This window comes from Melopsittacus undulatus, unplaced genomic scaffold, assembly GCF_012275295.1.
Source record: "Melopsittacus undulatus isolate bMelUnd1 unplaced genomic scaffold, bMelUnd1.mat.Z mat_scaffold_356_arrow_ctg1, whole genome shotgun sequence".
NCBI classification, from domain to species: domain Eukaryota; kingdom Metazoa; phylum Chordata; class Aves; order Psittaciformes; family Psittaculidae; genus Melopsittacus; species Melopsittacus undulatus.
This window is the reverse complement of record NW_022994266.1, coordinates 1-67,692: the sequence shown is the minus strand read 5'-3', so window position 1 is coordinate 67,692 and position 67,692 is coordinate 1. Positions and strand designations below refer to the sequence as shown.

Here is a 67,692-nt window from a genome sequence, read left to right as displayed (position 1 = left end):
TGGCCCTCCGGCCCCGGGCGCGAGGGCCCGACGTTCGGGCGGGTTGGCAGGGCGCCCGGGCCCGTGTGGCCGGGGCCGGGGGGGGCCTTGTTGCCCACGGCAACGGCCCTGGGGGCCGGGGGCAGAGAGTGAGGGGCGGGCGGGGGGCAGCGTTGCGAAGCCAGGCGTGCGCTGAACAGGCGCAGCACCAGTACCCCCTCCTGGCCCTCCGGCCCCGGGCGTGGGGGCCCGGCGTTCGGGCGGGTTGGCAGGGCGCCCTGGCCCGGGCGGCCGGGGCCGGGGGGGGCCTTGTTGCCCACGGCAACGGCCCTGGGGGCCGGGGGCAGAGAGTGAGGGGCGGGCGGGGGGCAGCGTTGCAAAGCCAGGCGTGCGCTGAACAGGCGCAGCACCAGTACCCCCTCCTGGCCCTCCGGCCCCGGGCGCGAGGGCCCGACGTTCGGGCGGGTTGGCAGGGCGCCCGGGCCCGGGCGGCCGGGGCCGGGGGGGGCCTTGTTGCCCACGGCAACGGCCCTGGGGGCCGGGGGCAGAGAGTGAGGGGTGGGCGGGGGGCAGCGTTGCGAAGCCAGGCGTGCGCTGAACAGGCGCAGCACCAGTAACCCCTCCTGGCCCTCCGGCCCCGGGCGCGGGGGCCCGGCGTTCCAGCGGATTGGCAGGGCGCCCGGGCCCGGGCGGTCGGGGCCGGGGGGGGCCTTGTTGCCAACGGCAACGGCCCTGGGGGCCGGGGGCAGAGAGTGAGGGGCAGGCGGGGGGCAGCGTTGCGAAGCCAGGTGTGCGCTGAACAGGCGCAGCACCAGTACCCCCTCCTGGCCCTCCGGTGCCGGGCGCGGGGGCCCGGCGTTCGGGCGGGTTGGCAGGGGGCCCGGGCCCGGGCGGCCGGGGCCGGGGGGGGCCTTGTTACCCACGGCAACGGCCCTGGTGGCCGGGGGCAGAGAGTGAGGGGCGGGCGGGGGGCAGCGTTGCGAAGCCAGGCGTGCGCTGAACAGGCGCAGCACCAGTACCCCCTCCTGGCCCTCCGGCCCCGGGCGCGGGGGGCCCGGCGTTCGGGCGGGTTGGCAGGGCGCCCGGGCCCGGGCGGCCGGGGCCGGGGGGGGCCTTGTTGCCCACGGCAACGGCCCTGGGGGCCGGGGGCAGAGATTGAGGGGCGGGCGGGGGGCAGCGTTGCGAAGCCAGGCGTGCGCTGAACAGGCGCAGCACCAGTGCCCCCTCCTGGCCCTCCGGCCTTGGGCGCGGGGGCCCGGCGTTCGGGCGGGTTGGCAGGGCGCCCGGGCCCGGGCGGTCGGTGCCGGGGGGGGGCCTTGTTGCCCACGGCAACGGCCCTGGGGGCCGGGGGCAGAGAGTGAGGGGCGGGCGGGGGGCAGCGTTGCGAAGCCAGGCGTGCGCTGAACAGGCGCAGCACCAGTGCCCCCTCCTGGCCCTCCGGCCCCGGGCGCGGGGGCCCGGCGTTCGGGCGGGTTGGCAGGGCGCCCGGGCCCGGGCGGTCGGGGCCGGGGGGGGGCCTTGTTGCCCACGGCAACGGCTCTGGTTGCCGGGGGCAGAGAGTGAGGGGCGGGCGGGGGGCAGCGTTGCGAAGCCAGGCGTGCGCTGAACAGGCGCAGCACCAGTACCCCCTCCTGGCCCTCCGGCCCAGGGCGCGGGGGCCCGGCGTTCAGGCGGGTTGGCAGGGCGCCCGGGCCCGGGCGGCCGGGGCCGGGGGGGGCCTTGTTGCCCACGGCAACAGCCCTGGGGGCCGGGGGCAGAGAGTGAGGGGCAGGCGGGGGGGCAGCGTTCCGAAGCCAGGCGTGCGCTGAACAGGCGCAGCACCAGTACCCCCTCCTGGCCCTCCGGCCCCGGGCGCGGGGGCCCGGCGTTCGGGCGGGTTGGCAGTGCGCCCGGGCCCAGGCGGCCGGGGCCGGGGGGGGCCTTGTTGCCCACGGCAACGGCCCTGGGGGCCAGGGGCAGAGAGTGAGGGGCGGGCGGGGGGCAGCGTTGCGAAGCCAGGCGTGCGCTGAACAGGCGCAGCACCAGTACAGCCTCCTGGCCCTCCGGCCCCGGGCGCGGGGGCCCAGCGTTCGGGCGGGTTGGAAGGGCGCCCGGGCCCGGGCGGCCGGGGCCGGGGGGGGCCTTGTTGCCCACGGCAACGGCCCTGGGGGCCGGGGGCAGAGAGTGAGGGGCGTGCGGGGGGCAGCGTTGCGAAGCCAGGCGTGCGCTGAACAGGCGCAGCACCAATACCCCCACCTGGCCCTCCGGCCCCGGGGGTCCGGCATTCAGGCGGGTTTGCAGGGCGCCCGGGCCCGGGCGGCCGGGGCCGGGGGGGGGGGCTTGTTGCCCACGGCAACGGCCCTGGGGGCCGGGGGCAGAGAGTGAGGGGCAGGCGGGGGGCAGCGTTGCGAAGCCAGGCGTGCGCTGAACAGGCGCAGCACCAGTACCCCCTCCTGGCCCTCCGGCCCCGGGCGCGGGGGCCCGGCGTTCGGGCGGGTTGGCAGGGCGCCCGGACCCGGGCGGCCGGGGCCGGGGGGGGCCTTGTTGCCCACGGCAATGGCCTTGGGGGCCGGGGGCAGAGAGTGAGGGGCGGGCGGTGGGCAGCGTTGCGAAGCCAGGCGTGCGCTGAACAGGCGCAGCACCAGTACCCCCTCCTGGCCCTCCGGCCCCGGGGGCGGGGGCCCGGCGTTCAGGCGGGTTGGCAGGGCGCCCGTGCCCGAGCGGCCAGGGCCGGGGGAGGCCTTGTTGCCAACGGCAACGGCCCTGGGGGCCAGGGTCAGAGAGTGAGGGGCGGGCGGGGGGCAGCGTTGCGATGCCAGGCGTGCGCTGAACAGGCGCAGCACCAGTACCCCCTCCTGGCCCTCCGGCCCCGGGGGCCCGGCGTTCAGGCGGGTTGGCAGGGCGCTCGGGCCCGGGCGGCCGGGGGCGCGGGGGGGCATTGTTGCCCACGGCAACGGCCCTGGGGGCCGGGGGCAGAGAGTGAGGGGCGGGCAGGGGGCAGCATTGCGAATCCAGGCGTGCGCTGAACAGGCGCAGCACCAGTACCCCCTCCTGGCCTTCCGGCCCCGAGCGCGGGGGTCCGGCGTTCGGGCGGGTTGGCAGGGCGCCCAGGCCCGGGCGGCCCGGACCGGGGGGGTTCTTCTTGCCCACGGCAACGGCCCTGGGGGCCGGGGCCAGAGAGTGAGGTGCGGGCGGGGGGCAACGTTGCGAAGCCAGGCGTGCGCTGAACAGGCGCAGCACCAGTACCCCCTCCTGGCCCTCCGGCCCCGGGCGCGAGGGCCCGGCGTTCGGGCGGGTTGGCAGGGCGCCCGGGCGCGGGCGGCCGGGGCCGGGGGGGGCCTTGTTGCCAACGGCAACGGCCCTGGGGGCCGGGGGCAGAGAGTGAGGGGCGTGCGGGGGGCAGCGTTGCGAAGCCAGGCGTGCGCTGAACAGGCGCAGCACCAGTACCCCCTCCTGGCCCTCCGGCCCCGGGGGCCCGGCGTTCAGGCGGGTTGGCAGGGCGCTCGGGCCCGGGCGGCCGGGGGCGCGGGGGGGCATTGTTGCCCACGGCAACGGCCCTGGGGGCCGGGGCCAGAGAGTGAGGTGCGGGCGGGGGGCAACGTTGCGAAGCCAGGCGTGCGCTGAACAGGCGCAGCACCAGTACCCCCTCCTGGCCCTCCGGCCCCGGGCGCGAGGGCCCGGCGTTCGGGCGGGTTGGCAGGGCGCCCGGGCGCGGGCGGCCGGGGCCGGGGGGGGGCCTTGTTGCCAACGGCAACGGCCCTGGGGGCCGGGGGCAGAGAGTGAGGGGCGTGCGGGGGGCAGCGTTGCGAAGCCAGGCGTGCGCTGAACAGGCGCAGCACCAGTACCCCCTCCTGGCCCTCCGGCCCCGGGCACGGGGGCCCGGCGTTCGGGCGGGTTGGCAGGGCGCCCGCGCCCGGGCGGCCGGGGCCGGGGGGGGCCTTGTTGCCCACGGCAACGGCCCTGGGGGCCGGGGGCAGAGAGTGAGGGGCGGGCGGGGGGCAGCGTTGCGAAGCCAGGCGTGCGCTGAACAGGCGCAGCACCAGTACCCCCTCCTGGCCCTCCGGCCCCGGGCGCAAGGGCCCGACGTTCGGGCGGGTTGGCAGGGCGCCCGGGCCCGTGTGGCCGGGGCCGGAGGGGCCTTGTTGCCCACGGCAACGGCCCTGGGGGCCGGGGGCAGAGAGTGAGGGGCGGGCGGGGGGCAGCGTTGCGAAGCCAGGCGTGCGCTGAACAGGCGCAGCACCAGTACCCCCTCCTGGCCCTCCGGTGCCGGGCGCGGGGGCCCGGCGTTCGGGCGGGTTGGCAGGGGGCCCGGGCCCGGGCGGCCGGGGCCGGGGGGGGCCTTGTTACCCACGGCAACGGCCCTGGGGGCCGGGGGCAGAGAGTGAGGGGCGGGCGGGGGGCAGCGTTGCGAAGCCAGGCGTGCGCTGAACAGGCGCAGCACCAGTACCCCTTCCTGGCCCTCCGGCCCCGGGCGCGGGGGCCCGGCGTTCGGGCGGGTTGGCAGGGCGCCCGGGCCCGGGCGGCCGGGGCCGGGGGGGGGCCTTGTTGCCCACGGCAACGGCCCTGGGGGCCGGGGGCAGAGATTGAGGGGCAGGCGGGGGGCAGCGTTGCGAAGCCAGGCGTGCGCTGAACAGGCGCAGCACCAGTGCCCCCTCCTGGCCCTCCGGCCTTGGGCGCGGGGGCCCGGCGTTCGGGCGGGTTGGCAGGGCGCCCGGGCCCGGGCGGCCGGGGCCGGGGGGGGCCTTGTTGCCCACGGCAACGGCCCTGGGGGCCGGGGGCAGAGAGTGAGGGGCGGGCGGGGGGCAGCGTTGCGAAGCCAGGCGTGCGCTGAACAGGCGCAGCACCAGTGCCCCCTCCTGGCCCTCCGGCCCCGGGCGCGGGGGCCCGGCGTTCGGGCGGGTTGGCAGGGCGCCCGGGCCCGGGCGGTCGGGGCCGGGGGGGGCCTTGTTGCCCACGGCAACGGCTCTGGTTGCCGGGGGCAGAGAGTGAGGGGCGGGTGGGGGGCAGCGTTGCGAAGCCAGGCGTGCGCTGAACAGGCGCAGCACCAGTGCCCCCTCCTGGCCCTCCGGCCCCGGGCGCGGGGGCCCGGCGTTCGGGCGGGTTGGCAGTGCTGTCATTATGACCATATGGATGTACAGCTGCATGCATCTCTGTATATTAACTGGATATGTATAGGTGTAAAATCACTACTGATAGGAACACTAGCTCTAATAACCCTCAAAGAGAAATATAGAAGTTTGGAGCTTAATCAGCAATAACGTGAGCAGAAAATGAATTGGATGAAAGATGTTAGGACAGAGTTACTCATACTAAACAGGAAAGTATATGCTGGAGAAATGCTTGCCTTCTAAGTCCTTGTTACACGGACTATGAGTGGTTCTTGCTTGTCTCTATCTTTCTTCTAAGTCCTCTTTAACTACTGAAAAGCTGCAATAAAGTCTTCCTGAGGCCTTCTCTTCTTCAGGCTGGACAACCGCACTCTCTCAGTCTTTCCTCAAAAGAGAGATGCTCTGGCCTTCTAATCATTCCTGTAGCCTCCAGATTAGCTCAAACATGTCCATGTCTTTCCTGTGCTGAGAGCTCCAGAGCTGAGCACAGCACTCCACGTGAGGGTCTCACGAGAGGCACTTCAGCTGGGCTGTTGGTCATGTCACCTTCTTAAAGAAACACCCCTTTATTCCACAAAGGTATTATTTCACTCGTGTTTCTCTCTTTAACACTCATGTTTCTCCTATTAACACAGGAGCTCCTGGCTTATCTCCATAAGACTTCCAGTATGCTGTACTGTAGCCAGCCATCTCTGAGCTACAGGCTGAGGGGTGTTGCTAGCACTTCATCCCTCTAACCCTGTCCCTCAGGGTGTGATCCCATAGCTTGTTACCGCCAAGCCTGATATCATCCCCCTCCTTCTTCAACACCAGCATAGATATAGATGAGTCTCCACAGATTTAGACCATGTAATGCTTCAGTTCACAGTACAAACCTGCAAACCATCTGAGCTGGGTTTGGAAGATTAATTTTCTTTTAATTAATTTTTCTCTCAAACTGCTGAAGTTAGCAGACTTTCCCCAGCACAGAAGGATATCTTTCAGAGAGAAATACCAATAAAAAATAAACCATCAAAACCATATTCATAGCTGAAGTCCACCTTTATCTGGCAGCTTGCAAACAAATACCTTTAGAGAGCAATAGAATTATTACATTCTGTGCTGATAAATTTCTTATCAAAGCTGCACAAATTAAATTCAAGTGTCTCTTCCAGTCATTTTATTCTTCATTACTTGGACCATATTTATTTCTAGTTCTCATCTAACTTCTGTGAAAGAACATTTTCAGTATTTTTATATTCTCAGGCCTGATTAGCAATGCATTTTCCATCTATGAGTTTTCATTAAAGTGTCTCCCATCTTTGTCTCTCTTCTTCCTTCTCAAGAAGATGCATTTTTTATTTTCTACCTCTATGCCTACCACATCATTATATCTCTTTACAAAGAGAATCTTCCTCATAATTGATAGGTTCAGCAATCACATAATTTAAATATTTTAGGCAGAGTGAGAATTTACTATGGCTTTGGTAAAAAATGAAGCATTGCTTTTGAGATGCTTTTGACCAGAACAGTTAGTTCTGGACTGGTACTTAAATGAGCTGGCCTAAATTTTTTGGGACTGCCACAAACCCTTTTCTGGGAGCATAAGCAAATAACTGAATTTTCTCTTTGCCTCAAGTCTCTATTTTGTTAATGGGGATATTAATCCTTTTTTTTCTGACAGTTTTAACAGATCAAATACTTAGGCCACATTTAGGTATCATAGTTATACAAATCATATATATACACACAGAATTATTTGCAGTAAAAAACCTCTGTTTCATGTGTTTCATAGGCATTAATTTGCTGTTCATTGCAAGGAAAGACTGAAACAGAATTTGAATTGTGTGAAAGATGGAATGTGGTTCTAAACTGGTCTTTGGTATTTTGTTCTCTCTAAACTTTGCATGAGTTAATATTCTGAATTTGAAGGGTTTTTTCCTAACTTGGATTATTTTATTGATTTATTCAATACGTTAAGTAGTGAATAGGTTAAATTTGTGGTATATGTAAAGGATTTAGTCCTCCAGCTTTTCTAGATTAAACCCAAATGTTTTAAATGCTAGGCAAATTTTATTTAATTATAATGACCACAAAGTGTTGGCAAAGTAAATCTATGGCCAAAACCATTACAATTCTGCTCAGCACTCAGTCATTGAAATCTTTACAAAAAGCATTATTAAAAGATCTCTTAGTCCTCCTGATTAATCTCCCATAAATTGCTTGCACATCAGGGGAAATACTTTGTAAGATGTCTATAATTTTGTTGGAGATGGATTCATTCAGTATGGAATGTGTTTATTAACAATAAACCAGTTCAACTGAGAGCTTTCTGAATTCCACCAATGAGTAAGAAGAGTCCTTCTAAGTGAGTGATTTGTATTCCAGTAGAAAAAATCAAACCTGGGTACTTTAACATGGATAATTATGTAAGTCTGCAATATCAATTCAGAGTCATTCCAACTGTAACTTTACAGTTGTACCCCTCATTTACTGGCTGAAGTAGTGTGTTACTTTAGCTCCCACGTAATTACCAAAGGTCATTCTTTGTCTGCAGGGAAACATATGTTCAAATATAAACCACCAGACATCTGCTGGATTTAGTAAACTCTGTGTATGGAAATGTTTCTGTGCAAATGTGTGGGTATAAATGAGCCTATGGTGTGTGTGTGTTCAGCCAGTGTGATTATCTGAAATAATTCCTGCTGGGTTTGTGTTTCTTAATAAATAAGTTTAACACAGATTCGCATGGAACCGCATAACTCACTGATGATTATTTCAGGCTTGCATTGCAAATACGGAAGGTGTCTCACTGAAAACTAACATTAATTGCTGATAACAAAGTAAGCCTGAATTTTCCGTGTGCAGTTTGTTCCCTCTAGGCAATTTTTTTGCTTTAAACTTCTTACTCTAAGCTTGCTGATAAGTTTCATTGTCAGGATTTCTGTACCACCTGTTTTGTATGTGCCGTTTCTCTTTATTTTGTGAGTTCAGCCCAGGTGTGCATCTGACACTGATAGTTCATAATGAGCCGTGATACTCTCCCCAGACTCCTACTAAAAAACCTGACACCATCAAAAGACTGCCTTTAAATCAGAGCTCTCCTCTGGTTGATGAGGAGAGAGCTTTCTGAGGCAGGGCGGTTGAGCTGCTCCTTTTTTCTTGCCAAAGAATAGAATTGGTCAGCTCATACTGTTAACAAAGAAAATCCACTTAGTGTTTTACTTCTGAAAAAGTACGTAGTATAACATGCCTGATCAGTTCAGCACTGCATTCACTGCAGTCATGCATTTTAAAAAGGAGTCCAATCAAAGTACTGTCATTATGACCATATGGATATACAGCTGCATGCAACTCTGTGTATTAACTGGATATGTATAGGTATAAAATCACAACTGATAGGAACACTAGCTCTACCTAGCTCAAAGAGAAATATGGAAGTTTGGATCAAATATTGTAACTTTTTGGACACAGCATTTCATGACTGTAAAAAGCAATCATTTCCTCAGGCTTATGGCTTATAGGGGGTGCCTATAGTAAAGGCTACAAGTCAGAATGAATGCCAAGAAGGAAGGCTTTTCCTGTAATATATGTCCAAGTCACTCCATTCTTGCAGATAACTTGATTAACAGGCAGAAGACTTGCACAGCTCTTTAAATAATAAATTAATCAGAACAACATGATTTCTGTACATTTAATACCTCTGCTTTCAAAGAAATACAGCATAGAATTACACGGTTTGATAGTGCGACAAGACAAAGCTTGTTGTGAAGGTAAGTTAAGGAGTGGTGGTTCTTTAATTGATGGCACAAATTTAAATGATTGTCTCAAAAGCATAGTCTTGGCTTGCAGGAATTGATACCAAAAAGCACACAAAATGTTTGGATGTGTTTTAAGAACTTGCCTTGCCTGAAGCTTGCTCCTATGAAAGAGGCAATCAGAAAAAAGTTGATTAATAATGGAAATTAAAAAAAAGAATTAATATACATTATCAAATACTGCAAGAACAGAACGCTCTTTATCAGTGTCTGTTACTCATAGTAGTAATATTTCTGTCTGCCTCAGTCCAGAGGCTTAATGAAATACTTGAAGAGAAGATGTATTTGTCTACTGTTAAAAGGTAAAATTTAAGTATCTGAGGCAACTAAATTGTCTATCTTCATCAGTTAGTTCCTTATTCCTGTGCTCCTACGGTGTGAATGTCTCATAAGTCTTGGAACTGCTACAGAGAGATCACTGACCCATGATTTTTATCTTGCTTTAAACCCTAAGAGAAACAAAGGACAAGACTTGTCTTGAAAAGCTAAATTGGCAGTTCTTCCTGACCTGAAGGCTGACCCTACCTCATTTGTCTCATCATGAAGCAGCAATGCTTAACTCCATTAGGATTTCACAGCAGAGTAGGTAACTTAATCACATAATGGAGAAGCGTGCCTTTTTATTTCTTTTTTTTCTTTTTTTTGCCTCCAGGTGGTAAAATCAGCTGCTTTTGCAGAGATAACTTGTGTGTGGGTAGTAACTTATTTGTGACACAACCAAAGTTCATTTAGCCAGTGATTACTGCAGCAGGGGCAGTGCCGAGGAGAGAGGCTTAGGTAAGAAAAAGAAAGTCCTGGTTTTGGTTTAAATTCAAGATTAAGCTATTTTAAGGACTATGTATGTCCAGAGGGTGGAGAAAAGTGTTAGCAAGTGGCTTCCTGTAGGCTGTTTTTAGTCCCTGTGTCAGTATATTGAAGTCTGCATCTGCTGGTAGATTTGTGTCAGGCTGAATAAAGTTCATAAGTTCTCATTATTTTCCCAGTTAAAGGGAATGGTCCATTTTTAAGGTTCTAATCTGCTGTACTGCCATTAGGAGTAAATTAAATCGCTAATTTGAATTGTGTTAGCAAATTGTTCAGTTCATGTAACAGTACAGAGAATTAGTGGGATGAAGCATTCATATTTGGTGGGATCTGTTGTAATGCCTCCTGAAATGTAAATTTGAACTTGAAATGACTCAAGAAGATAATACCCTGAGTGGAAATTCATCTTATTAGTTGCTGGTGACTTTATAAACAGCATTAGCAAAGACAGATGGGAAAGGATGGGGGGGGGGAGGAGAATGAAATACACAGTAGCACAAGATATGCTAGTGTCAGAATTTATGCTGAATCCCAAGGACTCTCTCCCATGGTACTGTCAAGTTCTTAAATAGCTGAGAGTATTGTGGTTACTTGCTATGTTTCTATATCCTCAAAGTACTGTGGCTCTCTTACAAGCCACCGAAGTTCTGGAAGTAATTTTATAGTTCACAGAAACCACAGAAGTTTTATAATGTCTTTCGGAAAAGAGGAATACTGGAAACCAACTGATAATTAGCTAGAAAGAATGAGTCCCCTTTAGCAGCTGAAGAATTTGGTAGAGTTTCGCTTGGAAACCACACTGGCAGCTGTATGCCAGTTCTGATACACATTATGCTTCTGAAAAGGGAATCTCTGGCAAGTGATTTGAAAAAAAGTACTGTATGAAGTTTGAGTGTGAAAGTGACTCTTCTAAACCATGGGCTCTGACAGAAGCATACACTTACTGTTATTGTTTTGTATTTGTTTAAAAGCTGCCAGTCCGCCAGTGAGGTTGGTACGATCCCTGGAGAAGAGAAGCTTTATGCCATTGACAAGTAGCATCTCTTTGATTAAACACATCAATTAATTCTGCTGTAATCTAACTGAATGGGGTCCTTTTGACTTTAACCTTTCTTAATGTGGCATGTCTTTTGCAGACAGGAATGTTTTTAATTGTGGAAATAATGCTGTGCACACAAAGGAATACTACTTTTTCTAGTAGAGAGAGCAAATTAATCCCCTAAAATATCTCTCAGTGTGTTCTGGAGTGGTTATAGGTAGCACTGTTAGTCAACTACTTTTATTTATCTCCGGTAGCCAGTTCTGTTGGAAGAGTTGTAAGACTCAAGTTGTGTGCTTTTGGGACATTTAAAGACCCACACTATATCTAGAACAGAGTGAGCTCCAGTCCCATTCAGGTTTTGTTCTATTAAGCTAAAATTTTCCTAGACCTTAGTCCTCGGTTTCAGTTCATGTGATCTGTCCTTGCACACAATTTACTCTGGATGCTGAACCTGTTGTACAGAATTTCCTTCTCTATGTTGTTTACACTTCATGTGCATATGATGAACTGAATTCCCAAATTACTGCACCAATCCAGGTGGACGATACCTCAAACAATGTGAATGAAATGACAGCATTTCTCAAAGTTCTGGGATCCTTTGCAGTGTGAGATGGTATCTGTGTGTTGAAGTAACCCTTGGAAATCTGTAAATAAGGAATAGGAAAATACTGTCCTTCTTTTTCATCTGTTTCTAATAGGATCCAATAATTACTTCAAAACAGAGGGAATGACTGAAACAAACCAGCATGGAAGAAGGAAACCTGTAATAAAGTTACTTGATGTGGTGAGACATTAATCAGAATTTACAAGGAGAGGCACTTTTCTTGTTTCTCTCTTGATACAGGGCCAAGTGGGGAGTTTTTTGTTTGTTTTAACTAGGCTTCCCTGCAGGCCAACACTGGCTCAAGAAAAGCTTAAATCGTGTTCTAAATATACAAGGTAACAAGTTAAATTAAAATAAATGAAGATAATTAGTACACCAGACTCAAATTCTTCATTATTTCTGTTCATAAACTGCTACAGTGATGAAGTGAAGTAACAGAAAAGTAATAGAGAAGAATGTACCTTCAAATTGCCTTTTTCACTGTAATCTAAAGAACGAATCAGTGAAGAAGAAAAAGTGTTAAGATATGGCAACACTTTAAGTTTTAATTAAATGAATATCAGCAATATTTAATCATTCCTTAAGTATTTCAGTATTCTGTAGTATTCTAATATGTGCTGAACATAAAAATGTTTGTGGAAGCCCAGGACTGTGACTTGTCTCTTAGATTATCACAGTGAAGTTCACTGCTTCCATCTGAATTTGTACAAATGTGCAGGTCTCTGATGAGCTGACTCAAAGATCTGCACATGGCTTCTGGGTTTGCTGAGGTGATGCTCAGGAAAAACATTTATCTGGCTTCATTTTAATGTTGTCTTGGTTTTTTTTTTCCTTGTAAAGCCACTCAAGATCTTACATTTACACACCAGTGAACAATATCATGTAATGAAAATCATGTAATCCCATCAAGTAAAAGTGACATGTTATAAATTTTGATGATTAGTTTATGAAGATGCCTACTGTTCTCCCATCTTCCTTCCAATCTGGGCTTGCTTGGTCATTCTAGCTCTGAGTTTTAACCAGGAATTCCTGCTGTTTATTTTCCATAACCCATTAAGATAGGTTAAGCTCCTCACATGTGAGTCTTATTAAGATTTCTGCCCTTCTAAATAAATACTACAGAGCCTCCAGTTTTATTACAAACCTTTTTTTATAATCATGGAACACTGTGTGAAGAGTGTTTCTGTTGAAGCTGAGATGTACTTGTTATGGTACATGCAAGGAAGCCGCGCCAGCAAGAGACACAGAATTGCCTCTTCCTTTTTTATGTTGTACCTGTAGTAAAAGGCCGTACCCACATTTGGCATGAAAAGTCTGCGTCTTTAAATTGTTACAGAATGGGATCTGGTTTAGACTGAACAAGAAAGGCTCTTTATTTTTCCTGGAACTGACGAAATAATGAGTTAAATGCTGATAGAGCACTAACTTGGCAGGCAGATGTTACAAATACAGTACTCTGAAGGGTAATTCGCTTACAGCCTTGGCTGTTGACTACAGACTAGCCTGTGAAGAAAAGACATGGTTGGCTGGTGGGATTCTTCTTTGTATCTTACCCCAGATGCCAAAATGTTAATTTTACTTGGGGTGTGTGTGTTGGGGAGTGAGTGTACTGCTCGGGCAGATTTGGGCCTGTGTACACAGATTGCACAGATTGGAAGCCAAGGACAAAATAGAAAAATGATTTCTGTTTTTTGTTTGTTCGTCTCCTCTCATTCCTTACCTTTGCATTTTCTATTTTCTTTCAAATTGACAGTGTCTGTAATGTTGAAGGTTCTCAGCTGCTCTGTAGTAATAGGACTATGGGGCTCAATCCAGCAACATGCTGAGCACTCCAAACCCAGTGCAATAAAGCACGCAAGTGCATGCTTAGAATTATGGATGTGGTTGTTTTCAATGGGGATTTCCATTTAACTGTACACTTGATTTCATTCTGGGTTTGAGTAAAAACCAGTGTAGCACCTTCTAGGGATAAGCTCCTATTGAAGAATCTAATTGTTACTGTTGATGTAGTTTTCAGGTTCTACCTGCAGAAGTCATTGCTGTTGGATGTTGAATGATCATGGCTTATCTAATGAATACTTGAAATGCTTTTATGCCAGGTTAACCCATTTGTTATTAGCTTTTTTTAGTTTTTGTTTAAATTTCTCTGAGTAGGTTCAGGTTTTTCAGTAGGCTAACAGGATGAATCGTAGAATCATAGAATAGTTAGAGTTGGAAAGGACCTTAAGATCATCTTGTTCCAACCCCCCTGCCAAGGGCAGGGACACCTCACACTAAACCATATCACCCAAGGCTTCCTCCAACCTGGCCTTGAACACTGCCAGGGATGGAGCATTCACTACCTCCCTGGACAACCCATTCCAGTACCTCACCACCCTCACAGTAAAGAACTTCCTTATATCCAGTCTAAACCTCTGCAATTTAAGTTTCAACCCGTTACCCCTTGTCCTGTCACTACAGTCCCTAATGAATAGTCGCTCACCAGCATCCCTGTAGGCCCCCTTCAGATACTGGAAGGCTGCTATGAGGTCTCCACGCAGCCTTCTCTTCTCCAGGCTGAACAGCCCCAACTTTCTCAGCCTGCCTTCATATGGGAGGTGCTCCCGTCCCCTGATCATCCTCGTGGCCTCCTGTGGACTTGTGCTGGCAGTTCCATGTTCTTTTTATGTTGAGGGCACCAGAACTGCACACAATACTCCAAGTGAGGTCTCACAAGAGCAAAGTACAGGGGCAGGATCACCTCCTTCGACCTGCTGGTCACACTTCTTTTGATGCAGCCCAGAATCCTTGCTTACATAAATTGAACAGATTTGATGAAATTAGTATAAGAATTGAAAAATTTGGTGTAGGTAGGTCAGGTTGCTGATTCTCATACTCTCTTGTTCATGTGATCATTGCATGAGCTGTATTCAAATATATGATGACTGGTTTTAAAAATTAATGACCAATTCTGGGAGATCAACTCTTCATCTTCTCTTGCATTTAGGTTCCCCAGTGTGTCCTTTCAGCAGAAGGAAAATTCCTCTGTTTCCCCTTTGAGGGAACTCAGCATGATTTTAACAAAGCACATAATCATCAACTATCACCAATAAAATGTTGTAACTCCAGTCCTGTAAACACTAAGAAAGCAGGTTTGTTTAGTGTGCTGTAAATTGGGTGTCTAGAATTGGTGACTGATACATCTGTAGTAAAGAGATACTTTGCCCAAGGAACAGCAAAAATATAAGAGGGAATAGCATTGAGATTAGCTGTAAAGATAACTCTATGAATTCTTCTTAAAAATTGTCTCAATGCTAATTCCAAAGTAGAAAAAATAGGTCCAAAATTTTATGTTTACCTGCTGTTGGAAATGGCAAGGGATTTCTGATGGTATCAAAACTCCTGTGCAGTACAGCTAACCCCAGTACCCAAAAAGTAACTTCTAAAGAAACATAAAGCAATTAAAGGTCCCCTCTTCCTGTGAGGTCAGAACAGCAAAATGCTAGGGAAGACAATCCAGTTCTAAGTTTGCCACAGGAAGAGCTTGTCAATAGCCTGGACTTTCCCATTATAACACCTTGATTTTCTGTTAGTTTGCTGAGCATCACATGCAGTTTTCACGAGCATGCAATTGAATCCTTCTAGACTGCTGAAAAATTGCTGAAATTTCTCTGAATTGCAACCTGATTTATGATTTAGGGTGAAGTACTGTCCTTTTATAACATTGAGGAAAAAAATCAGACATTTGACCTTGCATTTACTGAAGACAATAGCCAGCTAGCTGCTTCTACTTTTCAGGCCAACCTGACATCTCGGGGCTTTATTACACTTTTTCCTTGAGGCACTGGTGCTTTCATTTTGCTTGATTTAGAATAACAGAAATGTTTTTTTATTAAAAGGACCAGCTGAACCTAACTTCAGTGTTTACCCTGAAGCATGATCCCTGTGAGCTCATGAGGTTTATTCATCCAACCATTACAGAAAATGGTTTTAAAAAAATTATTCTTACTTGCACTGATTTCATTGTAAATGAAGGCCTAGAGCCTCCCCTCTGGGCCTGCCATTACAAAGAAAGGTACAGACTGAAGAAGAGGGGAAGACTTGTATGTCTAACTCAAACATGTCAAGCGTTCACTTCTTTGCTGAAGAAGAATAATGCATTTAATTCGACTATCATGTGACAAATTGGTTGTGATGAGGCCATCTATGTCAGGAGAGTGATGCTAATCTTTCTTGTAGTTTGAAGGCTCTCCTGTGTTGGCATGAGATAGATAACAAAGTGTTTTTGGGCTGTGGGAAACCAAGAAATTCTTCCTGTTTGAAACAATTGGATACTTCAATTGCCTTAGATATGTATTTTTTTTTTAAATGAGGAATGGCTTTGAGGATGTAACAGTTCTGAAGGACTAAATGCCATTAATGCAGAATGGCAGCGCTGCATTCAGCGCTGCAGAACTCAACTTGCAAGCGTCTAACCTCTGCCCCTATCGTGGAATCCTAAGCCTGCAGTTTAACTCTCCCATACAGTAAGGAAAGGGTTATGCACCTGAGAAAGGTGTTCCATAAAGTTCCTTGCTGAGTTAAGGATCATCTCTAAGGAGCTGACAGGAGTCACAGAGTAGTGTGGCACATCTCTGCAACTGAGACACTACTGCACCACTGGGTGCAGGTGTTGCTACTTTTGCTCTCCAAAACCAAGAGTCCTCCCCTGAGAATAGGCGCTGACATGTTTTTCTCAGTGTTCAGCATGCCTTTTTCATTTCAGTGTGGCTTGTTTTGCATCACCTGCAAAAATTGAGCAGTGCAGCAATTAGCAAAACCTTCACAAATCTCTATAATCATGTTTTCTACCACGAGTCTTGGCATAAAGACAAAGCAAAGGCTTTGCAAAGTTTTCCACTACAAGACTTGGCAAAAAGTATTATCCTGCAGTATTTGAAGCAGATTTTGAATGCTTGCTTTAACCTGACAGGAGTGATCCTCCGGGATCTTGTGAAGTTCAGTGAATATAAACACTACTGCCAAGACTATTGTGGATAATGCTGAACTGATGCAGTTCATCGTAGAAGGCAGAAGACCACTGGCTTTTGGTTAAACACATACACACTCCTGACACATCACTGATACCTAAAGACAGATATTTTACCATGTCAAATGCTTCCTCTTAGCCTTTTCTGAAGGGTAGCTGCCCTCTCAACTCCTCTCTTTTAGCCCCGTTGCACCTCCTAAACTTTAGACCATTTTGTTAGTCTCTGGTCTGTCTTAGGCTTCTCCTGAGTCCTCACTGGAGCTGAGTGAAGTCATGGTCTGTCTTTCACATACAGCTTTGTTAGTCTTTCCAAAAGAGAATTGGTAGTTTTGAGACTCTCTGTTGTAGATCATCATAATTTATTTTTTAGGCAGCTATATTGATATTTTTCATTTAATTTATGTATTTTTCGAGAAATTTAGTGTCAGTTCCTGAGTGTCCTCTGTTATGTGTGCCTGTAGGAAGGTTCTCTGGGCTGGCAGCTGTGTAACATCAGCTAGGAGATTGAAACAGTTGAAGGATGTGAAAGATGGCATGGACTAGTAATTGTTAACCTAAGTTAGGCTATTGACCCAAAATGGCCAAATACATGACAAAGAAACTGAGACTGGGGAAGTAGCTTATTGCTAACTCCTTAGGAAGCATAGGCATTTCTTTCTGAAAGCAATGCCTGAACTTAGGCTTCAAGGTGGTCCAGATGGCATCTAGTCGGTGGGTACCTTTCCATATTTATTCCCATATTTATTATGAACACAAGACGCAAGCATCTGCACAGTGCAGCTAGGGCATGTGAACGTGAGTGTATTTTGCTGGAATATTATTAGCTCTTACAAGTAGCTAAACTGTTAAACTGGTAAACCCACTGCAAAAAGCATTAAAGGTGGTGGGGGACTGTTGGATGTGTGGTAACTATTTCCTATCATTACAAATTGAAGCGTCAGCTGTATCTATAGAAATCAGTGAGATTAGGTTTCTAGAAAGAGCTGTGCACTCTCTTCCTGCAGGTTTACCGTCAATATCATTGTAACAAGGAATCTGCAAGGACTTCCATGTGTTTGCAAGTTGAATATATATTAATTTAAGTTTCTTATCCCAACCAGTTAAAAATCGGTCTTATAAAACTGCTCATATTGATGAACAATTTATCAGATGGGTAGTCCTGTTGCATAAAAGCTTAAAGCAATAGATTTATTGGAGAATTCGTTACTTATCTAGACAGCTGATATCAAGAAGAAATATATTTATTTATTTTTACTGTAAATGAAATAGGGCCCAGGACACAATGAAGATAAGAATGCTTATGTGAGCTGATCTTTATATAGCCACTTAAATATCATGTGATTTGTTCCTTTATTAAGTTGCAAATGTGGAGGCTCAAGTGCATGTGTTCCACACTGTTGGCCTTTCCAGTGAGCTGCTGGGACAGATAAGCAATTGGAGCTGCCTGCATTTTGTTGGAGATGGTAGCTGATCTTTATATAGCCACTTAAATATCATGTGATTTGTTCCTTTATTAAGTTGCAAATGTGGAGGCTCAAGTGCATGTGTTCCACACTGTTGGCCTTTCCAGTGAGCTGCTGGGACAGATAAGCAATTGGAGCTGCCTGCATGCTGCTGAGATCACTGTTTAACCTTGTCTGGATTGTACCTAACAGAAGAATGGTGTCATCTTGTGTCAACCTATGTTTGTTAAATACATCATCTGGTAAAATAAAAAGAGTGAGTATGTATGTGAAAATAATCAGCTTGGAACACCTTGGTATTCAGGCTGGCAGATATCTGCTTTCTCCCAAATATCAGATTCAGGGGCTTGAATAGCCCTGCTGGCTGCCTCACACAATGCTCTTGTTACCTCTAGCAGTAGATGAAGCATATGTGCCTCTGAGATAACTTTAAGCTAAGAAAATGCCATTTTCCAATGGTAGCCTTCAAAATCATGATGTGTTATATGTAATATGTTAAAAGAAATTTTGCTGTATCCATTCTTAGGATGTATTGCTTCCCTTAGTACATGTTGGGATTTGGTATGCTCGTAAAGTGATCTCATTTGCTGGAGTTTAGCAGATATTCCAGAATATGTAAACATCTGCTTAATGCAGTCTGATTACTATGATCCTATTTAAATGAGTGAACTTTGGCAACAGTTTTTATGCTGTGATGTATCTTGATATTAATCTAGTTTTGTCTGAAGGCACATGTCAGTTGTTCTACGAGGCAGAATCACTATTTATGAAGAATGTCTCTTTTCCCTCTGCCCTTCCCCTTTCCCAGACCTTCCTGCTGTATCAGAGCAAAAGAAGCAAATGCAAATGTTAACAGAAAGCTATGAAGCGTGTTCTAAAGGAAACACTGGGAAAACAAATGTTTACTCAGAGACTGATCTGTAAATTAAAATGTATTTTATTTTAAAAATTACAATTGAGAGGACACCTGTCAAAAAATTTCTTTGCAGAAGGAATATTACCATCCATGAGTAAAGAAAGGAGACCCATACTAGCAACCATGTGATGTGCATAGCAACTGGAGAGACATGGTGGAGTTTTGCAAATGCTAAATAAACACGAACAAAAAATTCACTCTAAAAACCTAAACAAAACATGCATTTGGGACTTATTTCGGGACGTGAACTGAAATAGGCTTTGGCAGTTGCAAACAAGAGCCCTTAGTTTCTTCTACATACTTCAAACGTGAATTGTATTCACATAACTGCCCTTGTTATATTTTCTGATGAAGTGTCTGTGCTGTTTCTGGTTATGCTGGTTTATATCTGAGCTCATGGCATCACCCACTTGACACTGTTCTGGTGAGACAGCCACTTAGCCATCCTACCACAAAACACAGCAGATGACATGTTCTAGTTTCCACTGCATATGAAGTGAACTTCATACGGAATTACCCATATTTGTAGCTAGGCTGTGGGATACTCCATAAACTCTTGGCTATAATGTCCTGCTGCAGATGTGAATGACAGAGGTCCGCTTCCTCTTCAGTTGTTGCATGGTTCTTTCTGTAACACAATCTGAGATTTCTTTTAAAGGTTTTCTTTTTCCGGTAAACTGCAATACTTGCCTGAAGAGATGACAATAAAGATGTGCAGAACTGTGATCCTAAATATTTAACGGAGTTTCATGATATTTCATCTAGGTTTTTTCAGTTGAAGCTGAATAATTGAAATGATGCATGAAACTTGTCTTCTTGAGAGGAATTTTTGAAGACTTTTTTAAGCATGGCACTGGAAATAAACACACTGGGTGTCACAACAGCAGATTAGGTATAGATTGCTATGTTAAAGCATAAGCAGTTAAGCTTTTTTCTTCATTATTATTCAGTTTTAGAAACCCAGCCTTTCAGGCTGTTTGCTGGGTGCACTGTAAATTACAGACATTTATTTCTGGTAGGGCTGATTGTTACTGCAGAAAATCCTCTTTGTATGGAAAGGGGTTCTCATTGGGTTTTATACGAAGGGAGAAGTATCATCCCCTACTAATAAAAGAATAGATGAGAAACATATATTCCTATGTTCAAAGAAGAAATTATTTCAATACATGAATGGAATTTGATATACGTGAACTAAAAGCAAAGTCTCTTTTTTTTTTTTTGCCAGAGTTAGACCTGCTCCCAGAGGTATTTCCGGAATCTTCCCCATATGGCCTATGGTTTAGAATTCGGATTTAATGCAAAATGACCCTATAGATGAATTCAGTAAGAATGTTTGGGATTGCAACAATACTTGGGGCTTTTGGGGTCACTGTAAAAGAAATCAAAATGTGTTTTAAAATTGTGAGCACTACTCAAAGGAATTTCTCTTGCCATAGCCTACAGCTCATCACTGCAGGTCCTTTGGTTTTCTGTCTTTTTCCTACCCCTGGTAGGTAATGCGATGCTTTGTTGCCATGTGGCAAGAGTAGGGAAACTGAACGTATTTTCTCTGCAGTCCTGAATGATTTATGTCAGGAATAGCACAACAGCTCTAATGAAGAATACACTGTGTTGCAGACTTGAGTGTTTTGTATTAACTTCCATGGGTTTTTGTAAGTGCTACTGGCCTTACCTTTAGCATGCAATTCAAGTGACAGCATTTAAGTGGTAGTGTTACATGGACGTTTACTGCTGCAGACAGGTAGTTTCTCATGCATGGATGAAGTCCATACCGTAGATACTCTTCTACCAGGAAGAGCCTTTACAAATCAAATTATTGATGACCCAGAATCTTACTGGTGAGCTCAGCTGTGCTTGGCTCAAGTAAAAATTTCAATCATTCATTCTCGGTTTGCTGTTTTTAAACTCAGTCTTGGGACCGCATAGAAATTCAGCAGTAAGCCACTTGTCTGCAGCCAGGAGAGACACTTCACAAGATCTTTTCTGATGGTTTATAAGTACTGCCATGATACAACACCTGCAGAGTTGCTTTTTAAGAGCTCTGTATAAACCTAATGTACAAACAAGTATTGTATATGGCATTAGTTTGTTGGAATTGCTGCTTTTGCAGTGGTTAAGAGCTGTTGCAAGATTGAGGTTTAAAGTACTTTGTTTAGTGTGTTTGTGGTTGATGGATTCTGCAGAAAAATGAGGCTATTGTTACAGGAGCATTAGCTGTGTTCAACTGTTTGAGTTACAACTTGACAAAGCAGTACTGGCAAAATTATACGTTGGGATTTTTGAAGCAGAAAGTCAAAGGCTGGCCTCTAAGTAGTACCGGTAGGAATTACCAGTAAAGTGAGAGTTTTGTTTGGTTTTGTTTTTAATCTGTTGACTAGGCATCTATTATGTTAGAGCCAAATTTGTGCTGTAGGAATACAACAGATGGATTTCCTCACACCTCCCCCTCCTTTTTTTTTCCTGATCTCTGCTGGATTTTTGCTATTGATCATGGGAAAGATGTTTTAGTAATATTTCAGAACCTCTTTTTGTCAACATTTTATTTGATGGAGATTTCCTAACGAATCTGGTATCACATGAAATTTCTCAACACTGAAATGTTAAAGCAGGTGCTAGGTACCTAGTTTAAACACTTCTTAAATGGAGACAAATCTTGTCAGATCTGAGTTCTTTCTTCAGCTTTCTTCTTCTGCTTCCTAATTAATGGTCTATAGGCAGGTATGTGCATCTTTTCTATGTGAGGGTGTGATCTGCATTATCCAGGAAGAAAACCACAATGCTGGTTTCATCCTGAATATGTACTGGGAGTAAAATGAGATACAGAGAAAATGTCAGAACAAAGCTTTCTTACACATTGCTGCATTCAAGGAAAACTGTTGGTCTTACTCAGCTTCATTTTGATCTTGTGCTTTAAGTGTCTTTCTCACTCCTGTAAGGATGGATGAAACAGCCAACTGGTGAGAGACCTTATATTGGTCTTTCAGAGTGAGTTCTGCTTTTTAGTTTTAACTCAACAGTCTTTTCTTTTACTTTTTTTCTTCTTTTCCTCCTCTGATTATTACTGGGCAGTCCTTTTCCTGAGTCTTTCTTGCTGACCTTTCTGACTGGCAAAGTGGACTTCTTGCCGTCCCTAACAAGTCTAGGAGGTTTGTCTGAGGAGGAGATACAGTGAACTGAGTTATTTGTTCTAAAGGCTCCAGCCAATTAAAGATTAATTGGTAAGAAATGGACCAAAGCTGCAGTGAGAAGATGAATGCACACAGTATTACTGGGCCTACAAGAGGTGATAAAGGGTCTTAGAAAGAGTAGTGGTACTACTGATTTATATCAAAACAGTTTAAGATTAGGCTGGGGCATTTCAGAATCCAGGGCATGATAATTCTTGGCAAACGGTGGATTTTGATAAAGACAGCTGCTCGTTTAGCTTTCCATTATCTGAAGGGGCCTACGAGGATGCTGGGGAGGGACTCTGCATCAGGGACTGTAGCAGTAGGACAAGGGGTAATGGGTTCAAACTTAAACAGAGGAAGTTCAGGTTAGAGATAAGGAAGAAGCTCTTTAGCGTGAGGCACTGGAACAGGCTGCCCAACGAAGTGGTAAATGCTCCATCACTGGCAGTGTTCAAGGCCAGGTTGGACAGAGCCTTGGTTGGCATGGTCCAGGGTGAGGTGTCCCTGCCCATGGGAGGGAGTTGGAACTGGATGATATTTAATGTCCTTTCCGACCCAAACATGTGATTCTATGATAAAGAAGTAGATCATGTAGAGAAAAGGAATACTGGAATTTTTAAGTCAAGATTTGACTTCTCCTGAAGTCAAAAGTTTAGTTTGTTAGAAGGTTCATTAGAGTTTGTTACAAGATCTATTTGTTGCAGAGAGAAATGCAAAGGAAACATTTCAATAGAGCTGTTTAAAACTGCCAGTGTGCTTCTGTGCTAGTGGATAGCACAACTTTTAATTTTTTTCCTTTGTTTGCCTTATTTGCTCTTTTCTTTTTAGTGAATGCTGATCACTTGACTCACAAATAGGTGATCTTATCAAACAATGTGCTTTTCATCAGCTGCTTTCATCTGGTCTGGAGCACTTAATTTAGGTGGATAGAAGTTATGTAATTTTTAGAATTATTTCCTTTTTCCCGTTTAACCTCAGTGTGATGTCATTGTCTTGACAGTGTTTGATATAATCGCAATAGACACATAAACCTCCCTTGTTTCTTTCTTTTTTTGTGCATTGTTTTGCCAAGTGTATTAGCACAGATGAAGTTAGACATAATTTTCGAAGTTAGACTTAATTTTCAAAGCTTGATTTAGTTTCCAAAAGTTATCCACTGAGAAGAACTTGTCTTGGATGAAACATACTCAACAGCTCATCATTCCATAGGACAAAGAGTCATTGAATCAGTCAAAAGAATAAGTCATTCTTTTTCTACTGACAGGTCATCAGTGTGAGCTGAAGAAGCTAGAGATGGCTAGTCTGTTTTTCAGATTAACTACTAGAATAATCATGTGTCTGTTCATCATCAGTAAGATGATTGGAGAATATGTTATTAAATAATTAGCACAAGGAAGCAGAAAAAAACGAACTTTCTTTTACTAGAAAATTCTCATAATTACTTAAGAAAGCTACTGGAATACAGTATTTGTGCAGGCTCTTTTCCCTTGTCTTTCACAACAGATTGTATGGATTGTCCAGTCAGGATACAGCACCAAGAAAGGTTTTTGGTTTCACTCAAGAATATCTGCCAGCTATAACTGTATAGCTGAAATCTAAACTAACTTAGAGCGTTTTGGTATGTCTGTGTAGTGCAGAACTCAATTCCTGTTAATGTCTGTTCTACTGGTGAACTTACCAGAAGGTCAGTGATCAAAACGCTAAGGTTGATTTTACAGTGGTAATTAATTCTTTTCATTAACTTGTACATTGACAAGATTTAATTATATATATTTTTATTTACATGTTTTCTTATTATTGGTGATGGTCATCTTATTACTGTATTGGTGGAATTAGTTGACTGAATGACTGTTTCAGTGAGGTGCTTTTTCATTTTTCAGCTTTATCTACGTGCACTTTAAGCCTAAATGAACGAAGAAACCCTGCACAAAATGAAAAGCCACCATTACATTCAAATGAACAAAACACCACTATTAATTTGAAGGGAGCGGTTTGCTGAATGGAGGCTGTTGGCTTAAGGCCAAATGGGTGGTTATACAAGCTTGAAACAACCAGGCAGATTGAATTCGCTGTCAGTCCTTATTGACTGGTAGAAAATGCAGTGGTTCTTGCTTGCACATCTGGTCATGCAGTTGCTGGGGAATATATGGATGGGAGCCCTGGCATGTTCTCTGGTGTTTTTCATGCCACTGTTGTATGCAACAGCAGTGTTTCCAAATAGTTTTTCTTTTTTATGTAAAATGTATTGCATTTAAAAGCAGTGAGACTGGGAAAAAAAAAGAGAACGCCTTTTTTGTATGAGCTCTGGCTTGACAGAATGTAGGATTGTCCTGTGCCCACAAAATTAGACAAGGTACTCTAGCTTTTCCGCACCCTTCTTATAAGGTAAGATACTATCAAGACCTCATTTGAGCTGGAGGATGGTATTTTAATTGAGTAAAATGAGCCTGTCAGCCATATTCAAAGACAAATCTTTACTCTGAACTAATTAAATTGTCTAGATTTATTATTAGTTTTGCACTATGACTTCAGCAGTGAAGTTGGCATTTACAGTCACATGCTCTAGAACAGTTTACACAGCTGCTGTGTCCAGCTGTCAGCAGGCTTGATAACAGCATTTCCAGATTATTTATCTGCTTTGCTTAAATATTGCAAATTGGGAAATGCTGATGTTTCAATGAAATCTTGTATCTTTATCCTCTAGATATTGATTTTTATCTGCTTCATCCTTTTACATCTCATAAATTATAGTTTCTGGGTGTAAAAGTAGTATCTTTTTGCTTCTAATGTGTGCAGACAAGTGCTTGCAGCCTTTCTTACGTGTGACCAGATCCAGCAAGCCACCATTTAATGGAAATTCTCTGAGTAGTAGCACATCTATGGGAAGTCCAGATCTTGCAGTCAGGTTTACCCAGTGACTGGGGACAGATTACATACATACAGAATGAAGTGTTTGCAGGCACTTGGCCTTCAAGGTCTCAGTACAGAAATGAGAACTAAATAACATGGAACAAACATTCAGCACTAGATCTGCACTGGTTATATAAATTTAGTGGCTTACCCTCTCTTTATTTTTTCTGTTCTCCTTTGTAGGAAAGTGTTTAAATTTCTTCAAAGTTAATATTCTCTTTCTGTTGATAAAATACTTTCCTACATAACAAAGTGCTGTTAAGGTGTATTTTTTAACCTTAAAGAACACATCCCAGCATAACCATGTCTGTAGCTTTTCCCATCAGCTCCATATAGGGCTCACCACAGATATATATACAGCACAAAAGAAGCTTCAGCAAAGATGCATGCTAACCGAATCAACCCTTAGTTATGGATTTACTTACACTGATATCTTGAGAAATCTGAAGGGGACATATTTTTGTCATGCTGGAAATAACAACTATTTTTAATGCCTCATGTTGGTTTATTTCCTTATCATAGTAAAATTTTGTTTATACTTGAATAGAGATATATGGGAGAGTAAATTACTTGCTAATTAAATAAATTATGGATAATCTGTTGATTTTACTTGTTTTTTTCAAAAGTCTAATTTTTTTTGTTGCTTCCTGTTTTCCTTTCTCCTCCCCCAGTCTTTGTGGCTTGGCAAGTCAGTATGATTCAAACCTCTGAATAAATCTTTCTTCATTTCCTCCTATATTCTTCTCTCTGTACTTTGTTCATATTGCAGTAGTTGACATGTATATAAATCCCACTCAAATCAAATAGAAATTAAACTTTAATGAGGATATGCCGTAGCTTAATAAATATAAGTCCTGATATTTTAGGTAAATGGTGAGTAGAGCAAAAGACAGGGCGGCCGGGGCCGGGGGGGGCCTTGTTGCCCACGGCAACGGCCGTGGGGGCCGGGGGCAGAGAGTGAGGGGCGGGCGGCGGGCAGCGTTGCGAAGCCAGGCTTGCGCTGAACAGGCGCAGCACCAGTACCCCCTCCTGGCCCTCCGGCCCCGGGCGCGGGGGCCCGGCGTTCGGGCGGGTTGGCAGGGCGCCCGGGCGGCCGGGGCCGGGGGGGGCCTTGTTGCCCACGGCAACGGCCCTGGGGGCCGGGGGCAGAGAGTGAGGGGCGGGCGGGGGGCAGCGTTGCGAAGCCAGGCGTGCGCTGAACAGGCGCAGCACCAGTACCCCCTCCTGGCCCTCCGGCCCCGGGTGAGGGGGCCCGGAGTTCGGGCGGGTTGTCAGGGCGCCCGGGCGCCCGGGGCCGGGGGGGCCCTTTGTGCCCACGGCAACGGCCCTGGGGGCCGGGGGCAGAGAGTGAGGGGCGGGCGGCGGGCAGCGTTGCGAAGCCAGGCGTGCGCTGAACAGGCGCAGCACCAGTACCCCCTCCTGGCCCTCCGGCCCCGGGGCCCAACGTTCGGGCGGGTTGGCAGGGCGCGCGGGCCCGGGCGGCCGGGGCCGGGGGAGGCCTTGTTGCCCACGGCAACGGCCCTGGGGGCCGGGGGCAGAGAGCGAGGGGCGGGCGGGGGGCAGCGTTGCGAAGCCAGGTGTGCGCTGAACAGGCGCAGCACCAGTACCCCCTCCTGGCCCTCCGGCCCCGGGCGCGGGGGCCCGGCGTTCGGGCGGGTTGGCAGGGCGCCCGGGTTCGGGCGGCCGGGGCCGGGGGGGGCCTTGTTGCCCACGGCAACGGCCCTGGGGGCCGGGGGCAGAGAGTGAGGGGCGGGCGGGGGGCAGCGTTGCGAAGCCAGGCGTGCGCTGAACAGGCGCAGCACAAGTACACCCTCCAGGCCCTCCGGCCCCGGGCGCGGGGGCCCGTCATTCGGGCGGGTTGGCAGGGCGCCCGGGCGGCCGGGGCCGGGGGTGGCCTTGTTGCCCACGGCAACGGCCCTGGGGTCTGGGGGCAGAGAGTGAGGGGCGGGCGGGGGGCAGCGTTGCGAAGCCAGGCGTGCGCTGAACAGGCGCAGCACCAGTACCCCCCCCCGGCCCCGGCCGCCCGGGCCCGGGCGCCATGCCAACCCGCCCGAACGCCGGGCCCCCGCGCCCGGGGCCGGAGGGCCAGGAGGGGGCACTGGTGCTGCGCCTGTTCAGCGCACGCCTGGCTTCGCAACGCTGCCCCCCGCCCTCCTTTCACTCTCTGCCTCCGGGCCCCAGGGCCGTTGCCGTGGGCAACAAGGCCCCCCCCGGCCCCGGCCGCCCGAGCCCGGGCGCCCTGCCAACCCGCCCGAACGCCGGGCCCCCGCGCCCGGGGCCGGAGGGCCAGGAGGGGGCACTGGTGCTGCGTCTGTTCAGCGCACGACTGGCTTCGCAACGCTGCCCCCCGCCTGACCCTCACTCTCTGCCCCCGGCCCCCAGGGCAGTTGACGTGGGCAACAAGGCCCCCCCCGGCCCCGGCCGCCCGGGCCCGGGCGCCCTGCCAACCCCCCGAACGCCGGGACCCCGCGCCCAGGGCCGGAGGGCCAGAAGTGGGCACTGGTGCTACACCTGTACACCGCACGCCTGGCTTCGCAACGCTGCCCCCCGCCCGCCCCTCACTCTCTGCCCTCGGACCCCAGGGCCGTTGCCGTGGGCAACAAGGGCCCCCCTGGCCCCGGCCGCCAGGGCCCGGGCGCCCTGTCAACCTGCCCGAACGCCGGGCCCCCGCGCCCGGGGCCGGAGGGTCAGGTGGGGGCACTGGTGCTGCGCCTGTTCAGCGCACACCTGGATTCGCAACACTGCGCCCCGCCTGCCCCTCACTCTCTGCCCCCGGCCCCCAGGGCCGTTGCCGTGGGCAACAAGGCCCCCCCCGGCCCCGGCCGCCCGGGCCCAGGCGCCCTGCCAACCCGCCCGAACGCCGGGCCCCCGCGCCCGGGGCCGGAGGGCCAAAAGGGGGCACTGGTGCTGCGCCTGTTCAGCGCACGCCTGGCTTCGCAACGCTGCCCCCCGCCCGCCTCTCACTCTCTGCCCCCAGCCCCCAGGGCCATTGCCGTGGGCAACAAGGCAGCCCCCGGCCCCGGCCGCCCGGGCACGGGCGCCCTGCCAACCCGCCCGAACGCCGGGCCCCCGCGCCCGGGGCCGGAGGGCCAAAAGGGGGCACTGGTGCTGCGCCTGTTCAGCGCACGCCTGGCTTCGCAACGCTGCCCTACGCCCACAGCTCACTCTCTGCCCCCGGCTCCCAGGGCCGTTGCCGTGGGCAACAAGGCCCCCCCCGGCCCCGGCCGCCCGGGCCCGGGTGCCCTGCCAACCCGCCCGAACGCCGGGCCCCCGCGCCCGGGGCCGGATGGCCAGGAGGGGGCACTGGTGCTGCGCCTGTTCAGCGCACGCCTGGCTTCGCAACGCTGCCCCCCGCCCTCCTTTCACTCTCTGCCTCCAGGCCCCAGGGCCGTTGCTGTGGGCAACAAGGCCCCCCCCGGCCCCGGCCGCCCGGGCCCGGGCGCCCTGCCAACCCGCCCGAACGCCGGGCCCCCGCGCCCGGGGCCGGAGGGCCAGGAGGGGGCACTGCTGCTGCGCCTGTTCAGCGCACGCCTGGATTCGCAACGCTGCCCCCCGCCCGCCCCTCACTCTCTGCCCCCGGCCCCCAGGGCCGTTGCTGTGGGCAACAAGGCCCCCCCCAGCCCTGGCCGCCCGAGCCCGGGCGCCCTGCCAACACGCCCGAACGCCGGGCCCCCGCGACCGGGGCCGGAGGGCCAGGAGTGTGCACTGGTGCTGCGCCTGTTCAGCGCACGCCTGGTTTCGCAACGCTGCCCCCCGCCCTCCTTTCACTCTCTGCCTAAGGGCCCCAGGGCCGTTGCCGTGGGCAACAAGGCCCCCCCCGGCCCCGGCCGCCCGAGCCCGGGCGCCCTGCCAACCCGCCCGAACGCCGGGCCCCCGCGCCCGGGGCCGGAGGGCCAGGAGGGGGCACTGGTGCTGCGTCTGTTCAGCGCACGCCTGGCTTCGCAACGCTGCCCCCCGCCTGACCCTCACTCTCTGCCCCCGGCCCCCAGGGCCGTTGACGTGGGCAACAAGGCCCCCCCCGGCCCCGGCCGCCCGGGCCCGGGCGCCCTGCCAACCCGCCCGAACGCCGGGCCCCCGCGCCCGGGGCCGGAGGGCCAGGAGGGGGCACTGGTGCTGCGCCTGTTCAGCGCACGCCTGGCTTCGCAACGCTGCCCCCCGCCCTCCTTTCACTCTCTGCCTCCAGGCCCCAGGGCCGTTGCCGTGGGCAACAAGGCCCCCCCCGGCCCCGGCCGCCCGGGCCCGGGCGCCCTGCCAACCCCCCGAACGCCGGGACCCCGCGCCCGGGGCCGGAGGGCCAGAAGTGGGCACTGGTGCTACACCTGTACACCGCACGCCTGGCTTCGCAACGCTGCCCCCCGCCCGCCCCTCACTCTCTACCCTCGGACCCCAGGGCCGTTGCCGTGGGCAACAAGGGCCCCCCTGGCCCCGGCCGCCAGGGCCCGGGCGCCCTGTCAACCTGCCCGAACGCCGGGCCCCCGCGCCCGGGGCCGGAGGGTCAGGTGGGGGCACTGGTGCTGCGCCTGTTCAGCGCACACCTGGATTCGCAACACTGCGCCCCGCCTGCCCCTCACTCTCTGCCCCCGTCCCCCAGGGCCGTTGCCGTGGGCAACAAGGCCGCCCCCGGCCCCGGCCGCCCGAGCCCGGGCTCCCTGCCAACCCGCCCGAACGCCGGGCCCCCGCGCCCGGGGCCGGAGGGCCAAAAGGGGGCACTGCTGCTGCGCCTGTTCAGCGCACGCCTGGCTTCGCAACGCTGCCCCCCGCCCGCCCCTCACTATCTGCCCCCAGCCCCCAGGGCCGTTGCCGTGGGCAACAAGGCACCCCCCGGCCCCGGCCGCCCGGGCACGGGCGCCCTGCCAACCCGCCCGAACGCCGGGCCCCCGCGCCCGGGGCCGGAGGGCCAAAAGGGGGCACTGGTGCTGCGCCTGTTCAGCGCACGCCTGGCTTCGCAACGCTGCCCTACGCCCACAGCTCACTCTCTGCCCCCGGCTCCCAGGGCCGTTGCCGTGGGCAACAAGGCCCCCCCCGGCCCCGGCCGCCCGGGCCCGGGTGCCCTGCCAACCCGCCCGAACGCCGGGCCCCCGCGCCCGGGGCCGGATGGCCAGGAGGGGGCACTGGTGCTGCGCCTGTTCAGCGCACGCCTGGCTTCGCAACGCTGCCCCCCGCCCTCGTTTCACTCTCTGCCTCCAGGCCCCAGGGCCGTTGCTGTGGGCAACAAGGCCCCCCCCGGCCCCGGCCGCCCGGGCCCGGGCGCCCTGCCAACCCGCCCGAACGCCGGGCCCCCGCGCCCGGGGCCGGAGGGCCAGGAGGGGGCACTGCTGCTGCGCCTGTTCAGCGCACGCCTGGATTCGCAACGCTGCCCCCCGCCCGCCCCTCACTCTCTGCCCCCGGCCCCCAGGGCCGTTGCTGTGGGCAACAAGGCCCCCCGCAGCCCTGGCCGCCCGAGCCCGGGCGCCCTGCCAACACGCCCGAACGCCGGGCCCCCGCGACCGGGGCCGGAGGGCCAGGAGTGTGCACTGGTGCTGCGCCTGTTCAGCGCACGCCTGGTTTCGCAACGCTGCCCCCCGCCCGCCCCTCACTCTCTGCCCCCGGCCCCCAGGGCCGTTGCCGTGGGCAACAAGGCCCCCCCCTTCCCCGGCCGCCCGGGCACGGGCGCCCTGCCAACCCGCCCGAACGCCGGGCCCCCGCGCCCGGGTCCGGAGGGCCAGGAGGGGGCACTGGTGCTGCGCCTGTTCAGCGCACGCCTGGCTTCGCAACGCTGCCCCCCGCCCTCCTTTCAATCTCTGCCTCCAGGCCCCAGGGCCGTTGCCGTGGGCAACAAGGCCCCCCCCGGCCCCGGCCGCCCGAGCCCGGGCGCCCTGCCAACCCGCCCGAACGCCGGGCCCCCGCGCCCGGGGCCGGAGGGCCAGGAGGGGGCACTGGTGCTGCGTCTGTTCAGCGCACGCCTGGCTTCGCAACGCTGCCCCCCGCCTGACCCTCACTCTCTGCCCCCGGCCCCCAGGGCCGTTGCCGTGGGCAACAAGGCCCCCCCCGGCCCCGGCCGCCCGGGCCCGGGCGCCCTGCCAACCCGCCCGAACGCCGGGCCCCCGCGCCCGGGGCCGAAGGGCCAGGAGGGGGCACTGGTGCTGCGCCTGTTCAGCGCATGCCTGGCTTCGCAACGCTGCCCCCCGCCCTCCTTTCACTCTCTGCCTCCAGGCCCCAGGGCCGTTGCCGTGGGCAACAAGGCCCCCCCCGGCCCCGGCCGCCCGGGCCCGGGCGCCCTGCCAACCCCCTGAACGCCGGGACCCCGCGCCCAGGGCCGGAGGGCCAGAAGTGGGCACTGGTGCTACACCTGTACACCGCACGCCTGGCTTCGCAACGCTGCCCCCCGCCCGCCCCTCACTCTCTACCCTCGGACCCCAGGGCCGTTGCCGTGGGCAACAAGGGCCCCCCTGGCCACGGCCGCCAGGGCCGGGGCGCCCTGTCAACCTGCCCGAACGCCGGGCCCCCGCGCCCGGGGCCGGAGGGTCAGGTGGGGGCACTGGTGCTGCGCCTGTTCAGCGCACACCTGGATTCGCAACACTGCGCCCCGCCTGCCCCTCACTCTCTGCCCCCGTCCCCCAGGGCCGTTGCCGTGGGCAACAAGGCCGCCCCCGGCCCCGGCCGCCCGAGCCCGGGCTCCCTGCCAACCCGCCCGAACGCCGGGACCTCGCGCCCGGGGCCGGAGGGCCAGGAGGGGGCACTGGTGCTGCCCCTGTTCAGCGCACGCCTGGCTTAGCAACACTGCCCCCCGCCCGCCCCTCACTCTCTGCCCCCGGCCCCCAGAGCCGTTGCCGTGGGCAACAAGGCCCCCCCCGGCCCCGGCCGCCCGGGCCCGGGCACCCTGCCAACCCGCCCGAAAGCCGGGCCTCCGCGCCCGAGGCCGGAGGTCCAGGAGTGTGCACTGGTGCTGCGCCTGTTCAGCGCACGCCTGGCTTTGAAACGCTGCCCCCCGCCCGCCCCTCACTCACTGCCCCCGGCCCCCAGGGCCGTTGCCGTGGGCAACTCGGCCCCCCCCGGCCCCGGCCGCCCGAGCCCGGGCGCCCTGCCAACCCGCCCGAACGCCGGGCCCCCGCGCCCGGGGCCGGAGGGCCAGGAGTTTGCACTGGTGCTGCGCCTGTTCAGCGCACGCCTGGCTTCGCAACGTTGCCCCCCGCCCGCCCGTCACTCTCTGCCCCCGGACACCAGGGCCGTTGCCGTGGGCAACATGGCCCCCCCCGGCCCCGGCCGCCCGGGCCCGGGCGCCCTGCCAAGCCGTCCGAACGCCAGACCCCCGCGCCCGGGGCCGGAGGGCCAGGAGGGGGCACTGGTGCTGCGCCTGTTCAGCGCACGCCTGGCTTCGCAACGCTGCCCCCCGCCCGCCCCTCACTCTCTGCCCCCAGCCCCCAGGGCCGTTGTTGTGGGCAACAAGGCCCCCCCAGGGCCCGGCCCCCCGGGCACTGGCGCCCTGCCTACCCGTCCGAACGCCAAGCCCCCGCGCCCGGGGCCAGAGGCCCAGGAGGGGGCACTGGTGCTGCGCCTGTTCAGCGCACGCCTGGCTTCGCAACGCTGCCCCCCGCCTGCCCCTCACTCTCTGCCCCCGGACCCCAGGGCCGTTGCCGTGGGCAACAAGGCCCCCCCCGGCCCTGGCCGCCCGACCCCGGGCGCCCTGCCAACCCGCCCGAACGCCGGGCCCCCGCGCCCGGGGCCGGAGGGCCAGGAGTTTGCACTGGTGCTGCGCCAGTTCAGCGCACGCCTGGCTTCGCAACACTGCCCCCCGCCCGCCCCTCACTCTCTGCCCCCGGCCCCCAGGGCCGTTGCCGTGGGCAAAAAGGCCCCCCCAGGCCCCGGACCCCCGGGCCCTGGCGCCCTGCCTACCCGTCCGAACGCCAAGCCCCCGCGCCCGGGGCCAGAGGCCCAGGAGGGGGCACTGGTGCTGCGCCTGTTCAGCGCACGCCTGGCTTCGCAACGCTGCCCCCCGCCCGCCCCACACTCTCTGCCCCCGGCCCCCAGGGCCGTTGCCGTGGGCAACAAGGCCCCCCCCGGGCCCGGCCGCCCGGGCCCGGGCGCCCTGCCAACCCGCCCGAATGCCGGGCCCCCGCGCCCGGGGCCGGAGGGCCAGGAGGGGGCACTGCTGCTGCGCCTGTTCAGCGCACGCCTGGCTTCGCAACGCTGCCCCCCGCCTGCCCCTCACTCTCTGCCCCCGGCCCCCAGGGCCGTTGCCGTGGGCAACAAGGCCCCCCCCGGCCCCGGCCGCCCGGGCCCGGGCGCCCTGCCAACCGGCCCGAACGCCGGGCCCCCGCGCCCGGGGCCGGAGGGCCAGGAGAGGGCACGGGTGCTGCGCCTGTTCAGCGCACTCCTGGCTTCGCAACGCTGCCCCCCGCCCTCCTTTCACTCTCTGCCTCCAGGCCCCAGGGCCGTTGCCGTGGGCAACAAGGCCCACCCCGGCCCCGGCCGCCCGGGCCCGGGCGCCCTGCCAACCCCCCGAACGCCGGGACCCCGCGCCCAGGGCCGGAGGGCCAGAAGTGGGCACTGGTGCTACACCTGTACACCGCACGCCTGGCTTCGCAACGCTGCCCCCCGCCCGCCCCTCACTCTCTGCCCTCGGACCCCAGGGCCGTTGCCGTGTGCAACAAGGCCTCCAACGGCCCCGGCCGCCCGGGCAAGGGCGCCCTGCCAACCCGCTTGAACGCTGGGCCCCCGCGCCCGGAGCCGGAGGGCCAGGAGGGGGCACTGGTGCTGCGCCTGTTCAGCGCACGGCTGGCTTCGCAACGCTGCCCCCCGCCCGCCCATCACTCTCAGCCCCCGGACCCCAGGGCCGTTGCCGTGGGGAACAAGGCCCGACCCGGCCCCGGCTGCCCGGGCACGGGCGCCCTGCCAACCCGCCCGAACGCCGGGCCCCCGCGCCCGGGGCCGGAGGGCCAGGAGGGGGCACTGGTGCTGCGCCTGTTCAGCGCACGCCTGGCTTCGCAACGCTGCCCCCCACCCGCCCCTCACTCTCTCCCCCGGGCCCCAGGGCCGTTGCCGTGGGCAACAAGGCAGCCAACGGCCCCGGCCGCCCGGGCCCGGGCGCCCTGCCAACCCGCCCGAACGCCGGGCCCCCGCGCCCGGGGCCGGAGGGCCAGGAGTGGGCACTGGTGCTGCGCCTGTTCAGCGCACGCCTGGCTTTGCAACGCTGCCCCCCGCCCGCCCCTCACTCTCTGCTCCTGGCCCCCAGGGCCGTTGCCGTGGGCAACAAGGGCCCCCCTGGCCCAGGCCGCCAGGGCCCGGGCGCCCTGTCAACCCGCCCGAACGCCGGGCCCCCGCGCCCGGGGCCGAAGGTCCAGGAGGGGGCACTGGTGCTGCGCCTGTTCAGCGCACGCCTGGCTTTGCAACGCTGCCCCCCGCCCGCCCCTCACTCTCTGCCTCCGGCCCCCAGGGCCGTTGCCGTGGGCAACACGGCCCCCCCCGGCCCCGGCCGCCCGAGCCCGGGCTCCCTGCCAACCCGCCCGAAGTCCTGGCCCCCGCGCGCGGGGCCGGAGGGCCAGGAGTTCGCACTGGTGCTGCGCCTGTTCAGCGCACGCCTGGCTTCGCAACGCTGCCCCCCGCCCGCCCCTCAATCTCTGCCCCCGGCACCCAGGGCCGTTGCCGTGGGCAACAAGGCCCCCCCCGGCCCCGGCCGCCCAGGCCCGGGCGCCCTGCCAACCCGCCCGAACTCCGGGGCCCTGCGCCCGGGTCCGGAGGACCAGGTGGGGGCACTGGTGCTGCGCCTGTTCAGCGCACGCCTGGATTCACAACGCTGCACCCCGCCTCCCCCTCACTCTCTGCCCCCAGCCCCCAGGGCCGTTGCCGTGAGCAACAAGGCCCCCCCCGGACCCGGGCGCCCAAGCCCGGGCGCCCTGCCAACCCGCCCGAACGCCGGGCCCCCGCGCCCGGGGCTGGAGGGCCAGGAGTGGGCACTGGTGCTACGCCTGTTCAGCGCACGCCTGACTTCGCAACGCTGCCCCCGCCCGCCCCTCACTCTCTGCCCCCGGCCCCCAGGGCCGTTGCCGTGGGCAACAAGGCCCCCCCCGGCCCCGGCCGCCCGGGCAAGGGCGCCCTGCCAACCCGCCCGAACGCCGGGCCTCCGCGCCCGGGGCCGGAGGGCCAGGAGGGGGCACTGGTGCTGCGCCTGTTCAGCGCACGCCTGGCTTCGCAACGCTGCCCCCCGCCCGCCCCTCACTCTCTGCCCCGGGCCCCCAGGGCCGTTGCCGTGGGCAACAAGGCCCCCCCCGGCCTCGACCGCCAGGTCCCGAGCACCCTGCCAACCCGCCCGAATGCCAGGCCCCCGCGCCCGGGGCCGGAGGGCCAGGATAGGGCACTGGTGCTGCGCCTGTTCAGCGCACGCCTGGATTCGCAACACTGCGCCCCGCCTACCCCTCACTCTCTGCCCCCGGCCCCCAGGGCCGTTGCTGTGGGCAACAAGGCCCCCCCCGGCCCTGGCCGCCCGAGCCCGGGCGCCCTGCCAACCCGCCCGAATACCGGGTGCCCGGGGCCGGAGGGCCAGGAGGGGGTACTGGTGCTGCGCCTGTTCAGCGCACGCCTGGCTTCGCAACACTGCCCCCCACCCCCCCCTCACTCTCTGCCCCCGGCTCCCAGGGCTGTTGCCGTGGGCAACAAGGCCCCCCCCGGCCCCGGCCGCCCGGGCCCGGGCGCCCAGCCAACCCGCCCGAACGCCGGGCTGCCGCGCCCGGGGCCGGAGGGCCAGGAGGGGGTACTGGTGCAGCGCCTGTTCAGCGCACGCCTGGCTTCGCAACGCTGCCCCCCGCCCGCCCCTCACTCTCTACCCCCGGCCCCCAGGGCCGTTGCCGTGGGCAACAAGGCCCCCCCCGGCCCCGGCCGCCCGGGCCCGGGCGCCCTGCCAACCCGCCCGAATGCCAGGCCCCCGTGCCCGGGGCCGGAGGACCAGGAGGTGGCACTGGTGCTGCGCCAGTTCAGCGCACGCCTGGCTTCGCAACGCTGCCCCCCGCCCGCTAGTCACTCTCTGATCCCGGCACCCAGGGCCGTTGCCGTGGTCAACAAGGCCCCCCGCGGCCCCGGCTGCCCGGCCCCGGGCGCCCTGCCAACCCGCCCAAACTCCAGGCCCCCGCGCCCGGGGCCGGAGGGCCAGGAGGGGGCACTGGTGCTGCGCCTGTTCAGCGCACGCCTGGCTTCGCAACGCTGCCCGCCGCCCGCCCCTCACTCTCTGCCCCCGGCCCCCAGGGCCGTTGCCGTGGGCAACAAGGCATCCCCCAGCCCCGGCCGCCCGGGCCCGGGCGCCCTGCCAACCCGCCCGAACGCCGGGCCCCCTCGCCCGGGGCCGGAGGGCCAGGAGGGGGCACTGGTGCTGCGCCTGTTCAGCGCACGCCTGGCTTTGCAACGCTGCCCCCCGCCCGCCCCTCACTCTCTGCCCCCGGCCCCCAAGGGCCGTTGCCGTGGGCAACACGGCCCCCCCCGGTCCCGGCCGCCCGGGCCCGGGCGCCCTGCCAACCCGCCCGAACGCCGGGCCCCCGCTCCCGGTGCCGGAGGGCCAGGAGTGGGCACTGGTGCTACGCCTATTCAGCGCACGCCTGACTTCGCAACGCTGCCCCCCGCCCGCCCCTCACTCTCTGCCCCCGGCCCCCAGGGCCTTTGCCGTGGGCAACAAGGGCCCCCCTGGCCCCGGCCGCCAGGGCCCGGGCGCTCTGTCAACCCGCCCGAACGCCGGGCCCCCGCGCCCGGGGCCGGAGGGCCAGGAGGGGGCACTGGTGCTGCGCCTGTTCAGCGCACGCCTGGATTCGCAACACTGCGCCCCGCCTGCCCCTCACTCTCTGCCCCCGGCCCCCAGGGCCGTTGCTGTGGGCAACAAGGCCCCCCCTGGCCCTGGCCGCCCGAGCCCGGGCGCCCTGCCAACCAGCCCGAACGCCGGGCCCCCGCGCCCGGGGCCGGAGGACCAGGAGGTGGCACTGGTGCTGCGCCAGTTCAGCGCACGCCTGGCTTCGCAACGCTGCCCCCCGCCCGCCAGTCACTCTCTGATCCCAGCACCCAGGGCCGTTGCCGTGGTCAACAAGGCCCCCCGCGGCCCCGGCTGCCCGGCCCCGGGCGCCCTGCCAACCCGCCCGAACTCCAGGCCCTGGCGCCCGGGGCCGGAGGGCCAGGAGGGGGTACTGGTGCTGCGCCTGTTCAGCGCACTCCAGGCTTCGCAACGCTGCCCGCCGCCCGCCCCTCACTCTCTGCCCCCGGCCCCCAGGGCCGTTGCTGTGGGCAACAAGGCCCCCCCTGGCCCTGGCCGCCCGAGCCCGGGCGCCCTGCCAACCAGCCCGAACGCCGGGCCCCCGCGCCCGCGGCCGGAGGGCCAGGAGTGCGCACTGGTGCTGCGCCTGTTCAGCGCACGCCTGGCTTCGCAACGCTGCCCCCCGCCCGCCCCTCACTCCCTGCCCCTCGCCCCCAGGGCCATTGTTGTGGGCAACAAGGGCCCCCCCGGCCCCGGCCGCACGGGCCCGGGCACCCTGCCAACCCGCCTGAATGCCGGGACCTCGCGCCCGGGGCCGGAGGGCCAGGAGGGGGCACTGGTGCTGCCCCTGTTCAGCGCACGCCTGGCTTAGCCATGCTGCCCCCCGCCCGCCCCTCAATCTCTGTCCCCGGCCCCCAGTGCCGTTGCCGTGGGCAACAAGGCCCCCACCGGCCCCGAGCGCCCGGGCCCGGGCGCCCTGCCAACCCGCCCGTACGCCGGGCCCCCGCGCCCGGGGCCAGAGGGCCAGGAGGGGGCACTGGTGCTGTGCCTGTTCAGCGCACGCCTGGCTTCGCAACGCTGCCCCCCGCCCGCCCCTCACTCTCTGCCCCCGGCCCCCAGGGCCGTTGCCGTGGGCAACAAGGCCCCCCCCGGCCTCGACCGCCAGGGCCCGGGCACCCTGCCAACCCGCCCGAACGCCAGGACCCCGCGCCCGGGGCCGGAGGGCCAGGAGGGGGCACTGGTGCTGCGCCTGTTCAGCGCATGCCTGGATTCGCAACACTGCGCCCCGCCTACCCCTCACTCTCTGCCCCCGGCCCCCAGGGCCGTTGCTGTGGGCAACAAGGCCCCTCCCCGCCCCGGCCGCCCGAGCCCGGGCGCCCTGCCAACCCGCCCGAACGCCGGGCCCCCGCGCCCGCGGCCGGAGGGCCAGGAGTGCGCACTGGTGCTGCGCCTGTTCAGCGCACGCCTGGCTTCGCAACGCTGCCCCCCGCCCGCCCCTCACTCCCTGCCCCTCGCCCCCAGGGCCATTGTTGTGGGCAACAAGGCCCCCCCCGGCCCCGGCCGCACGGGCCCGGGCGCCCTGCCAACCCGCCTGAATGCCGGGACCTCGCGCCCGGGGCCGGAGGGCCAGGAGGGGGCACTGGTGCTGCCCCTGTTCAGCGCACGCCTGGCTTAGCCATGCTGCCCCCCGCCCGCCCCTCACTCTCTGCCCCCGGCTCCTAGTGCCGTTGCCGTGGGCAACAAGGCCCCCACCGGCCCCGAGCGCCCGGGCCTGGGCGCCCTGCCAACCCGCCCGTACGCCGGGCCCCCGCGCCCGGGGCCAGAGGGCCAGGAGGGGACACTGGTGCTGCGCCTGTTCAGCGCACGCCTGGCTTCGCAACGTTGCCCCCCGCCCGCCCCTCACTCTCTGCCCCCGGCCCCCAGAGCCATTGCTGTGGTCAGCAAGACCTCCCCGGCCCCGGCCGCAAGGGCCCGGGCGCCCTGCCAACCCGCCCGAACGCCTGGCCCCCGCGCCCGGGGCCGGAGGTTCAGGTGGGGGCACTGGTGCTGCGCCTGTTCAGCGCACGCCTGGCTTCGCAACGCTGCCCCCCGCCCGCACCTCTCTCTCTGCCCCCGTCCCCCAGGGCCGTTGCCGTGGGCAACAAAGCCCCCCCCCGGCCCCGGCCGCCCGGGCCCGGGCGCCCTGCCAACCTGCCCGAACGCCGGGCCCCCACGCCCGGGTCCGGAGGGCCAGGTGGGGGCACTGGTGCTGCGCCTGTTCAGCGCACGCCTGGATTCGCAACGCTGCGCCCCGCCTGCCCCTCACTCTCTGCCCCCGGGCCCCATGGCCGTTGCCGTGGGCAACAAGGCCCCCCCCGGCCCCGGCCGCATGAGCCCGGGCGCCCTGCCAACCCGCCCGAACGCCGGGCCCCAGCGCCCGGGGCCGGAGGGCCAGGAGTGGGCACTGGTGCTGCACCTGTTCAGCGCACGCCTAGCTTCGCAATGCTGCCCCCCGCCCGCCCCTCACTCTCTGCCCCCGGCCCCCAGGGCCGTTGCCGTGGGCAACAAGGCCACCCCCGGCCCCGGTCGCCCGAGCCCGGACGCCCTGCCAACCCGCCCGAACGCCGGGCCCCAGCGCCCGCGTCCGGAGGGCCAGGTGGGGGCACTGGTGCTGCGCCTGTTCAGCGCACGCCTGGCTTCGCAACGCTGCCCCCCGCCCGACCCTCACTCTCTGCCCCCGGCCCCCAGGGCCGTTGCCGTGGGCAACAAGGCCCCCCCCGGCCCCGGCCACCCGTGCCCAGGCGCCCTGCCAACCCGCCCGAACGCCGGGCCCCCGCGCCCGGGTCCGGAGGGCCAGGTGGGGGCACTGGTGCTGCGCTTGTTCAGCGCACGCCTGGATTGGCAACGCTGCGCCCCGCCAGCCCCTCACTCTCTGCCCCCGGCCCCCAGGGCCGTTGCTGTGGGCAACAAGGCCCCCCCCGGCCCCGGCCTCCCGGGCCCGGGCGCCCTGCAAACCCGCCCGAATGCCGGGCGCCCGCGCCCGGGGCCGGAGGGCCAGGAGGGGGCACTGGTGCTGCGCCTGTTCAGCGCATGCCTGGATTCGCAACGCTGCCCCCCGCCCGCCCCTCACTCTCTGCCCCCGGCCCCCAGGGCCGTTGCCGTGGGCAACAAGGCCCCCCCCAGCCCCGGCCCCCCGGGCCCGGGCGCCATGCCAACCCGCCCGAACGCCGGACCCCGGTGCCCGGGGCCGGAGGGCCAGGAGGGGGCACTGGTGCTGCGCCTGTTCAGCGCACGCCTGGCTTCGCAACGCTGCCCCCCGCCCGCCCCTCACTCTCTGCCCCCGGCCCCCAGGGCCGTTGCCGTGGGCAACAAGGGCCCCCCTGGCCCCGGCCGCCAGGGCCCGGGCGCCCTGTCAACCCGCCCGAACGCCGGGCCCCCGCGCCCGGGGCCGGAGGGTCAAGTGGGGGCACTGGTGCTGCGCCTGTTCAGCGCACGCCTGGATTCGCAACACTGCGCCCCGCCTGCCCCTCACTCTCTGCCCCCGGCCCCCAGGGCCGTTGCTGTGGGCAACAAGGCCCCCCCTGGCCCTGGCCGCCCGAGCCCGGGCGCCCTGCCTACCAGCCCGAACGCCGGGCCCCCGCGCCCGCGGCCGGAGGGCCAGGAGTGCGCACTGGTGCTGCGCCTGTTCAGCGCACGCCTGGCTTCGCAACGCTGCCCCCCGCCCGCCCCTCACTCCCTGCCCCTCGCCCCCAGGGCCATTGTTGTGGGCAACAAGGCCCCCCCCGGCCCCGGCCGCACGGGCCCGGGCGCCCTGCCAACCCGCCTGAATGCCGGGACCTCGCGCCCGGGGCCGGAGGGCCAGGAGGGGGCACTGGTGCTGCCCCTGTTCAGCGCACGCCTGGCTTAGCAATGCTGCCCCCCGCCCGCCCCTCACTCTCTGCCCCCGGCCCCCAGTGCCGTTGCCGTGGGCAACAAGGCCCCCACCGGCCCCGAGCGCCCGGGCCTGGGCGCCCTGCCAACCCGCCCGTACGCCGGGCCCCAGCGCCCGGGGCCAGACGGCCAGGAGGGGGCACTGGTGCTGCCCCTGTTCAGCGCACGCCTGGCTTCGCAACGCTGCCCCCCGCCCGCCCCTCACTCTCTGCCCCCGGCCCCCAGAGCCATTGCTGTGGTCAGCAAGACCTCCCCGGCCCTGGCCGCAAGGGCCCGGGCGCCCTGCCAACCCGCCCGAACGCCTGGCCCCCGCGCCCGGGGCCGGAGGTTCAGGTGGGGGCACTGGTGCTGCGCCTGTTCAGCGCACGCCTGGCTTCGCAACGCTGCCCCCCACCCGCACCTCACTCTCTGCCCCCGTCCCCCAGGGCCGTTGCCGTGGGCAACAAGGCCCCCCCCGGCCCCGGCCGCCCGGGCCCGGGCGCCCTGCCAACCTGCCCGAACGCCGGGCCCCCACGCCCGGGTCCGGAGGGCCAGGTGGGGGCACTGGTGCTGCGCCTGTTCAGCGCACGCCTGGATTCGCAACGCTGCGCCCCGCCTGAGCCTCACTCTCTGCCCCCGGGCCCCAGAGCCATTGCTGTGGTCAGCAAGACCTCCCCGGCCCTGGCCGCAAGGGCCCGGGCGCCCTGCCAACCCGCCCGAACGCCTGGCCCCCGCGCCCGGGGCCGGAGGTTCAGGTGGGGGCACTGGTGCTGCGCCTGTTCAGCGCACGCCTGGCTTCGCAACGCTGCCCCCCACCCGCACCTCACTCTCTGCCCCCGTCCCCCAGGGCCGTTGCCGTGGGCAACAAGGCCCCCCCCGGCCCCGGCCGCCCGGGCCCGGGCGCCCTGCCAACCTGCCCGAACGCCGGGCCCCCACGCCCGGGTCCGGAGGGCCAGGTGGGGGCACTGGTGCTGCGCCTGTTCAGCGCACGCCTGGCTTCGCAACGCTGCCCCCCGCCCACTTCTCACTCTTCGCCCCCGGCCCCGGCAGCCCGGGCCCGGTCACCCTGCAGGCCCGCCCAAATGCCGGGCCCCTGCGCCCAGCGCTGAAGATCCAGGAGGGGGCACTGGTGCTGCGCCTCTTCAGCGCATGCATGGCTTCGCAACGCTGCCCCCCTCCCGCACCTCACTCTTCGCCCCCGGCCCACAGGGTTGTTGCTGTCGGCAACAAGGCTCCCCCCCGGCACCGGCCGGCCGGGCCCGGCCGCCCTGCAACCCCACCCGAACACAGGGCCGCCGCGCCCAGGGCCGAAGAGCCAGGAGGGGGCTCTGGTGCTGCGTCTCTTCAGCGCACGCTTGGCTTTGCAAAACACCCCGCGCCAGCCCCTCACTCTTCGCCCCCGGACCACAAGGCCGATGCTGTCAGCAACAAGGCCGACCCGGCCCCGGACGCCCGGGCCCGGGTAGCCGGCAGGCCCGCCCTAACGCCGAACCCCCGCGCCCAGGGCTGAAGAGCCAAAAGGGGGCATTGGTGCTGCGCCTCTAAAGCGCACACCTGGCTTCGCAACGCTGCCACCCGCCAGCCCCTCACTCTTCGCCTCCGGCCTACTGGGCCGTTGCCATCGATAACAAGGCCCACCCCAGCCCCGACCGGACGGGCCCGGCCGCCCTGCAGGCCCACCCGAACGCCGGGCCCCCGCGCCCAGGGCCAAAGAGCCAGGAGGGGGCACTGCTGCTGCGCCTCTTCAGCGCACACCTGGCTTCGCAACGCTGACCCCGCCCGCCCATCACTCTTCGCCCCGTGCCCACACGGCCGTTGCCGTCGGCAACAAGGCCCTCCCCGGCCCCGGCCGGACGGGCCCGGCAGCCCTGCAGGCCCGCCCGAACGCCGGGCCCCAGCACACAGGGCCGAAGAGCCAGGAGGGGGCACTGGTGCTGCGCTTATAAAGCGCATGCCTGGCTTCGCAAAATGCCCCCCGCCAACAACTCTCTTAGCCCCCATCCCACAGGGCCGTTGCCGTCGGCAAAAAGGCCCCCCCCGGCCCCGGCCAACCGGGCCCGGCCGCCCGGTAGGCCCACCAGAACGCCGAGCCCCTACGACCAGGGCCGAAGAGCCAGGAGGGGGCACTGGTGCTGCGCCTGTTCAGCGCACGCATAGCTTCACAACGCTGCCCCCCGCCCGCCCCTCACTCTTCGCCCCCGACCCACAGGGCCGTTGCCGTCGGCAACAAGGCCCCCCCCGGCCCCGGCCGCCTGGGCCCGGACGCCCTGCAGGCCCGCCCGAACACCGGGCCTCCGCGCCCAGGGCAGAAGAGCCAGGAGGGGGCATCGGTGCTGCGCCTCTTCAGCGCACGCCTGGCTTCGCAACGCTGCCCCCCGCGAGCCCCTCACTCTTCGCCCCCGAAACACAGTGCCGGTGTCGTCGGCAACAAGGGCCCCCCCGGCCTCGGCCTGCCAGGCCCTTTCGCTCTACATGTCCACCCGAACGCCGAGCAACTGTGCCCAGGGTCGAAGAGCCAGGAAGGGGCACTGGTGCTGCGCCTCTTCAGCGCACGCCAGGCTTCGCAAAACGCCCACCGCCAGCCCCTCACTCTTTGACCCAGGCCCACAGGGCCGTTGCCGTCGGCAACAAGGCCCACCCCAGCCCCGGCCAGACTGCCCCAGCCGCCCTGCAGGCCCGCCCGAATGCCGGGCCCCCTCGCCCAGGGCCGAAGAGCCAGGACGGGGCACTGGTGCTGCGCCTCTTCAGCACACGCATGGCTTCGCAGTGCTGCCACCTGCCAGCCCCTAACTCTTCGCCCCCCGCACACAGGGCCGTTGCCGTCGGCAGCAGGGCCCTCCCGGCCCTGGCTGCCTGGGCCCGGACGCCCTGCAGGCCCGCCCGAATGCCGGGCCCCCGTGCCCAGGGCCGAACAGCCAGGAAGGGGCACTGGTGCTGCGCCTGTTCAGCGCACGCCTGGCTTCGCAACGCTGCCCCTGCCCGCCCCTCACTCTTCGCCCCAGGCCCACAGGGCAATTGCCGTCGGCAACAAGGCCCCCCCCGGCACCGGCCGGCCGGGCCCAGTCGCCCTGAAGGTCCGCCCGAACGCCGAGCAACCGTGCCCAGGGCCGAAGAGCCAGGAGGGGGCACTGTTGCTGCGCCTCTTCAGCGCACGCCTGGCTTCGCAACGCTGCCCACCGCCAGCACCTCACTCTTCGCCCCCAGCCCACAGGGCCGTTGCCGTCGGCAACAAGGCCCCCCCCCGCCCTAGCCGCCTCGGCTCGGCCGCTTGGCAGGCTTGCCCAAACGCCGAGCACCCGCGCCCAGTGCCGAAGAGCCAGGAGGGGGCACTGGTGCTGCGCCTCTTCAGCGCACGCCTGGCTTCGCAACGCTGCCCCCCGCCAGCCCCTCACTCTTTGCCCCCGTCCCACAGGGCCGTTGCCATCGGCAACAAGGCCCCCCACGGCCCCGGACAGACGGGCCCGGCCGCCCTGCAGGGCCGCCCGAACGCCGGGCCCCCGCGCCCAGGTCCGAAGAGCCAGGAGGGGGCACTGTTGCTGTGCCTCTTCAGCGCATGCCTGGCTTCGCAACACTGCCCCCTGCCCGCCCATCACTCTTTGCCCCCGTCCCACAGGGCCGTTGCCGTCGGCAACAAGGCCCCTCCCGGCCCCGTCCGGCCTGGCCCGGCTGCCCTGCAGGCCCGCCCGAGCGCTGGGCCCCCGCGCCCAGGGCCAAAGAGCCAGGAGGGGGCACCGGTGCTGCGCCTCTTCTGCGCACGCCTGGCTTTGCAACGCTGCACCCGCCAGCCACTCACTCTTTGCCCCCGTCCCACAGGGCCGTTGCCGTCGGCAACAAGACCGCCCGGCCCCGGCCAGAGTGCCCCGGCCGCCCTGCAGGCCCGCCCGAATGCCAGGCCCCCACGCCCAGAGCCGAAGAGCCAGGAGGGGGCATTGGTGCTGCGCCTCTTCAGCGCATGCATGGCTTCGCAACGCTGCCCCCCTCCCGACCCTCACTCTTTGCCCCCGGCCCACAGGGCCGTTGCCGTCGGCAACAAGGCCCCTCCCGGCCCCGTCCGGCCGGGCCCGGCTGCCCTGCAGGCCCGCCCGAGCGCTGGGCCCCCGCGCCCAGGGCCAAAGAGCCAGGAGGGGGCACCGGTGCTGCGCCTCTTCTGCGCACGCCTGGCTTTGCAACGCTGCACCCGCCAGCCACTCACTCTTTGCCCCCGTCCCACAGGGCCGTTGCCGTCGGCAACAAGACCGCCCGGCCCCGGCCAGAGTGCCCCGGCCGCCCTGCAGGCCCGCCCGAATGCCAGGCCCCCACGCCCAGAGCCGAAGAGCCAGGAGGGGGCATTGGTGCTGCGCCTCTTCAGCGCATGCATGGCTTCGCAACGCTGCCCCCCTCCCGACCCTCACTCTTTGCCCCCGGCCCACAGGGCCGTTGCCGTCGGCAACAAGGCCCCCCCCGGCCTTGGCCTGCCGGGCCCTTTCGCTCTACATGTCCACCCGAACGCCGAGCAACTGTGCCCAGGGTCGAAGAGCCAGGAAGGGGCACTGGTGCTGCGCCTCTACAGCGCACGCCAGGCTTCGCACAACGCACACTGCCAGCCCCTCACTCTTTGCCCCAGGCCCACAGGGCCGTTGCCCTCGGCAACAAGGCCCACCCCAGCCCCGGCCAGACAGCCCCAGCCGCCCTGCAGGCCCGCCCGAATGCCGGGCCCCCGTGCCCAGGGCCGAAGAGCCAGGAGGGGGCACTGGTGCTGTGCCTCTTCAGCGCACGCCTGGCTTCGCAACGCTGCCCCCGCCCGCCCCTCACTCTTCGCCCCCGTCCCACAGGGCCGTTGCCATCGGCAACAAGGCCCCCCCGGCCACCGCAAGCCAAGCCCGGCCGCCCTGCAGGCCCGCCCGAACGCCGGGCCCCCGCGCCCAGGGCTAAAGAGCCAGGAGGGGGCACTGGTGCTGCGCCTGTTCAGCGCACGCCTGCCTTCGCAAATTGCCCCCCGCAAGCCCCTCAATCTTCACCCCCGACCCACAGGGCCGTTGCCGTCCGCAACAAGGACCCCCCCGCCCACCGCCGGCCAGGCCCCGCCGCCCTGCAGGCCCGCCCGAACGCTGGGCCCCCGCGCCCAGGGCCAACGAGCCAGGAGGGGGCACTGGTGCTGAGCCTCTTCAGCGCACGCCTGGCTTCGCAAAATGGCCCCCGCCAGCCCCTCAATCTTCACCCCCGACCCACAGGGCCGTTGCCGTCGGCAACAAGCCCCCCCCCACCCCCGGCCGGACGGGCCCGGCCGCCCTGCAGGCCAGCCCGAGCACCGGGCCCCCGCGCATAGGGCCGAAGAGCCAGGAGGGGCCACTGGTGCTGCGCCTGTTCAGCTCACGCCTGCCTTCGCAAATTGCCCCCCGCCCGCCCCTCAATCTTCACCCCCGACCCACAGGGCCGTTGCCGTCGGCAACAAGGACCCCCCCGCCCACCGCCGGCCAGGCCCCGCCGCCCTGCAGGCCCGCCCGAACTCCGGGCCCCAGCGCCCAGGGCCAACGAGCCAGGAGGGGGCACTGGTGATGCGCCTCTTCAGTGCACGCCTGGATTCGCAACACTGTCCCCCGCCAGCCCCTCACTCTTTGCACCCGGCCCACAGGGCCGTTGCCGTCAGCAACAATGCCCCCCCCGGCCCCGGACGGACGAGCCCGGCCGCCCTGCAGGCCCGCCCGAGCGCCGGGCCCCCGCGCCCAGGGCCAAAGAGCCAGGAGGGGGCACCGGTGCTGCGCCTCTTCAGCGCACGCCTGGCTTTGCAACGCTGCACCCGCCAGCCACTCACTCTTTGCCCCCGTCCCACAGGGCCGTTGTCGTCGGCAACAAGACCCCCCGGCCCCGGCCAGAGTGCCCCGGCCGCCCTGCAGGCCCGCCCGAATGCCAGGCCCCCACGCCCAGAGCCGAAGAGCCAGGAGGGGGCATTGGTGCTGCGCCTCTTCAGCGCATGCATGGCTTCGCAACGCTGCCCCCCTCCCGCCCCTCACTCTTTGCCCCCGGCCCACAGGGCCGTTGCCGTCGGCAACAAGGCCCCCCCCGGCCTCGGCCTGCCGGGCCCTTTCGCTCTACATGTCCACCCGAACGCCGAGCAACTGTGCCCAGGGTCGAAGAGCCAGGAAGGGGCACTGGTGCTGCGCCTCTACAGCGCACGCCAGGCTTCGCAAAACGCCCACCGCCAGCCCCTCACTCTTTGCCCCAGGCCCACAGGGCCGTTGCCCTCGGCAACAAGGCCCACCCCAGCCCCGGCCAGACAGCCCCAGCCGCCCTGCAGGCCTGCCCGAATGCCGGGCCCCCGTGCCCAGGGCCGAAGAGCTAGGATGGGGCACTGGTGCTGCGCCTCTTCAGCACACGCATGGCTTCGCAAATTGCCCCCGGCCAGCCCATCAATCTTCACCCCCGACCCACAGGGCCGTTGCCGTCGGCAACAAGGACCCCCCCGCCCACCGCCGGCCAGGCCCCGCCGCCCTGCAGGCCCGCCCGAACGCCGGGACCCTGCGCCCAGGGCCAACGAGCCAGGAGGGGGCACTGGTGCTGAGCCTCTTCAGCGCACGCCTGCCTTCGCAAATTGCCCCCCGCCAGCCCCTCAATCTTCACCCCAGACCCACAGGGCCGTTGCTGTCGGCAACAAGGACCCCCCCGTCCACCGCCGGCCAGGCCCCGCCGCCCTGCAGGCCCGCCCGAACGCCGGGCTCCCGCACCCAGGGCTAATGAGCCAGGAGGGGGCACTGGTGCTGCGCCTCTTCAGCGCATGCATGGCTTCGCAACGCTGCCACCCTCCCGCCCCTCACTCTTTGCCCACGGCCCACAGGGCCGTTGCCGTCGGCAACAATGCCCCCCCGGCCCTGGCCGCCTGGGCCCGTCCGCCCTGCAGGCCCGCCAGAACGCCTGGCCTCCGCGCCCAGAGCCGAAGAGCCAGGAGGGGGCACTGGTGCTGCGCCTGTTCAGCGCACGCCTGGCTTCGCAACGCTGCCCCCAGCCCACTTCTCACTCTTCGCCCCGGCCCACAGGGCCGTTCCCATCAGCAACAAGCTCCCCCAGGCCCCGGCAGCCCGGGCCCGGTCACCCTGCAGGCCCGCCCGAATGCCGGGCCCCCGCGCCCAGGGCTGAAGATCCAGGAGGGGGCACTGGTGCTGCGCCTCTTCAGCGCATGCATGGCTTCGCAACGCTGCCCCCCTCCCGCACCTCACTCTTCGCCCCCGGCCCACAGGGTTGTTGCTGTCGGCAACAAGGCTCCCCCCCCGGCACCGGCCGGCCGGGCCCGGCCGCCCTGCAACCCCACCCGAACACAAGGCCGCCGCGCCCAGGGCCGAAGAGCCAGGAGGGGGCACTGGTGCTGCGTCTCTTCAGCGCACGCTTGGCTTCGCAAAACGCCCCGCGCCAGCCCCTCACTCTTCGCCCCCGGACCACAAGGCCGATGCTGTCAGCAACAAGGCCGACCCGGCCCTGGCCGCCCCGGCCCGGGCACCCGGCAGGCCCGCCCGAACGCCGACCCCCCGCGCCCAGGGCCGAAGAGCCAAAAGAGGGCATTGGTGCTGCGCCTCTTCAGCGCACGCCTGGCTTCGCAACGCTGCCACCCGCCAGCCCCTCACTCTTCGCCTCCGGCCTACTGGGCCGTTGCCATCGATAACAAGGCCCACCCCAGCCCCGACCGGACGGGCCCAGCCGCCCTGCAGGCCCACCCGAACCCCGGGCCCCCGCGCCCAGGGCCAAAGAGCCAGGAGGGGGCACTGCTGCTGCGCCTCTTCAGCGCACGCCTGGCTTCGCAACGCTGACCCCGCCCGCCCATCACTCTTCGCCCCGGGCCCACACGGCCGGTGTCGTCGGCAACAAGACCCCCCCGGCCCCGGCCGGACGGGCTCGGGCGCCCTGCAGGCCCGCCCGAACGCAGGGCGCCCACTCCCAGGGCCAAAGAGCCGGGGGGGGCACCGGTGCTACGCCTCTTCAGCGCACGCCTGGCTTTGCAACGCTGCCCCATGCCAGCCCCTCACTCTTTGCCCCCAGCCCACAGGGCTGTTGCCGTCGGCAACAAGGCAACCCCCGGCCCCGGCTGGATGGGCCAGGCCGCCCTGCAGTCCCGCCCGAACGCCGAGCAACTGTGCCCATGGCCGAAGAGACAGGAGGGGGCACTGGTGCTGCGCCTCTTCAGCGCACGCCTGGCTTCACAACGCTGCTCCCCTGCCCGCCCCTCACTCTCTGCCCCCGGCCCACAGGGCCGTTGCCGTCGGCAACAAGGCCCCCCCCGGGCCCGGCCACCCGGGCCCGGGCGCCCAGCAGGCCCGCCCGAACGCCGAGCCCCCACGCCCAGGGCCGAAGATCCAGGATGGGGCACTGATGCTGTGCCTCTTCAGCGCACGCCTGGCTTCGCAATGCTGCCCCCGCCAGCCCATCACTCTTTACCCCCGGCCCACAGTGCCGTTTCCGTCGGCAAGAAGCCCCCCCGGCCCTGGCCGCCTGGGCCCGTCCGCCCTGCAGGCCCGCCCGAATGCAGGGCCCCCGCGCCCAGGGCCGAAGAGCGAGGAGGGGACACCGGTGCTGCGCCTCTTCAGCGCAAGCCTGGCTTCGCAACGCTGCCCCCGCCCGCCCCTCACTCTTTGCCCACGGCCCACAGGGCCGTTGCCGTCGGCATCAAGACCCCCCTCCGGCACCGGCCGGACGGGCCCGGCAGCCCTGCAGGCCCGCCCGAACGCCGGGCCCCAGCACCCAGGGCCGAAGAGCCAGGAGGGGGCACTGGTGCTGCGCTTATACAGCGCATGCCTGGCTTCGCAAAATGCCCCCCGCCAACAACTCTCTTAGCCCCCATCCCACAGGGCCGTTGCCGTCGGCAACAAGGCCGGCCCCGGCCAACCGGGCCCGGCCGCCCGGTAGGCCCACCAGAACGCCGAGCCCCTACGACCACGGCCGAAGAGCCAGGAGGGGGCACTGGTGCTGCGCCTCTTCAGCGCACGCATAGCTTCACAACGCTGCCCCCCGCCCGCCCCTCACTCTTCGCCCCCGACCCACAGGGCCGTTGCCGTCGGCAACAAGGCCCCCCCCGGCCCCGGCCGCCTGGGCCCGGACGCCCTGCAGGCCCGCCCGAACGCCGGGCCTCCGCGCCCAGGGCAGAAGAGCCAGGAGGGGGCACCGGTGCGGCGCCTCTTCAGCGCACGCCTGGCTTTGCAACGCTGCCCCCCGCGAGCCCCTCACTCTTCGCCCCCGAAACACAGTGCCGGTGTCGTCGGCAACAAGGGCCCCCCCGGCCTCGGCCTGCCAGGCCCTTTCGCTCTACATGTCCACCCGAACGCCGAGCAACTGTGCCCAGGGCCGAAGAGACAGGAGGGGGCACTGGTGCTGCGCCTCTTCAGCGCACGCCTGGCTTCACAACGCTGCTCCCCCGCCCGCCCCTCACTCTCTGCCCCCGGCCCACAGGGCCGTTGCCGTCGGCAACAAGGCCCCCCCCGGGCCCGGCCACCCGGGCCCGGGCGCCCTGCAGGCCCGCCCGAACGCCGAGCCCCCACGCCCAGGGCCGAAGATCCAGGCTGGGGCACTGATGCTGTGCCTCTTCAGCGCACGCCTGGCTTCGCAATGCTGCCCCCGCCAGCCCATCACTCTTTACCCCCGGCCCACAGTGCCGTTTCCGTCGGCAAGAAGCCCCCCCGGCCCTGGCCGCCTGGGCCCGTCCGCCCTGCAGGCCCGCCCGAATGCAGGGCCCCCGCGCCCAGGGCCGAAGAGCGAGGAGGGGACACCGGTGCTGCGCCTCTTCAGCGCAAGCCTGGCTTCGCAACGCTGCCCCCGCCCGCCCCTCACTCTTCGCCCACGGCCCACAGGGCCGTTGCCGTCGGCATCAAGACCCCCCTCCGGCACCGGCCGGCCGGGCCCGGCAGCCCTGCAGGCCCGCCCGAACGCAGGGCCTCCGCGCCCAGGGCAGAAGAGCCAGGAGGGGGCACCGGTGCGGCGCCTCTTCAGCGCACGCCTGGCTTTGCAACGCTGCCCCCCGCGAGCCCCTCACTCTTCGCCCCCGAAACACAGTGCCGGTGTCGTCGGCAACAAGGGCCCCCCCGGCCTCGGCCTGCCAGGCCCTTTCGCTCTACATGTCCACCCGAACGCCGAGCAACTGTGCCCAGGGTCGAAGAGCCAGGAAGGGGCACTGGTGCTGCGCCTCTTCAGCGCACGCCAGGCTTCGCAAAACGCCCACCGCCAGCCCCTCACTCTTTGCCCCAGGCCCACAGGGCCGTTGCCGTCGGCAACAAGGCCCACCCCAGCCCCGGCCAGACTGCCCCAGCCGCCCTGCAGGCCCGCCCGAATGCCGGACCCCGCGCCCAGGGCCGAAGAGCCAGGACGGGGCACTGGTGCTGCGCCTCTTCAGCACACGCATGGCTTCGCAGTGCTGCCACCTGCCAGCACCTCACTCTTCGCCCCCAGCCCACAGGGCCGTTGCCGTCGGCAAAAAGGCCCCCCCCCCGCCCTAGCCGCCTCGGCTCGGCCGCTTGGCAGGCTTGCCCAAACGCCGAGCACCCGCGGCCAGGGCCGAAGAGCCAGGAGGGGGCACTGTTGCTGCGCCTCTTCAGCGCACGCCTGGCTTCGCAACACTACCCCTGCCCGCCCATCACTCTTTGCCCCCGTCCCACAGGGCCGTTGCCGTCGGCAACAAGGCCCCTCCCGGCCCCGTCCGGCCGGGCCCGGCTGCCCTGCAGGCCCGCCCGAGCGCCGGGCCCCCGCGCCCAGGGCCAAAGAGCCAGGAGGGGGCACTGGTGCTGTGCCTCTTCAGCGCACGCCTGGCTTCTCAACGCTGCCCCCCGCCCGCCCCTCACTCTTCGCCCCCGTCCCACAGGGCCGTTGCCGTCGGCAACAAGGCCCCCCCCGGCCACCGCAGGCCAAGCCCGGCCACCCTGCAGGCCCGCCCGAACGCCGGGCCCCCGCGCCCAGGGCCAAAGAGCCAGGAGGGGGCACCGGTGCGGCGCCTCTTCAGCGCACGCCTGGCTTTGCAACGCTGCCCCCCGCGAGCCCCTCACTCTTCGCCCCCGAAACACAGTGCCGGTGTCGTCGGCAACAAGGGCCCCCCCGGCCTCGGCCTGCCAGGCCCTTTCGCTCTACATGTCCACCCGAACGCCGAGCAACTGTGCCCAGGGTCGAAGAGCCAGGAAGGGGCACTGGTGCTGCGCCTCTTCAGCGCACGCCAGGCTTCGCAAAACGCCCACCGCCAGCCCCTCACTCTTTGCCCCAGGCCCACAGGGCCGTTGCCGTCGGCAACAAGGCCCACCCCAGCCCCGGCCAGACTGCCCCAGCCGCCCTGCAGGCCCGCCCGAATGCCGGACCCCGCGCCCAGGGCCGAAGAGCCAGGACGGGGCACTGGTGCTGCGCCTCTTCAGCACACGCATGGCTTCGCAGTGCTGCCACCTGCCAGCACCTCACTCTTCGCCCCCAGCCCACAGGGCCGTTGCCGTCGGCAAAAAGGCCCCCCCCCGCCCTAGCCGCCTCGGCTCGGCCGCTTGGCAGGCTTGCCCAAACGCCGAGCACCCGCGGCCAGGGCCGAAGAGCCAGGAGGGGGCACTGTTGCTGCGCCTCTTCAGCGCACGCCTGGCTTCGCAACACTACCCCTGCCCGCCCATCACTCTTTGCCCCCGTCCCACAGGGCCGTTGCCGTCGGCAACAAGGCCCCTCCCGGCCCCGTCCGGCCGGGCCCGGCTGCCCTGCAGGCCCGCCCGAGCGCCGGGCCCCCGCGCCCAGGGCCAAAGAGCCAGGAGGGGGCACTGGTGCTGTGCCTCTTCAGCGCACGCCTGGCTTCTCAACGCTGCCCCCCGCCCGCCCCTCACTCTTCGCCCCCGTCCCACAGGGCCGTTGCCGTCGGCAACAAGGCCCCCCCCGGCCACCGCAGGCCAAGCCCGGCCACCCTGCAGGCCCGCCCGAACGCCGGGCCCCCGCGCCCAGGGCCAAAGAGCCAGGAGGGGGCACTGGTGCTGCGCCTGTTCAGCGCACGCCTGCCTTCGCAAATTGCCCCCCGCCAGCCCCTCAATCTTCACCCCCGACCCACAGGGCCGTTGCCGTTGGCAACAAGGACCCCCCCCCCAACAGCTGGCCATGCCCCGCCGCCCTGCAGGCCCGCCCGAACGCTGGGCCCCCGCGCCCAGGGCCAACGAGCCAGGAGGGGGCACTGGTGCTGAGCCTCTTCAGCGCACGCCTGGCTTCGCAAAATGGCCCCCGCCAGCCCCTCAATCTTCACCCCCGACCCACAGGGCCGTTGCCGTCGGCAACAAGCCCCCCCCCACCCCCGGCCGGACGGGCCCGGCCGCCCTGCAGGCCAGCCCGAGCACCGGGCCCCCGCGCATAGGGCCGAAGAGCCAGGAGGGGCCACTGGTGCTGCGCCTGTTCAGCTCAAGCCTGCCTTCGCAAATTGCCCCCCGCCAGCCCCTCAATCTTCACCCCCGACCCACAGGGCCGTTGCCGTCGGCAACAAGGACCCCCCCGCCCACCGCCGGCCAGGCCCCGCCGCCCTGCAGGCCCGCCCGAACGCCGGGCCCCAGCGCCCAGGGCCAACGAGCCAGGAGGGGGCACTGGTGCTGCGCCTCTTCAGTGCACGCCTGGATTCGCAACACTGTCCCCCGCCAGCCCCTCACTCTTTGCACCCGGCCCACAGGGCCGTTGCCGTCAGCAAAAATGCCCCCCCCGGCCCCGGCCGGACGAGCCCGGCTGCCCTGCAGGCCCGCCCGAACGCCGGGCCCCCGCGCCCACGGCCGAAGACCCAGGAGGGGGCACTGGTGCTGCGCCTCTTCAGCGCACGCCTGGCTTCGCAAGGCTGCCCCCCGCCAGCCCCTCACTCTTTGCCCCCGACCCACAGGGCCGTTGCCGTTGGCTACAAGGCCCCCCCTGGCCCCGGCCGGACGGGCCCGGCCGCCCTGCAGGCCCGCCCCAACGCCGGGCCCCCACGCCCAGGGACAAAGAGCCAGGAGGGGGCACCGGTGCTGCGCCTCTTCAGCGCATGCCTGGCTTCGCAACGCTGCCCCCCGCCCGCCCCTCACTCTTCGCCCCCGGCCCACAGGGCCGTTGCCGTCGACAACTAGGCCCCCCCCGGCCACCGCAGGCCAAGCCCGTTCGCCCTGCAGGCCCGCCCGAACGCCGGGCCCCCGTGCCCTTGGCCGAAGAGCCAGGAGGGGGCACTGGTGCTGCGCCTCTTCAGTGCACGCCTGGCTTTGCAAAATGCCCCCCGCCAAGCCCTCTCTTCGCCCCCGTTCCACAGGGCCGTTGTTGTCGGCAATTAGGCCCAACCCGGTCCCGGCTAACTGGGCCCGGCCGCCCTGTAGGCCTGCCAGAACGCCGAGCCACTGTGCCCAGTGCCGAAGGGCCAGGAGGGGGCACTGGTGCTGCGCCTCTTCAGCGCACGCCTGGATTCGCAACGCTGCCCCCCTCCCTCCCCTCACTCTTCGCCCCCTGACCACAGGGCCGCTGCCGTTGGCAACAAGGGCCCCCCGGCCCCGGCCGCCTGGGCCCGGCCGCCCTGCAGGCCGACCCGAACTCCGGGCCCCCACGAATAGGGCCGAAGAGCCAGGAGGGGGCACCGGTGTAGCACCTCTTCAGCGCACGCCTCGCTTCGCAACACTGCCCACCGCCCGACCCTCACTCTTCGCCCCCGGCCCACAGGGCCGTTGCCGTCGGCAACAAGGCCCAACCCGGCCCGGGCCGCCCGGGCCCGGGTGCCCTGCAGTCCAGCCCGAACACCGAGCAACGCTGCCCAGGGCCGAAGAGCCAGGAGGGGGCACCGGTGCGGCGCCTCTTCAGCGCATGCATGGCTTCGCAACTCTGCCCCCCGCCCGCCCCTCACTCCTCGCACCTGGCCCACAGGGCCGTTGCCGTCGCCAACAAGGGCCCCCCCGGCCCCGGCCGGACGGGCCCGGCCGGCCTGCAGGCCCGCCCGAACGCCGGGCCCCTGCGTCCAGGGACAAAGATCCAGGAGGGGGCACCGGTGCTGCGCCTCTTCAGCGCATGCAAGGCTTCGCAACGCTGCCCCCCGCCCGCACCTCACTCTTTGCCCCTGGCCCACAGGGCCGTTGCCGTCGGCAACAAGGCCCCCCCGGGCCACCGCAGGCCAAGCCCGGCCGCCCTGCAGGCCCGCCCGAACGCCGGGCCCCCGCGCCCAGGGCCAAAGAGCCAGGAGGGGGCACTGGTGGTGCGCCTGTTCAGCGCACGCCTGGCTTCGCAAAATGCCCCCCGCCAGCCCCTCAATCTTCACCCCAGACCCACAGGGCCGTTGCCGTCGGCAACAAGGACCCCCCCGTCCACCGCCGGCCAGGCCCCGCCGCCCTGCAGGCCCGCCCGAATGCCGGGCCCCCGCACCCAGGGCTAACGAGCCAGGAGGGGGCACTGGTGCTGAGCCTCTTCAGCGCATGCCTGGCTTCGAAAAATGCCCCCCCGCCAGCCCCTCATTCTTCGGCCACAGCCCACAGGGCCGTTGCCGTCGGCAACGAGGCCCCCCCCCACCCCGGCAACGCGGGCCCGGGCGCCTGGCAGACCAGACCTAAAGCCGAGCCCCCGCGATCAGGGCCGAAGAGCCAGGAGGGGGCACTGGTGCTGCGCCTCTTCAGCGCACGCCTGGCTTCGCAACGCTGCCCCCCGCCCGCCCCTCACTCTTCGTCCCCGGCCCACAGGGCTGTTGCCGTCGGCAACAAGGCCCCCCCCAGCCCCGGCCAGCCGGGCCCGGTCCCCCGGCAGGCCCGCCCAAACGCCGGGCACCCGTGCCCAGGACCGAAGAGCCAGGAGGGGGCACTGGTGCTGCGCCTCTTCAGCGCACGCCTGGCTTCGCAATGCTGCCCCCCGCCAACACCTCACTCTTTGGCCGCTGCCCACAGGGCCGTTGCCATCGGCAACAAGGCCCGCCCCGGCCCCGGCAGGAGGGGCCCGGCTGCCCTGCAGCCCCTCCCGAACGCCGGGCCAAGGCGCCCAGGGCCGAAGACCCAGGAGGGGGCACTGTTGCTGACCCTCTTCAGCGCACACCTGGCTTCGCAACGCTGCCCACCGCCCACCGCTCACTCTTCGAACCCGGCCCACAGGGCCATTGCCGTCGGCAACAAGGCCCCCCGGCCCCAGCCGGACGGGCCATGCCGCCCTGCAGGCCGGCCCGAACGCGGGGACCCCACGCCCAGTGCCGAAGAGCCAGGAGGGTGCACTGGTGCTGCGCCTCTTCAGCGCACGCATGGCTTCGCAACGCTGCCCCCCGCCCGCCCCTCACTCTTCGCACCCGGGCCACAGGGCCGGTGTCGTCAGCAGACAAGCCCCTCCGGCCACCGCCAGCTGTCCCCAACCGCCCTGCAGGCCCACCCGAACGCCAACCCCCCGCACCCAGGGCCGATGACCCAGGAGGGGGCACTGTTGCTGAGCCTCTTCAGCGCACACCTGGCTTCGCAACGCTGCCCACCGCCCGCCCCTCACTCTTCGCCCCCGGCCCACAGGGCCGTTGCCATCAGCAACAAGGCTCAACCCGGCCCCCGCCTCCCGGGCCCGGCCGCCCTGCAGTCCCGCCTGAACGCCGAGCCCCCGCGCAAAGAGCCGAAGAGCCAGAAGGGGGCTCTGCTGCTGTGCCTCTTCAGCGCATGCCTGGCTTCGCAATGCTGCCCCCCGCCCGCCCCTCACTCTTCGCCCCTGACCCACAGGGCCGTTGCCGTCGGCAACAAGGCCCCCCCCAGCCCCGGGCGGACGAGCCTGGCTGCCCTGCAGGCCTGCCCGAACACCGGGTGCCCTCGCCTAGGACCGAAGAGCCAGGAGGGGGCACTGGTGCTGAGCCTCTTCAGCGCACGCCTGGCTTCGCAACACTGACCCCCGCCAGCCCCTCACTCTTCACCCCCGACTCACAAGGCCATTGCCATCGGCAACAAGGCCCCCCCCAGCCCCGGCCAGATGGGCCCGGCCGCCCTGCAGGCCCGCCCGAACACCGGGCCCCCAAGCCCAGGGCCGAAGAGCCAGGAGAATGCACTGGTGCTGCACCTCTTCAGTGCACGCCTGGCTTTGCAATGCTGCCCCCCGACAGCCCCTCACTCTTTGCCCCCGGCCCACAGGGCCGTTGCCATTGGCAACAAGGCCCCCCCCCGGCCCCGGCCAGACGGCCCCGGCCGCCCTGCAGGCCAGCCCGAATGCCGGGCCCCCGCGGCCAGGGCCGAAGAGCCAGGAGGGGGCACCGGTGCTGCTCCTCTTCAGCGCACGCCTGGCTTCGCAACGATGCACCCCGCCCGCTCCTCAATCTTAGCCCCTGGCCCACAGTGCCGTTGCCGTCAAAAACAAGGGCCCCCCCAACCCTGGCCGGACGGGCCGGGCCGCCCTGCAGGCCCGCCCGAACGCCGGACCCCGCGCCCAGGGACAAAGAGCCAGGAGGGGGCACTGCTGCTGCGCCTCTTCAACGCACGCATGGCTTCGCAACGCTGCCCCCCCCCGCCCCTCACTCTTCGCCCCCGGCCCACAGGGCCGTTGCCGTCGCCAACAAGGCCCCCCCCGGCCACCGCAGGCCGGTCCTGGCCGCCCTGCAGGCCCCCCCGAACGCAGGGACCCCACGCCCAGGGCCGAAGACCCAGGAGGGGGCACCAGTGCTGCGCCTCTTCAGCGCACGCCTGGCTTCGAAAAATGCACCCCGCCCGCCACTCACTCTTCGCCCCCGGCCCACAGGGCCAATGCCGTCGGCAACAAGGCCCCCCCCGGCCCCGGCCGCCTGTTCCCAGCCGCCCTGCAGGCCCACCCGAACGCTGGGCCCCTGCGTCCAGGGCCGAAGAGCCAGCAGGGGGCACTGATGCTGCGCCTCTTCAGCGCACACCTGGCTTCACAAAATGCCCCCCGCCAGCCCCTCACTCTTCGCGCACAGCCCACAGGGCCGTTGCCGTCGGCAACGAGGCCCCCCCGGCCCCGGTCTCCCGGGCCCGGCCGCCCTTCAGGCCAGCCCGAACGTCAGGCCCCCGCGCACAGGGCCGAAGAGCAAGGAGGGGGCATTGGTGCTGCGCCTCTTCAGCGCACGCCTGGCTTCGCAACGCTGCACCCCGCCCGCCCCTCACTCTTCGGCCCCGGTACACAGGGCCGTTGCCGTCGGCAACAAGGCCCGCCCCGGACACCGCCGGCCAGGCACGGCTGCCCTGGAGGCCCGCCCGAACGCCTGGCCACCGCGCCCAGTGCCGAAGAGTAAGGAGGGGTCACTGGTGCTGCGCCTCTTCAGCGCACGCATGGCTTCGCAACACTGCCCCCCGCCCGCCCCTCACTCTTCGCCCCCGGCCCACAGGACCGCTGTCGTCGTCAACAAGGGCCCCCCCGGCCCCGGCCGCTTGGGCCCGGCCGCCCTGCAGTCCGGCCCGAACGCCGGGACCTCGCGCCCAGTACCGAAGAGCCAGGAGGGGGCACCGGTGCTGCACCTCTTCAGCGCACGCCTGGGTTCGCAACGCTGCCCCCCGCGCGCCCCTCACTCTTTGCACCTGGCCCAGAGGGCCGTTGCCATCGGCAACAAGGCCCCACCTGGCCCCGGCAACACGAGCCAGGTCGCCCGGCAGGCCCGCCCGAACGCCGAGCCCCCGCGCAAAGAGCCGAAGAGGCAGAAGGCGGCTCTGGTGCTGCGCCTCTTCAGCGCACGACTGGCTTCGCAACGCTGCCCCCCGCCCGCCCCTCACTATTAGCCCCCGGCACACAGGGCCGTTGCCGTCGGCAACAAGCCCCCCCGCGGCCTTCGCCGGCCGGTCCCAGCCGCCCTGCAGGCCCGCCCGAACGCCGGGCCCCCGCGCCCAGGGCCGAAGAGCCAGGAGGGGGCACTGGTGCTGCCCCTCTTCAGCGCACGCCTGGCTTCAAAAATGCCCCCCGCCAGCCCTTCACACTTCGCCCCCGACCCACAGGGCCGTTGCCGTCGGCAACAAGGCCCCCCCCTGCCCTAGCCGGATTGGCCCGGCCGCCCTGCAGGCCCGCTAGAACATCGGGCCCCCACGCCAAATGCCGAAGAGCCAGGAGGGGGCACTGGTGCTACGCCTCTTCAGCGCACGCCTGGCTTCGCAAATTGCCCCCTGCCAGACCCTCACACTTCGCCCCCGGCCCACAGGGCCGTTGCCTTCAGCAACAAGGGCCCCCCCGGCCCCGTCCTGCCGGGGCCGGCAGCCCTGCATGCCCACCAGAACGCCAAGCCCCTGCACCCAGGGCCGAAGAGCCAGGATGTGGCACTGGTGCTGCGCCTCTTCAGCGCACGCCTGGCTTCGCAACAGTTCCCCCCGCAAGCCCCTCACTCTTTTACCCCGTCCCACAGGGCCGTTGCCGTCGGCAACAAGGCCTCCCCCAGCCCTGGCCGCCAGAGCCCAGCCACCCTGCAGGCCAGCCCGAACGCCGGGACCCCGTGCCCAGGGCTGGAGAGCCAGGAGGGGGCACTGGTGCTGCGCCTCTTCAGCGCACACCTGGCTTCGCAACGCTGCCAACCGACCACCCCTCACTCTTCGCCCCCGGGCCACAGGGCCGTTGCCATCAGCAACAGGGCCCCCCACGGCCCCGGCTGGCCGGGCCTGGCCGCACTGCAGGCCCGCCCGAAGGCCGGGCCCCCGCACCCAGAGCCGAAGAGCCAGGAGGGGGCACTGGTGCTGCGCCTCTTCAGCGCACGCCTGGCTTCGCAACGCTGCCCCCCGGCAGCCCCTCACTCTTCGCCCCCGGCACACAGGGTCTTTGCCGTCGGTAACAAGGCCCCCCCCGGCCACCACCGGCTGGGCCCGGCCGACCTGTAGACCCGCCCGAACACCGGGCAACCGCGCCCAGGCCCGAAGAGCCAGGAGGGGCCACTGGTGCTGCGCCTCTTCAGCTCACAACTGGCTTCGCAACACTGCCACCCGCCCGCCCCTCACTCTTCGCCCCCGGCCCACAGGGCCGTTGCCGTCGGCAACAAGGCCCGCCACAGTAGCCCGGCCTCGCCCGCCCTGCAGGCCCGCCAGAACGCCGGGCCCCCGTGACCAGGGCTGAAGAGCCAGGAGGGGGCACTGGTGCTGCGCCTCTTCAGCGCACACATGGTTTCGCAACGCTGCCCCCGCCCACCACTCACTCTTCGCCCCCGGCCAACAGGGCCGTTGCCGTGGGCAAAAAAGCCCCCCCGGGCCCGGCCCGCCGGTCCGGCCACCCTGCAGGCCCGCCCGAATGCCGTGCCTCCGCGCCCAAGTCCGAAGAGCCATGAGGGGCCACTGGTGCTGTACCTCTTCAGCGCACGCCTGGCTTCGCAAAGCCACCCCCCGCCCGCACCTCACTCTTCGCCCCCGGTCCAGAGGGCCGTTGCCGTCGTCAACAAGGCCCCACCCGACTCCCGCGTAGGCACCCGGAACCCCCCCACCGCCGCTCTCGGCCCCACGCACACCCTCTCGACCACCGCTCGACACCGGCACCCAGAGCCACTGACACCTTTGTGACGCCAAACCGCGCCAGCACCCCCGAGCACTGAGCCCCACGCGGCCCTGCCCGCGACACCCCGAAACCTCTCCCCCCGCACAGCCGACGCCACGCTCCTTCCCTCACACGTTCCCCAGCAACAGGAACCGGGATCGCCACAGACCTGACCCTCCGCAGCACCCCACCGAGAATGTGGTGTCCGGTACACTTGGCACGGGCCCCTGTGGCCTCCACATGCCAGCAAGGAAAAGGGGGCCGACACTGCCCCCCGGAGCCCCTGAACACGCAACAGCCCGCATCCAAAAAAAGCGGCTGACATGGCTCGCAGGGTCCCCAGTCGGCTGGCAAAAGCCTACAGCACCCGGGATTCCCAGGCGGTCTCCCATCCAAGTACTAACCGAGCCCGACCCTGCTTAGCTTCCGAGATCAGACGAGATCGGGCGTTTTCAGGGTGGTGTGGCCGTAGGCACCCTGAACCCCCCCACCGCTGCTCTCGGCCCCACGTACACCCTCCCGACCACCGCTCGACACCGGCACCCAGAGCCACTGACACCTTTGTGACGCCAAACCGCGCCAGCACCCCCCGAGCACTGAGCCCCACGCGGCCCTGCCCGCGACACCCCGAAACCTCTCCCCCCGCACAGCCGACGCCACGCTCCTTCCCTCACACGTTCCCCAGCAACAGGAACCGGGACCGCCACAGACCTGACCCTCCGCAGCACCCCACCGAGAAAGTGGGGTCCGGAACACCCGGCACGGGCCCCTGTGGCCTCCACATGCCAGCAAGGAAAAGGGGGCCGACACTACCCACCGGGAGCCCCTGAACACGCAACAGCCCGCATCCAAAAAAAGTGGCTGACATGGCTCGCAGGGTCCCCAGTCGGCTGGCAAAAGCCTACAGCACCCGGGATTCCCAGGCGGTCTCCCATCCAAGTACTAACCGAGCCCGACCCTGCTTAGCTTCCGAGATCAGACGAGATCGGGCGTTTTCAGGGTGGTGTGGCCGTAGGCACCCTGAACCCCCCCACCGCCGCTCTCGGCCCCACGCACACTCTCCCGGCCACCGCTCGACACTGGCACCCAGAGCCACTGACACCTTTGTGACGCCAAACCGCGCCAGCACCCCCGAGCACTGAGCCCCACGCGGCCCTGCCCGCGACACCCCGAAACCTCTCCCCCCGCACAGCCGACGCCACGCTCCTTCCCTCACACGTTCCCCAGCAACAGGAACCGGGACCGCCACGGACCTGACCCTCCGCAGCACCCCACCAAGAAAATGGGGTCCGGAACACCCGGCACGGGCCCCTGTGGCCTCCACATGCCAGCAAGGAAAAGGGGGCCGACACTGCCCCCCGGAGCCCCTGAACACGCAACAGCCCGCATCCAAAAAAGCGGCTGACATGGCTCGCAGGGTCCCCAGTCGGCTGGCAAAAGCCTACAGCACCCGGGATTCCCAGGCGGTCTCCCATCCAAGTACTAACCGAGACCGACCCTGCTTAGCTTCTGAGATCAGATGAGATAGGGCGTTTTCAGGGTGGTGTGGCCGTAGGCACCCTGAACCCCCCCACCGCCGCTCTCGGCCCCACGCACACCCTCCCGACCACCGCTCGACACCGGCACCCAGAGCCACTGACACCTTTGTGACGCCAAACCGCGCCAGCACCCCCGAGCACTGAGCCCCACGCGGCCCTGCCCGCGACACCCCGAAACCTCTCCCCCCGAACAGCCGACGCCACGCTCCTTCCCTCACACGTTCCCCAGCAACAGGAACCGGGACCGCCATGGACCTGACCCTCCGCAGCACCCCACCAAGAAAATGGGGTCCGGAACACCCGGCACGGGCCCCTGTGGCCTCCACATGCCAGCAAGGAAAAGGGGGCCGACACTGCCCCCCGTAGCCCCTGAACACGCAACAGCCCGCATCCAAAAAAAGTGGCTGACATGGCTCGCAGGGTCCCCTGTCGGCTGGCAAAGGCCTACAGCACCCGGGATTCCCAGGCGGTCTCCCATCCAAGTACTAACCGAGCCCGACCCTGCTTAGCTTCCGAGATCAGACGAGATCGGGCGTTTTCAGGGTGGTGTGGCCGTAGGCACCCTGAACACCCCCACCGCCGCTCTCGGCCCCACGCACACTCTCCCGGCCACCGCTCGACACCGGCACCCAGAGCCACTGACACCTTTGTGACGCCAAACCGCGCCAGCACCCCCGAGCACTGAGCCCCACGCGGCCCTGCCCGCGACACCCCGAAACCTCTCCCCCCGCACAGCCGACGCCACGCTCCTTCCCTCACACGTTCCCCAGCAACAGGAACCGGGACCGCCACGGACCTGACCCTCCGCAGCACCCCACCGAGAAAGTGGGGTCCGGAACACCCGGCACGGGCCCCTGTGGCCTCCACATGCCAGCAAGGAAAAGGGGGCCGACACTGCCCCCCGGAGCCCCTGAACACGCAACAGCCCGCATCCAAAAAAAGCGGCTGACATGGCTCGCAGGGTCCCCTGTCGGCTGGCAAAAGCCTACAGCACCCAGGATTCCCAGGCGGTCTCCCATCCAAGTACTAACCGAGCCCGACCCTGCTTAGCTTCCGAGATCAGACGAGATCGGGCGTTTTCAGGGTGGTGTGGCCGTAGGCACCCTGAACCCCCCCACCGCCGCTCTCGGCCCCACGCACACTCTCCCGGCCACCGCTCGACACCGGCACCCAGAGCCACTGACACCTTTGTGACGCCAAACCGCGCCAGCACCCCCGAGCACTGAGCCCCACGCGGCCCTGCCCGCGACACCCCGAAACCTCTCCCCCCGCACAGCCGACGCCACGCTCCTTCCCTCACACGTTCCCCAGCAACAGGAACCGGGACCGCCACGGACCTGACCCTCCGCAGCACCCCACCGAGAAAGTGGGGTCCGGAACAACCGGCACGGGCCCCTGTGGCCTCCACATGCCAGCAAGGAAAAGGGGGCCGACACTGCCCCCCGGAGCCCCTGAACACGCAACAGCCCGCATCCAAAAAAAGCGGCTGACATGGCTCGCAGGGTCCCCTGTCGGCTGGCAAAAGCCTACAGCACCCGGGATTCCCAGGCGGTCTCCCATCCAAGTACTAACCGAGCCCGACCCTGCTTAGCTTCCGAGATCAGACGAGATCGGGCGTTTTCAGGGTGGTGTGGCCGTAGGCACCCTGAACCCCCCCACCGCCGCTCTCGGCCCCACGCACACTCTCCCGGCCACCGCTCGACACCGGCACCCAGAGCCACTGACACCTTTGTGACGCCAAACCGCGCCAGCAACCCCCCGAGCACTGAGCCCCACGCGGCCCTGCCCGCGACACCCCGAAACCTCTCCCCCCACACAGCCGACGCCACGCTCCTTCCCTCACACGTTCCCCAGCAACAGGAAATGGGACCGCCACGGACCTGACCCTCCGCAGCACCCCACCGAGAAAGTGGGGTCCGGAACACCCGGCACGGGCCCCTGTGGCCTCCACATGCCAGCAAGGAAAAGGGGGCCGACACTGCCCCCCGGAGCCCCTGAACACGCAACAGCCCGCATCCAAAAAAAGCGGCTGACATGGCTCGCAGGGTCCCCTGTCGGCTGGCAAAAGCCTACAGCACCCGGGATTCCCAGGCGGTCTCCCATCCAAGTACTAACCGAGCCCGACCCTGCTTAGCTTCCGAGATCAGACGAGATCGGGCGTTTTCAGGGTGGTGTGGCCGTAGGCACCCTGAACCCCCCCACCGCCGCTCTCGGCCCCACGCACACCCTCCCGGCCACCGCTCGACACCGGCACCCAGAGCCACTGACACCTTCGTGACGCCAAACCGTGCCAGCAACCCCGAGCACTGAGCCCCACGCGGCCCTGCCCGCGACACCCCGAAACCTCTCCCCCCGCACAGCCGACGCCACGCTCCTTCCCTCACACGTTCCCCAGCAAGAGGAACAGGGACCGCCACGGACCTGACCCTCCGCAGCACCCCACCGAGAAAGTGGGGTCCGGAACACCCGGCACGGGCCCTGTGGCCTCCACATGCCAGCAAGGAAAAGGGGACCGACACTGCCCCCCGGAGCCCCTGAACACGCAACAGCCCGCATCCATAAAAAGGGGCTGACATGGCTCGCAGGGTCCCCTGTCGGCTGGCAAAAGCCTACAGCACCCGGGATTCCCAGGCGGTCTCCCATCCAAGTACTAACCGAGCCCGACCCTGCTTAGCTTCCGAGATCAGACGAGATCGGGCGTTTTCAGGGTGGTGTGGCCGTAGGCACCCTGAACCCCCCCACCGCCGCTCTCGGCCCCACGCACACCCTCCCGACCACCGCTCGACACCGGCACCCAGAGCCACTGACACCTTTGTGACGCCAAACCGCGCCAGCACCCCCGAGTACTGAGCCCCACGCGGCCCTGCCCGCGACACCCCGAAACCTCTCCCCCCGCACAGCCGACGCCACGCTCCTTCCCTCACACGTTCCCCAGCAACAGGAACCGGGACCGCCACGGACCTGACCCTCCGCAGCACCCCACCAAGAAAATGGGGTCCGGAACACCCGGCACGGGCCCCTGTGGCCTCCACATGCCAGCAAGGAAAAGGGGGCCGACACTGCCCCCCGGAGCCCCCTGAACACGCAACAGCCCGCATCCAAAAAAAGCGGCTGACATGGCTTGCAGGGTCCCCTGTCGGCTGGCAAAAGCCTACAGCACCCGGGATTCCCAGGCGGTCTCCCATCCAAGTACTAACTGAGCCCGACCCTGCTTAGCTTCCGAGATCAGACGAGATCGGGCGTTTTCAGGGTGGTGTGGCCGTAGGCACCCTGAACACCCCCACCGCCGCTCTCGGCCCCACGCACACTCTCCCGGCCACCGCTCGACACCGGCACCCAGAGGCACTGACACCTTCGTGACGCCAAACCGTGCCAGCACCCCCGAGCACTGAGCCCCACGCGGCCCTGCCCGCGACACCCCGAAACCTCTCCCCCCGAACAGCCGACGCCACGCTCCTTCCCTCACACGTTTCCCAGCAACAGGAACCGGGACCGCCACGGACCTGACCCTCCGCAGCACCCCACCGAGAAAGTGGGGTCGGGTAACACCCCGTACGGGCCCCTGTGGCCTGCACATGCCAGCAAGGAAAAGGGGGCCGACACTGCCCCCCGGAGCCCCTGAAAACGCAACAGCCCGCATCCAAAAAAAGCGGCTGACATGGCTCGCAGGGTCCCCAGTCGGCTGGCAAAAGCCTACAGCACCCGGGATTCCCAGGCGGTCTCCCATCCAAGTACTAACCGAGCCCGACCCTGCTTAGCTTCCGAGATCAGACGAGATCGGGCGTTTTCAGGGTGGTGTGGCCGTAGGCACCCTGAACCCCCCCCACCGCCGCTCTCGGCCCCACGCACACTCTCCAGGCCACCGCTCGACACCGGCACCCAGAGCCACTGACACCTTTGTGATGCCAAACCGCGCCAGCACCCCCGAGCACTGAGCCCCACGCGGCCCTGCCCGCGACACCCCAAAACCTCTCCCCCCGCACAGCCGACGCCACGCTCCTTCCCTCACACGTTCCCCAGCAACAGGAACCGAGACCGCCACGGACCTGACCCTCCGCAGCACCCCACCGAGAAAGTGGGGTCCGGAACACCCAGCACGGGCCCCTGTGGCCTGCACAGGTCAGCAAGGAAAAGGGGGCCGACACTACCCCCCGGAGCCCCTGAACACGCAACAGCCCGCATCCAAAAAAATCGGCTGACATGGCTCGCAGGGTCCCCTGTCGGCTGGCAAAAGCCTACAGCACCCGGGATTCCCAGGCGGTCTCCCATCCAAGTACTAACCGAGCCCGACCCTGCTTAGCTTCCGAGATCAGACGAGATCGGGCGTTTTCAGGGTGGTGTGGCCGTAGGCACCCTGAACCCCCCCACCGCCGCTCTCGGCCCCACGCACACTCTCCCGGCCACCGCTCGACACCGGCACCCAGAGCCACTGACACCTTTGTGACGCCAAACCGCGCCAGCACCCCCGAGCACTGAGCCCCACGCGGCCCTGCCCGCAACACCCCGAAACCTCTCCCCCCGCACAGCCGACGCCACGCTCCTTCCCTCACACGTTCCCCAGCAACAGGAACCGGGACCGCCACGGACCTGACCCTGCGCAGCACCCCACCGAGAAAGTGGGGTCCGGAACACCCGGCACGGGCCCCTGTGGCCTCCACATGCCAGCAAGGAAAAGGGGGCCGACACTGCCCCCCCGGAGCCCCTGAACACGCAACAGCCCGCATCCAAAAAAAGCGGCTGACATGGCTCGCAGGGTCCCCTGTCGGCTGGCAAAAGCCTACAGCACCCGGGATTCCCAGGCGGGTCTCCCATCCAAGTACTAACCGAGCCCGACCCTGCTTAGCTTCCGAGATCAGACGAGATCGGGCGTTCTCAGGGTGGTGTGGCCGTAGGCACCCCTGAACCCCCCCACTGCCGCTCTCGGCCCCACGCACACTCTCCCGGCCACCGCTCGACACCGGCACCCAGAGCCACTGACACCTTTGTGACGCCAAACCGCGCCAGCACCCCCGAGCACTGAGCCCCACGCGGCCCTGCCCGCAACACCCCTGAAACCTCTCCCCCCCTCACAGCCGACGCCACGCTCCTTCCCTCACACGTTCCCCAGCAACAGGAACCGGGACCCGCCACGGACCTGACCCTGCGCAGCACCCCACCGAGAAAGTGGGGTCCGGAACACCCGGCACGGGCCCCTGTGGCCTCCACATGCCAGCAAGGAAAAGGGGGCCGACACTGCCCCCCGGAGCCCCTGAACACGCAACAGCCCGCATCCAAAAAAGTGGCTGACATGGCTCGCAGGGTCCCCTGTCGGCTGGCAAAGGCCTACAGCACCCGGGATTCCCAGGCGGTCTCCCATCCAAGTACTAACCGAGCCCGACCCTGCTTAGCTTCCGAGATCAGACGAGATCGGGCGTTTTTCAGGGTGGTGTGGCCGTAGGCACCCTGAACCCCCCCACCGCCGCTCTCGGCCCCACGCACACTCTCCCGGCCACCGCTCGACACCGGCACCCAGAGCCACTGACACCTTTGTGACGCCAAACCGCGCCAGCACCCCCGAGCACTGAGCCCCACGCGGCCCTGCCCGCCGACACCCCGAAAACCTCTCCCCCCGCACAGCCGACGCCACGCTCCTTCCCTCACACGTTCCCCTAGCAACAGGAACCGGGACCGCCACGGACCTGACCCTCCGCAGCACCCCACCGAGAAAGTGGGGTCCGGAACACCCGGCACGGGCCCCTGTGGCCTCCACATGCCAGCAAGGAAAAGGGGGCCGACACTGCCCCCCGGAGCCCCTGAACACGCAACAGCCCGCATCCAAAAAAGCGGCTGACATGGCTCGCAGGGTCCCCTGTCGGCTGGCAAAAGCCTACAGCACCCGGGATTCCCAGGCGGTCTCCCATCCAAGTACTAACCGAGCCCGACCCTGCTTAGCTTCCGAGATCAGACGAGATCGGGCGTTTTCAGGGTGGTGTGGCCGTAGGCACCCTGAACCCCCCCACCGCCGCTCTCGGCCCCACGCACACTCTCCCGGCCACCGCTCGACACCGGCACCCAGAGCCACTGACACCTTTGTGACGCCAAACCGCGCCAGCACCCCCGAGCACTGAGCCCCACGCGGCCCTGCCCGCAACACCCCGAAACCTCTCCCCCCGCACAGCCGACGCCACGCTCCTTCCCCCACACGTTCCCCAGCAACAGGAACCGGGACCGCCACGGACCTGACCCTCCGCAGCACCCCACCGAGAAAGTGGGGTCCGGAACACCCGGCACGGGCCCCTGTGGCCTCCACATGCCAGCAAGGAAAAGGGGGCCGACACTGCCCCCCGGAGCCCCTGAACACGCAACAGCCCGCATCCAAAAAAAGTGGCTGACATGGCTCGCAGGGTCCCCTGTCGGCTGGCAAAAGCCTACAGCACCCGGGATTCCCAGGCGGTCTCCCATCAAGTA

General features: G+C 63.6%; 14 non-coding genes across 14 annotated transcripts; all 14 read right to left on the bottom strand.

Annotated features, from left to right (window-relative positions):
• Positions 1-60,062: 60,062 nt before the first annotated feature.
• LOC117438473 (5S ribosomal RNA) lies at positions 60,063-60,181 on the bottom strand. Its single transcript, XR_004550801.1, has one exon. It is a non-coding gene; the product is annotated as a 5S ribosomal RNA (ribosomal RNA).
• Positions 60,182-60,605: 424 nt separating this feature from the next.
• Positions 60,606-60,724, bottom strand: LOC117438472 (5S ribosomal RNA). The gene has a single exon (XR_004550800.1). It is a non-coding gene; the product is annotated as a 5S ribosomal RNA (ribosomal RNA).
• Positions 60,725-61,145: 421 nt separating this feature from the next.
• On the bottom strand, positions 61,146-61,264 carry LOC117438478 (5S ribosomal RNA). The gene has a single exon (XR_004550806.1). It is a non-coding gene; the product is annotated as a 5S ribosomal RNA (ribosomal RNA).
• A 422-nt stretch (positions 61,265-61,686) lies between these two features.
• On the bottom strand, positions 61,687-61,805 carry LOC117438469 (5S ribosomal RNA). The gene has a single exon (XR_004550797.1). It is a non-coding gene; the product is annotated as a 5S ribosomal RNA (ribosomal RNA).
• Positions 61,806-62,227: 422 nt separating this feature from the next.
• Positions 62,228-62,346, bottom strand: LOC117438474 (5S ribosomal RNA). Its single transcript, XR_004550802.1, has one exon. It is a non-coding gene; the product is annotated as a 5S ribosomal RNA (ribosomal RNA).
• A 422-nt stretch (positions 62,347-62,768) lies between these two features.
• LOC117438471 (5S ribosomal RNA) lies at positions 62,769-62,887 on the bottom strand. Its single transcript, XR_004550799.1, has one exon. It is a non-coding gene; the product is annotated as a 5S ribosomal RNA (ribosomal RNA).
• Positions 62,888-63,311: 424 nt separating this feature from the next.
• On the bottom strand, positions 63,312-63,430 carry LOC117438470 (5S ribosomal RNA). The gene has a single exon (XR_004550798.1). It is a non-coding gene; the product is annotated as a 5S ribosomal RNA (ribosomal RNA).
• A 421-nt stretch (positions 63,431-63,851) lies between these two features.
• On the bottom strand, positions 63,852-63,970 carry LOC117438482 (5S ribosomal RNA). The gene has a single exon (XR_004550810.1). It is a non-coding gene; the product is annotated as a 5S ribosomal RNA (ribosomal RNA).
• Positions 63,971-64,393: 423 nt separating this feature from the next.
• On the bottom strand, positions 64,394-64,512 carry LOC117438475 (5S ribosomal RNA). Its single transcript, XR_004550803.1, has one exon. It is a non-coding gene; the product is annotated as a 5S ribosomal RNA (ribosomal RNA).
• A 423-nt stretch (positions 64,513-64,935) lies between these two features.
• LOC117438481 (5S ribosomal RNA) lies at positions 64,936-65,054 on the bottom strand. The gene has a single exon (XR_004550809.1). It is a non-coding gene; the product is annotated as a 5S ribosomal RNA (ribosomal RNA).
• A 423-nt stretch (positions 65,055-65,477) lies between these two features.
• Positions 65,478-65,596, bottom strand: LOC117438480 (5S ribosomal RNA). The gene has a single exon (XR_004550808.1). It is a non-coding gene; the product is annotated as a 5S ribosomal RNA (ribosomal RNA).
• A 423-nt stretch (positions 65,597-66,019) lies between these two features.
• Positions 66,020-66,139, bottom strand: LOC117438477 (5S ribosomal RNA). The gene has a single exon (XR_004550805.1). It is a non-coding gene; the product is annotated as a 5S ribosomal RNA (ribosomal RNA).
• A 425-nt stretch (positions 66,140-66,564) lies between these two features.
• On the bottom strand, positions 66,565-66,684 carry LOC117438476 (5S ribosomal RNA). Its single transcript, XR_004550804.1, has one exon. It is a non-coding gene; the product is annotated as a 5S ribosomal RNA (ribosomal RNA).
• Positions 66,685-67,108: 424 nt separating this feature from the next.
• LOC117438479 (5S ribosomal RNA) lies at positions 67,109-67,227 on the bottom strand. The gene has a single exon (XR_004550807.1). It is a non-coding gene; the product is annotated as a 5S ribosomal RNA (ribosomal RNA).
• Positions 67,228-67,692: the final 465 nt, after the last annotated feature.